Source organism: Euphorbia lathyris, chromosome 6 (assembly GCF_963576675.1).
Source record: "Euphorbia lathyris chromosome 6, ddEupLath1.1, whole genome shotgun sequence".
Taxonomy (NCBI): Eukaryota; Viridiplantae; Streptophyta; class Magnoliopsida; order Malpighiales; family Euphorbiaceae; genus Euphorbia; species Euphorbia lathyris.
In genome coordinates, this window is record NC_088915.1 from 47495636 (window position 1) to 47567724 (window position 72089).

The 72089-nt window shown below is 37.1% G+C and overlaps 4 protein-coding genes across 4 annotated transcripts; 3 read left to right on the forward strand and 1 right to left on the reverse strand.

Moving 5' to 3' along the window:
- The first annotated feature begins 29413 nt into the window (after positions 1 to 29413).
- Positions 29414 to 32808, forward strand: LOC136233550 (protein SIEVE ELEMENT OCCLUSION B-like). Its single transcript, XM_066023255.1, has 7 exons — positions 29414 to 30088; positions 30176 to 30283; positions 30385 to 30836; positions 30931 to 31040; positions 31115 to 31257; positions 31359 to 31850; positions 31934 to 32808. Exons 1-7 carry the CDS (start codon positions 29459 to 29461, stop codon positions 32549 to 32551), a joined length of 2553 nt encoding a protein of 850 aa, XP_065879327.1. The 5' UTR covers positions 29414 to 29458; the 3' UTR covers positions 32552 to 32808.
- A 9609-nt stretch (positions 32809 to 42417) lies between these two features.
- Positions 42418 to 45209, reverse strand: LOC136233316 (uncharacterized). Its single transcript, XM_066022942.1, has 2 exons — positions 45143 to 45209; positions 42418 to 44511 (listed from the first exon to the last, which is right to left on the reverse strand). Exon 2 carries the CDS (start codon positions 44500 to 44502, stop codon positions 42424 to 42426), a length of 2079 nt encoding a protein of 692 aa, XP_065879014.1. The 5' UTR covers positions 44503 to 44511; positions 45143 to 45209; the 3' UTR covers positions 42418 to 42423.
- Positions 45210 to 45850: 641 nt separating this feature from the next.
- On the forward strand, positions 45851 to 50345 carry LOC136232188 (protein SIEVE ELEMENT OCCLUSION B-like). Its single transcript, XM_066021231.1, has 10 exons — positions 45851 to 46109; positions 46180 to 46275; positions 46356 to 46810; positions 47015 to 47124; positions 47207 to 47346; positions 47415 to 47906; positions 47983 to 48502; positions 48574 to 48722; positions 48925 to 49428; positions 49502 to 50345. Exons 1-10 carry the CDS (start codon positions 45897 to 45899, stop codon positions 50126 to 50128), a joined length of 3306 nt encoding a protein of 1101 aa, XP_065877303.1. The 5' UTR covers positions 45851 to 45896; the 3' UTR covers positions 50129 to 50345.
- A 7213-nt stretch (positions 50346 to 57558) lies between these two features.
- On the forward strand, positions 57559 to 60310 carry LOC136233286 (protein SIEVE ELEMENT OCCLUSION B-like). The gene is made up of 7 exons (XM_066022906.1): positions 57559 to 57790; positions 57879 to 57980; positions 58063 to 58517; positions 58655 to 58752; positions 58829 to 58971; positions 59045 to 59533; positions 59605 to 60310. The coding sequence occupies exons 1-7, from the start codon at positions 57566 to 57568 to the stop codon at positions 60247 to 60249; spliced, it is 2157 nt and encodes a 718-aa protein (XP_065878978.1). The 5' UTR covers positions 57559 to 57565; the 3' UTR covers positions 60250 to 60310.
- The last annotated feature ends 11779 nt before the right edge of the window (positions 60311 to 72089 follow it).

Consider the following 72089-nt stretch of genomic DNA (forward strand, 5'->3'; position numbering starts at 1 on the left):
AAAGTCATATTAAAACGTTTATTTGATTATTATCTTTCTATTTCATGCCCGATGCCGATTGAAGTCATCTAGGGTCGGGTATGACATAAACTTCCTCGTTTATAATTCCATTAAGGAATGCACTCTTAACATCCATTTGGAATAATTTGAAGTTCATATAACTTGCATATGCACATAATATTCTTATAGCCTCTAGCCTTGCCACTGGGGCGAAGGTCTCACCGTAGTCAATACCTTCTTGCTGACTGTAGCCCTGAGCTACGAGTCTTGCTTTGTTCCTGACCACGTTCCCTTGTTCATCTAGCTTGTTGCGGAAGACCCATCTTGTTCCTATGGTCCTCTGACTTCTTGGATTTGGAACTAAGTCACATACTTCATTTCTTCTAAATTGATAAAGTTCTTCTTGCATTACACTCATCTAGAACTCATCGTGCTCAGCTTCAGTAAAGTTCTTTGGTTCCTGAACTGAGACGAAAGCTACGTTGCTGAGGTATCTCCTGAGTTGATTTCTTGTCATCAGGGTGTTCTCAGCGGCATCAAGAATGGCACTCTCTGAGTGTCCTCTTGGTATTCTGATCTCTTTTGTAGATTGATGTCTTGTGCTGGTTGTGTTTCAACAATCTCTGCAGGTGTAGATTGGTCAGTGAAAACAATTTGAGTTTCACTTTTACCTTTGGTTAGCCTTTGAGGCAGTGACTCAACGACTGTTTCTTGGTCAGCGGGTGCTGAGTATGGATCATCCTCAGTCAGCGGCTTGTCTTTTCCTGCAGGGTTAGTTTCATCGAACTCAACATGTACTGACTCTTCTAAGACATGAGTTCGTTTATTGAAAACTCTATATGCTTTGCTGTTTGTTGAGTAGCCTAAAAAGATAGCTTCATCAGCTTTTGAATCAAACTTAGCAAGGCTGTCTTTAGTATTTAGAATAAAACATTTACAGCCGAAGGCACGAAAGTATCCAATGTTGGGCTTTCGTCCTTTCCAAAGTTCGTAGGGAGTTTTCTTTAATATGGGTCTAACTAGAGCCCTATTAAGTATGTAGCAAGCTGTGTTGACAGCTTCTCCCCAAAAGTACTTTGGAAGCCTATGCTCACTCAGTATTATCCTGGCTATTTCAACCAAGGTTCTGTTTTTCCTTTCAACAACCCCATTTTGTTGAGGCGTTCTAGGAGCAGAAAAATTATGGTCAATACTGCTGGCTTCACAGAATTCAACAAACTGTTGGTTTTTGAATTCTCCACCATTATCACTTCGGATGTGAGCCAACTTTAGGTCTTTATCATTTTGAAGTTTTCTTACTAAAGTTGAAAACGTCTCAAAGGTTTCATCCTTGCTACTCAGCAAGATGATCCAAGTGTACCGAGAAAAGTCATCTACAATGACCAAGGAAAATCTCCTACCATCCAAGCTCAGCGGCTGGACTGGTCCGAAGAGATCCAAGTGTAGCAACTCTAATGGACGTTTAGTTGAGACAATGTTTTTACTATGAAAAGATTGTTTGGTTTATTTTCCAGCTTGACAAGCGTTGCATAATTGATCTTTTTCGAACTTAAGTTCTAGCACTCCCCCAACTAATTGCTTTCTTGCTAATTTGGCCAGGAGATCCATGCTTACATGACCAAGTCTCCTGTGTCATAGCCAGGAATTTTCTTCCTTTGACACTAAGCATACAGTTTTTGAAAATTTCTTTTCTAAGTTCAGCATAAAGACATTATCAATGCGAGGGGCAGTTAAAATCAACTCATTTGTTTTACCCTCGAGTATTTTACATCCAGTGTTATCAAATATAACTTTTCTCCCATTATCACATAGCTGAGCTACGCTGAGTAAGTTATATTTGAGTCCGCTGACTAGGGAGACTGACTCAATAGTAGGATTACCACCAACGGTTCCTGACCCTACTATCTTACCCTTTTTGTTGTCTCCAAAACTTACACTTCCACCTCGTTTACGCACAAGTGTGATGAACTGAGTTTCATCACCAGTCATATGCCTCGAGCATGCGCTGTCAATGTACCACATCTTTGACTTCTCAGCACACCTCAGGCTTACCTGTAATATAGCTAGTTATTTTTAGGTACCCAATTCTTTTTGGGTCCTTGTTTGTTAGGTTCAACAGGTAAAGCATCATATTTAATTTTATGACGACATACTTGGACAGTGTGTCCATTTTTCCCACAGAAGTCACAACTGACCTTCCGTTTAGGATATCTCACTGACTGGTCAGCACCCCAGTGTTGAGTATGCCAACACACCTTTATGGTGTGTCCTTTCTTCCCACAGAACTCACACTGGACATTCCGCTGGGGATTCCATCTCTGCTGACTAGTACTTCGGTACTGAGTGTTCAAAGGAATATTTCTTTTATTCGGAACATTTAGTTAGTTCTGAATAGATGTGACGTCCTTTTTCAGTTTCTTAGAATCTGATTGGACCTCAGAGACAAACTTATGCATAATTTCTACATTGCTATGCAAAGTTGAGTTGTCTTGGAGAAGATATCGAAGGTCACTCAGTTTGACCTCTTCAATCTCGTCACATCGCCTGCTGAGTGCTCTAACCTTCTTGTTACACTTTTTGACAAGTGTGTAGAGGTCACTCAGGGCATTAATCATTTCATTTCTGAGCAAAGGTAGTGATATTACCTCAGTTGAGTGTGCCTCATCGTCAGATGCAATGGAGGGGTCAGCGTGCTCAGAAGTACAAGGATCAGCAAGCTCATCTGCCATGAAACAGATCTTTGCTGACTCAGTGGCATCAGCTTCTGATGATGATGACTCATCACTATCACTCCAGGTTGCCACCATTGCCTGAAGGAAATTAGGGCTAAGGTATAGCAGCGGAAATATAAAAAATTTAGCCTATTTCCTTTTAACCATAGGATCCGTTAATCGTTATTTCATATAAAGAGGGATAAGAAGGAATACCTTTCGATGAACAATCTACCGTTGTTAAAGAAGCGCCCACAATTCTTCTCCGAGATTCCAACCACAAAGTTTAACACGGAGAGGTTAAGATGAAATCAACCCTTATGAGATGCAACCAAAATAGATTGCCTCTAATTAACCAACACAAGATCAAAGAGAAAGAGGGATGAATAAGATTAATCAATCGATGGAATGCCGTATGAATTCTTGTCCACGAACTAGGGGATGTGAATTCTTTTTCTCTCTCTAATTAGTAATTTCGAAAATCACTATAGGGGGAGGTTAGAGGCTTAGTCGAAATTCACATGGGAGGGGGTATATATAGTTGCTTGAATCTAAACCCTAGTTAGATAGGAATAGGTTACTTAATAGGAATCCAATTCGGAAAAGGATTCCTAGTTATTATCTCACTATATATCTAATATATTTAGGATAATAATAAATAACCTAATTGGATAATAATAGGAGTATATTAATCCAATTAAAACTCCTAATTTAATTATCTCTTAATTAATTTAATTCATAATCCTAATCAAATTAGGATTAATGGAATAAAATCAATTCCTTATCTCTATATACAAATTTCGCCCCCCCTCCATATATTTGGGCCTTACTGGGCTCAATTGGGCTTCCATCTATTAATCATATCCATCTCTCTTTTGGTTCCAAGTCTTATGTGTGATCCATTAGGTTCTTACTACTTCTGGCCGTATGCAACTATTAAATTAATTTTTTCAAGAATTATATTTAATCCTTGCATAACGGAATGATGTACTGAGTATGTTATTGGTAAGTCTGTAATCATTCCCCCAGAGTCCGTTAAGAAGACAAGTTGATTCTGTCGTTAACCCTTCCGTATTAGTTACGGTATAATACGATCCTTTATCAACTACATCCTTGAACTGAATCTTATGACTATGGGTAATGTCAAGTCACATATAGCGAGATGTTCGTTTTACTTGTTCTTGGCCGAGTCAACTCAAAAAGATAGGTTAAGTGAAATCTGTATTTCTACTCTTAAGCTATCACCTTGCAAGGGTTTAGAGTCGAGTCTTCCACAAGCGATCCTTGGATCTATCTCCCATTAATCGGGAGTGATAAATGCTCAATCCAATGTATAACTACCCTAACATTACTTCATGTGACACCCAACCTTTGCAGTTCATGTTGGTCCCTTGTAAGGTTGCAAAGATAGTTCCAAGGGGGGTTAGGAACTATTTTACCCTTTTTAAATAATTAGGGCAAACTTCTTTTTCTTAAGAAGAAAGTATATGACAGCGGCGCTGAGCAATCAGCAAGACACTGGCTTAGTCAACTGGTGACTAGGTCAGTTTCGTTGCTTAAGTCAGGAAATAGCACTTAGAGTCTATTCCTGAACTAAGTCGTTTGCAGCGCACAACTCAGCTTGACCTCTTTTACTTGGTCAGTTTTAGTTTGTTTTAAGCAAGCAATGTATTAAGGAGTTAAGGGTTAGAAATACTTCACTCAGCGGAGTTATCCAGGTTCGGCTTCTTCTAAGCCTACGTCTTGTCCCCGGAACACGTTCCGAGATTTCCAATTCACTACTGAGCTCTTTAACGGCAGAGACTCAAAAACCCTTTACAAATCAGAAGCTGAGTATAACAAGAGTACCTTCCTCTATACCTCTACTCACTTCTACTCTAATTCACTAAGTACTAAAACCGAGTACTCAGCTTCTCCTTTCTAATTCTAGAAATGATTAAGATTTGTCCTAAACAACAATTGCTAGCACACCTTAGATGATTGAGGATCAATCACTCTAGACTTTTACACAGATGTGAAAATTGTCGTGTAAGATTTGCTTTGCTTTTGGATGCAGAACTTTTGTATACTTTTGGTCAGCGTAACGGCTTTTGCTCAAAGTTCTGTGTAGAATAAGGATTCTGAATGCTCTATTTATAGAGAGCTGTGAGAGCTTCTGGTTATTTCGAATTTCGAAATAACCGTTGGAGGGAAACGGCTTCATGTCGTTTTCACTCAGTCTGTTCAGCAGTTCTCTTAGCCAATCAGATTCTAGCATCTTCTGTTCTTCGGTCAGTGTGGCAGTATGTTCCTCCAAATCTGGTAATGTCAAACAGACAGCTTCCTGCGTCTTCCGTTCTTTACCAAAAGAGGAAATACTTGGTCTGGAAGTTGCTTTGTGGTCAGCGGCTGTCTTGTACGTTTTGTCGAGACAGCTCAACAGCTTCTTACCGAAGTTGTCTACATGGATCTTCTGGAGCCTTCATTGCTGAGCTGCGTTTCAATACTCAATGGTAGCGTTTTGTAATACGCGGGCTGAGTGATCTTGGCCTTGTTTGACTTGGGCTTTGACTTTCATATAGGGCTTGGGCCTTATGATCTTTATGTCTTGTAACAATTATAAACTCAACATTGAACACACACATTAGTAACAATAAATCAAAGCATTTAAACTTAGTGTGTTATAGAATATTTAATTGTACTTAAATAATTTTGTCAAATCAAAATCCTGTGGAAAGGTGTTTCAACAAACTCCCCCATTTTGATGTTGGCAAAACTATTCAGCAAGGAACTCAGCATTGAGCTCCCCCATGATAGTTGACCTATTTGACTAAGTAAACTCCCCCATCAGGGTTGAGCTACTGACTTAGTTTTATTCTAAATATTTTAAGGTTTAATTGAATAAGTCTAAGATCAGTTTTCAAGTATAGGTCAGCTTGTGGGATATATTCTATTTTACTCAGTTTTAGCGGAAGTGTAGTATAGTAAAAGAGCGCTGAGTAATTAATTTGTTCAATGGTTGATTTTAGACAAGTTCAAACATTAATTTTTACGCAGCATACATTCAGCAGGTATTTTACTCGTTTACTGAGTTCAATTTGTACTAAATAACATAGGATAGTCAGCATACATAATACATGTTACAAGAAGGAAGAAATAAGCTAAGTGTAAACTAAGTTTTTTTTTTATCTATTTCTTCTTCTTTTGCTGACTGCCTTCAGCTTGAGTTCTGCGCTGATCTTTCTTCTCCCCCGTTTTGCCAGCACCGGGTGGAGGCAACTTGAAGGAATCCAAAAGAACAGCTCTGGAGAGCTCAGTAGAGAAGGTCTTCAAATGATCAGCACTTTCGTCTATGCCATCAAAGATAGGAGCACCGTTGCTGAGGACCTCAGGACTAATACGGATATCAGCAGCACTGAGCATACTGAGTACATAAGCTTGTCCTTTTCCCAGCCATGTAATTGTGTCTGTCAACGCAGCAAAGGAGTTGTGGAAGGTTTTGAGAAGTGAAGTATCATAGTGCTCACGCTGAAGATTCGTGTGTCTAACATGGTCGAATATCTTCTGGGAATAGGTCAGTATTTGATCCTGTTTGAGCTAGTCGGTGTCCATTTCTTCCTTGTGGAGATTAAGTAGACGAACTGCCTCACTGAGTTGCTCCATTGAGCATTGAGATGTGTTTGTAAGCTGTGCATTAGTCTTGTTTTGTTCAGTATGGAGCTGAGCAAACAACATCTTTAACTCAGAGGAAGTGGCGAGATTTGGGTTCGCAGCTGACAAGTTCTAGATCTGGGAAGATAAAGAAGTGAGACACTGTACAGTTGTCAGCTGGATCTTAGCCAACTTAGCAATCGAATCTTGCCTAGCTTGCTGTGTTTGTGAAGATAGTAGAATACTCAGCAGGTCCTTGAGTTCCTTAACTTCATTGAGAAGTTGAGTTACTTGAGAAGGCTGAGTAGTTTCTATATGGGAAATGGCAGCAGCAGGAGGAGTTGAATGCTGAATATCTCTAATCAGAGCCTGCACTGAGTCAATGATTCTTTGACTGGACTCAGTAACATTGATTGTGGCCTGAGAGATGGCAGTTTGACCAGATAGAGAAGAGGTTGCTGGGTCAGGGACTGGGGTTATTGTTGGGTTCTGCCCAAGTGTTGATTGGATAGTTGTTGGGTTAGCAGGTTCAACCTCAGTGGAACAGTCAGGTTGGATGGGTTCAGAGCTGACTGGTGCTGTGTTTTCTTCGAGATTTTACTCGGTTTGGATTGGTGGGTTTGCAGAGTTAAGTTGTTCGGCTTGTTCCTGAGTAGAGACAGAGGCTTGTTTTTCTGCTGCTTGTGAAGGTTGAGGAGATGGTGCAGAAGGAATTTGCTTCCGGAAGAAGGTCATCTTGACCTTGGATGGATCATGCACTGGTGCGCTGACTGGTTGGTCTAAGATGTTGGCCTTTACCAGTCTTCTCCTGGTCTTTTGTACAGGAGGAGGGTCAGCTTGATTTACATCAGCTTGAGATGGAGAGTCGTCTACATTCTGATCAGCAGTGTGCTGGTCAGTTGGCTCGTGATGTTGTTCAACTCCATCAGCTGACTCAGTGTGAGCTTGGTCAGCTTGATCATGGTCACTAGCTGTCCTTTCAGAGTCAGCTTCTTTCTCTTGCTCCTGTGCATGTCCTTCATCCTCAGTGTCTTCATTCTCAAGCTCTTCCTCGAGCTGAGTGATGAAATGTTCGTCTAGGTCCACCTCATCTTCCTGTTGCTCAGTTTCTTCAGCATGATGCTGAGCATAATGTGAGTCCGAAGTGACTACGAAGTCAAGTGGAAGGAAGTTGATGGGTGAAAGAGTAGAAGTCTTCTGCTTCTTCTGAGGAGGATCAGTTGTATCCTTAGTTGCAGGCTCATCTTGCCTGCTGTGCTTTTCAGCTGACTGAGTTTTGTCTTGGTTTGACTCAGTAGCTGATTTGGTCTTTTTGGACTTAGGCTCAGCTTCCTTAGATGGAGTACCAGTGGGCTTCCTTTTTCTTGTGGCTGGAGCTTTAGTCTATTTTCCTTTTGCTGGAACAATCACCTCAGCAGGTAGCACTTCCTCAGCTTGCTCCTCTGGCTGCTCAATAAATTGTCCCTTCTTCAAAGGTTGGTTGAATTTGAGAGCACGCAGTGATGCTGCTGTGATCTCAGATCCTTTCACACAGGTTTCTCCTTGTAAGTCAACCTTGTGGTCAACTAGAATCTTTGTGATTTACGAGCCTAGCCTTAGATTGTTCGTGCTGCGCAGGAATCCAGCTATTAGAAACACTGGCATGTTTATCGGTTTGTAGGTCAGCATGTGCCAGATAAAGCACATCTCGAAGTGGGAGGCTGAGCTGGTGCAGTTGACCTTCTGGTAGATCAGTTGGACCAGCAGGAAGTGGGCCATCTTTTGATGCTGACCCATGGACGAGCTGGATACTTCTCCAATGTACCCAGCAGGCTTACAGAAGGTTTCATCATAGTAGATGTCCTCCTGATCACAATTTCTTCTTAACTCAGCACCCTCAGTCTTGAGGCTGAGTAAGGATCCCAAATACGTTGGGTTGATGAAAATGGTCTTTCCCTTGACTTCAGTGACTAAGTAGTCATGGTCCTTTGCGTCAGCTTTGAGGTTATGGTAGAATTCCATAACCAGGTCAGGGTAGGTGGGGAATCGTAGGGAGAACAACTCAGTCCAGCCGTTGTTCTTTATCCAGTCACAGAACGGTTGTTCTGAGTCAATGAAGGTCTGAGATACCCAGCGAGAAGGTTCCACTTGCCATTCTCGGACATTCTCGAATACGCGAATGTACTGTCTAGGTTTAGCTGGTTTTCCCTGAGCTTGAGTGGCTTTTTCTTTTCCATGTCCAGTAGCTTTGGATGGAGAAGGCTGAGTGGAGGTTTTGTTTGTCTGTTCATCGGTGGTGGCCTTGGAACGACCGGCACCGGAGATGTTGAAAAAAGCTTTAGTCATTTTAGGAGTTCTGAAGTTCTTAAGTTCTTAAGAAAATTCTGAAGCTTTTGAAAGTTCAGTACGCGTAAAGAGAAGGTAGTGGGGAAATACCCACTATTTATAGATTTTTAATTAAGGTTTCCGTTTGAATTTAGGTCGGTTTTGCCCTTGGGTTGTCCAATCGGCAGAAACCCTGACATTTATGACACTTTATGACATATTCGGCGCATGCGTTGTACAGGTGTCATTACACGTGCGTTTGCATTGAATGCTAATGATTACCTTTACTCAGCATTTGTTGGTACAAACGTTTCATATTCTGAGTAGTCAGTTTTGTGCAACGGATAGTGGGAGTAATTAGTTACTCGGTCTGAGATAACTTACTCAGTGTGCATTAGTTACTGTGCATGTGATTTTGACAGATATTCTTTAAAACACTCAGCATGTTAACATTCATTCAGCATGCATTATATCACATTTTTACTTAGGAATTTAAGACAGTGGATTAAACATACCAATGGCTTCTCTCAGTATGCTGAATTGCTCTCGTGCTAGAGGCTTTGTAAAGATATCAGCGAGCTGCTCATCTGTTGGCACATAGGTCAGCTTGATTTCTTCCTTGAGTACATGATCTCTGATGAAGTGATGTCTTATGCTGACATGCTTCATCCTGCTGTGCTGGATTGGGTTCTTTGAGAGGTCAATTGCGCTTTTGTTGTCGCATTTAACTTCAATTGTCTTTGTTTGTACACCATAGTCTTCAAGCTGTTGCTTAATCCATAGGACTTGAGCAACACAGCTTCCAGCAGCAATATACTCAGCTTCAGTGGTGGACAGGGCTACTGACGCCTGCTTCTTACTGAACCAAGATACAAGACAGCTTCCTAGGAAATGGCATCCTCCAGAGGTGCTTTTTCTTTCCAGCTTGTCTCGTCCATAGTCAGCGTCAGTGTATCCGATGAGTGTAAATTCATGAGTATTTGGATACCACAAGCCTGCATTTACTGAGCTTTGCAAATATCTAAGGATCCTTTTTACAGCAATGTAATGGGATTCCTTAGGGTTAGCCTGATATCTAGCACAATAACATACTGAGAACTGAATGTCCAGCCTACTTGCTGTTAAGTAAAGTAGAGAGCCAATCATACCTCGGTACAACTTGCTGTCTACTGACTTACCATTTTCGTCAGCGCAGAGGACAGTGTCAGTGCCCATAGGAGTGGATATTGGCTTACAATGTTCTAGTTCATATTTCTTCAATATCTCCTTGGCATATTTAGCTTGACTGATGAATATTCCATTCTTTCCTTGTTTAATTTGAAGTCCAAGGAAGAAGTTGAGTTCTCCCATCATTGACATCTCGAACTCAGTCTGCATTTGCTTACCAAATTCCTTGCACATAGATTCATTAGTAGCACCAAATATAATGTCATCTACATATATTTGAGCCAGCAGGGTATCTTTACCCTTTCTCTTAATGAATAAGGTTGTATCAGCTTGACCCCTGACATAGTTTCTAGTCAGTAAGAAGTTGGTCAGCCTCTCATACCAAGCACGTGGTGCTTGCTTGAGGCCATACAGAGCCTTTTTGAGTTTATAAACGTGGTTTGGGAACTTAGGATCCTCAAACCCTGGAGGCTGATTGACATAGACCTCCTCGTTTATTACTCCATTAAGAAATGCACTCTTAACATCCATTTGAAACAATTTAAAATTCATATAAGATGCATATGCACATAAAATCCTAATTGCTTCTAGCCTTGCCACTGGGGCAAAGGTCTCACCATAGTCAATACCTTCTTGCTGACTGTAGCCCTGAGCTACAAGCCGTGCTTTGTTTCTGACTACGTTTCCTTGTTCATCCAGCTTGTTCCTGAAGACCCATCTGGTTCCAATGGTCTTCTGGCTTCTTGGATGTGGCACTAGCTCCCATACATTATTCCTTCTGAATTGGTCGAGTTCCTCTTGCATGGCATTCATCCAGAATTCGTCATGCTCAGCTTCAGCAAAGTTCTTCGGCTCCTGAACTGAGACAAAGGCTACATTGCCGAGATACTTCCTGAGTTGATTCCTTGTCATCAGGGTATTTCCAGCTGAGTCAAGAATTGCATTTTCTGAATGCCCTCTTGGGACTCTTATCTCCTTGGGTAGATTTGTGTCTTGTTCTATTCGTGTTTCAACATTCTCTGCAGAAGTAGATTGGTCAGCGAAAACAATCTTAGGTTCACTCTTACTCTTGGTCAGCCGCTTTGTGAAGGACTCAGTAGCTGGTTCTTGATCAGCAGGTGCTGAGTTTGGTTCATCTTCTGTCAGTGGCTGGTATCTTCCTGCAGGGTCAGTTTCATCGAATTGCACATGTATAGACTCTTCTAATACTTGGGTTCTCTTATTAAAAACTCTGTATGCTTTACTGTTTGTTGAGTAGCCTAGAAAGATAGCCTCATCAGCTTTTGAATCAAATTTGGCTAAGCTATCTTTGGTATTTAAAATGAAACATCTACAGCCAAAGGCACGAAAGTATCCAATCTTGGGCTTTCGTCCTTTCCAAAGTTCATAAGGGGTTTTCTTAAGTATAGGTCTAACTAGAGCCCTATTGAGAATATAACATGTTGTGTTAACAGCTTCTCCCCAAAAATACTTTGGAAGCCTATGCTCATCCAGCATTGTCCTGGCTATTTCAACCAGAGTTCTGTTCTTCCTTTCTACAACCCCATTTTGCTGAGGTGTTCTAGGAGCAGAAAAATTGTGGTCAATGCCGCTGGCTTCACAGAATTCAACAAACTTTTGGTTTTTGAATTCTCCACCGTTATCACTACGGATATGAGCTAATTTTAGGTCTTTTTCATTTTCAATTTTTCTAACCAAATTTGAAAATGTCTCAAAGGTCTCATCCTTGCTGGTCAGCAAGATAACCCACGTATACCGAGAGAAGTCATCTACAATGACCAAGGAAAATCTTCTTCCACCCAGACTCAGTGGCTGGACTGGACCAAAGAGATCCAAGTGTAGTAACTCTAACGGACGTTTAGTTGAGACAATGTTTTTACTATGAAAAGATTGTTTGGTTTGTTTTCCAGCTTGGCAAGCGTGGTATAATTGATCTTTTTGAAATTTAAGTTCAGGCAGTCCCTCAACCAATTGCTTTCTTGCTAATTTGGCTAGGAGGTCCATGCTTACATGACCAAGTCTCCTGTGCCATAGCCAGGAATTTTCTTCCTTTGTGACTAAACATACAGTTTTTGAAAACTTCTTTTCTAGGTTCAGCATGAAGACATTGTCTATCCGAGGGGCAGTTAAAATTAACTCATTTGTTTTTCCCTCATATATTTTACATCCAGTATCATCAAATATAACTTTTCTCCCATTATCACATAGCTGAGCTATGCTGAGTAAGTTATATTTGAGTCCGCTGACTAGGGAGACAGATTCAATAGTGGGATTACCTCCAACGGTGCCTGATCCTACTATCTTACCCTTTCTGTTGTCTCCAAAACTTACGCTTCCTCCTCGTTTACGTTCAAACGTGATGAACTGAGTTTCATCACCCATCATATGCCTTGAGCATGCACTGTCAATATACCACATTTTTGACTTCTCGGCATATCTCAGGCTTACTTGCATTGTGATCAGTTTCCTTTAGGTACCCAATTCTTTTTGGGTCCTGACTTGTTAGGTTCAACAGGTAAAGCATCATATTTTATTTTGTGGCGACATATATTGATAGTATGGCCACTTTTTCCACAGAAGTCACAACTGACCTTCTGTTTAGGATTCTTTACTGACTTGTCAGCACCCCAGTGCTGAGCGTGCCAGCACACCTTAGTGGTGTGTCCTAACTTCCCACAAAAGTCACACTGGACTCTTCGCTGGGGATTTCGTCTCTGCTGAGTACCTTGGTACTGAGTACCTTGATACTGAGTTCTTAGAGGAAAATTGTTTTTGTTTGGAACCTTTAATTGGTTCTGAATGGTTGTGACATCCTTCCTCAGTTTCTTTGAAACTGACTGGACTTCAGAAACAGACTTATGAATGGTTTTCATATTTTCATGCAAAACTGAGTTGTCCTGAAGAAGGTATCTGAGGTCACTCAGTTTGACCTCTTCTACTTCATCACAGTGCCGGCTGAGTGCTTTAATCTTCTTGTTACACTTTTTGACAAGTGTATATAGATCACTCAGGGCATTACCCATTTCATTTCTGAGTTGAGAGAGTGAGATTACCTCATTAGATTGCTCTTCATTATCTGACTCATCAGATTGGTCAGCATGCTCAGAAATGCATGGCTCAGCAAGTTCGTCAGCCATGAAGCATATCTTCGCTGACTCTGTGGCCTCAGCTTCAGTTGATGAAGAATCATCACTGTCACTCCATGTTGCCACCATTGCCTTCTTGCCATTCTTTTTGTCTTTCCTCAGCGTTGGGCAGCTTGACTTGATGTGGCCGGTTTGATGGCACTCAAAGCATGTAATGGGCTTTGAGCTGTCCTTCTTGAATTTGCTGTCACTTGAGTCAGCCTTATATTTATCAAATTTTCTATAAGGCTTCTTGGAGTATTTGTCATTTCTTTTGAACAGTCTCTTCATTTTTCTTGTAAACATTGCCATCTCCTCATCGTCAGTTGAGCCATCATCAGTTGAATCAGCTTTCATGACAAGTGACTTCTGCTTCTTGTCTTCGGATTTTTCCTTCACCTCGAAATTCTTCATAGATATCTCATGAGTCAGCAGTGAGCCGATGAGTTCATCATATTTGTAGGTGGTTAAATCCTGAGCTTCTTCAACGGCTGCCTTCTTGGCTTGCCAGTCTTTAGGAAGACTTCTGAGTATCTTCTTGACTTGTTCTTCCTCAGTGAAGATTTTTCCAAGTCTTTTGAGCTCATTTATGATGTTGGTGAATCTTGCATTCATTTCAGAAATCCCCTCATCATTGTTCATTTCGAACAGCTCATACAATCTCATCTGCTGGTTGACCTTGGACTCCTTCACCTTGTTGGTTCCTTCGTAGGTGACCTCCAGCTTCTTCCAGATCTCCTGTGCTGACTCACAACCTGATATTTTGTTGTATTCTGCAGCATCCAGCGCACAGTGAAGCATATTTATAGCCGAAGCATGATTTTGTAGCTTCTTGAGATCATCCTCTGTCCATTCAACCTCAGCTTTAACAACTGACTGGCCAGCAACAACTTTCACAAGTACAAACGGGCCTTGGACTATAGATAGCCAGGCACTCATGTTTGTAGCTTGAATGAAGTTCTTCATCCTATTCTTCCAAAAGGTATAGTTTGACCCGAAGAATAGGGGAGGCCTAGTAATGGACAGCCCCTCAGGTAATATCTGAGTTGTCTGGTTTCCAGGGAGAAACCGAGTGCTGTTTTCACCCATGGTATGGATCAACTCAAGGTTGTTAAACCTTTAGTAATGAGCTTTTAGGCTCTGATACCACTTGTTGATCCCTTGTAAGGTTGCAAAGATAGTTCCAAGGGGGGGTTAGGAACTATTTTACCCTTTTTAAATAATTAGGGCAAACTTCTTTTTCTTAAGAAGAAAGTATATGACAGCGGCGCTGAGCAATCAGCAAGACACTGGCTTAGTCAACTGGTGACTAGGTCAGTTTCGTTGCTTAAGTCAGGAAATAGCACTTAGAGTCTATTCCTGAACTAAGTCGTTTGCAGCGCACAACTCAGCTTGACCTCTTTTACTTGGTCAGTTTTAGTTTGTTTTAAGCAAGCAATGTATTAAGGAGTTAAGGGTTAGAAATACTTCACTCAGCGGAGTTATCCAGGTTCGGCTTCTTCTAAGCCTACGTCCTGTCCCCGGAACATGTTCCGAGATTTCCAATTCACTACTGAGCTCTTTAACGGTAGAGACTCAAAAACCCTTTACAAATCAGAAGCTGAGTATAACAAGAGTACCTTCCTCTATACCTCTACTCACTTCTACTCTAATTCACTAAGTACTAAAACCGAGTACTCAGCTTCTCCTTTCTAATTCTAGAAATGATTAAGATTTGTCCTAAACAACAATTGCTAGCACACCTTAGATGATTGAGGACCAATCACTCTAGACTTTTACACAGATGTGAAAATTGTCGTGTAAGATTTGCTTTGCTTTTGGATGCAGAACTTTTGTATACTTTTGGTCAGCGTAACGGCTTTTGCTCAAAGTTTTGTGTAGAATAAGGATTCTGAATGCTCTATTTATAGAGAGCTGTGAGAGCTTCTGGTTATTTCGAATTTCGAAATAACCGTTGGAGGGAAACAGCTTCATGTCATTTTCACTCAGTCTGTTCAGCAGTTCTCTTAGCCAATCAGATTCTAGCATCTTCTGTTCTTCGGTCAGTGTGGCAGTATGTTCCTCCAAATCTGGTAATGTCAAATAGACAACTTCCTGCGTCTTCTGTTCTTTACCAAAAGAGGAAATACTTGGTCTGGAAGTTGCTTTGTGGTCAGCGGCTGTCTTGTACGTTTTGTCGAGACAGCTCAGCAGCTTCTTACCGAAGTTGTCTACGTGGATCTTCTGGATCCTTCATTGCTGAGCTGCGTTTCAATACTCAACGGCAGCGTTTTGTAATACGCGGGCTGAGTGATCTTGGCCTTATTTGACTTGGGCTTTGACTTTCATATAGGGCTTGGGCCTTATGATCTTTATGTCTTGTAACAATTATAAACTCAACATTGAACACACACATTAGTAACAATAAATCAAAGCATTTAAACTTAGTGTGTTATAGAATATTTAATTGTACTTAAATAATTTTGTCAAATCAAAATCCTGTGGAAAGGTGTTTCAACAGTTCACACCCCAGAGTCATCTCTGTTAAGGATCGTGGGACCGCAGGATCAAAGTCTCACATTCAGTAATTCAGGATGACCAATTAACATTCTTTTGAGTCTGAGGATTAGTTATACCTAGTAATACCAATGAGATGAACAATTGACAAGGATGAATCTACCCATCCTGTTATCTCAAATCGGATCCCCAATCCTAATGAACAACGTTTCACCGGATCTATGTAACTGTCCAGATATCTATATATATGAAGCTTGTGAGATCAGCTTTCTGTCGGACAGAAGACATTGTTACATACAAGTCTCAACCGTGATATATCAATCCTAAACATATCACTTGACTTGGGGTGGTTTTAAGTTTATTAGTTTATTATAAAGTTTTGTCTCACTTCATGCTTGTATGAACACTTTATAATCACTTTAAACAAACTTACGGATTTCCTTTTATTAGACTTTATTCAGTGCTTAAAAGGGATTGCCTTTATATAGTTATAAAACATATATCTCATTAAAACAAATGATATAAAGAACAATTCATTTACAATAAGTTTGTATCCCGCAACAATTGACTATAGGACACTAAACCCCAACATACTCCCACTTGGACTAAAGCCAATTGTTTCTAAAACCTATCCCAGTAGAAGTTAAATGACGATCATGTACTTTCTGGGTTAAAGGCTTTGTCAACGGATCTGCAACGTTGTCCTCTATAGGTACTCTTTCTATTCTCACATCTCCTCTAGCCACAATCTCTCTTATGATGTGGTATCGCTTTAGGTAGTGCTTGGATGCATTATGAGACTGTGGTTCCTTTGCTTGCGCAATGGCTCCATTGTTATCACAGTACAAAGTAATGGGATTGACAATGTCAGGCACCACACCTAGTTCTGTAATGAACTTTCTAATCCAAACTGCTTCCTCTGCCGCTTCCGCAGCAGCGATGTATTCTGACTCGGTCGTAGAGAAAGCTACGCTTCCCTGCTTAGAACTTTTCCAACTGACCGCGCCCCCATTTAGGATAAACAGGTATCCTGATTGGGATTTAAAATCATTATCATCTGTGAGATGACTAGCGTCTGAAAATCCTTGTATTTTCAGATCTCCTTCTCCGTACACTAGGAACATATCTTTAGTCCTTCTCAAGTACTTAAGAATGTTCTTGACGGCAATCCAATGCTCGTCTCCTGGATTCCCTTGGTAACGACTCGTTACAGATAACGCGAACGCTACGTCAGGTCTAGTGCATAGCATAGCATACATAATCCAACCGATCGCGCTGGCGTACGGGACTACAGCCATGCGTCGTTTGTCATCATCAGTTTTAGGACATTGATGATTGTTTAAGTTTACTCCATGTACCATGGGTAAGTTACCTCGTTTCGATTCAAGCATGCTAAATCGATTTAGCACCTTTTCAATGTATGTAGCCTGTGAAAGACCAAGCAGTCTACGCGATCTATCTCTGTAGATCTTTATACCAAGTATATAGGCTGCTTCACCAATGTCTTTCATTGAAAAGTTACCAGATAACCAAACTTTCATCGATTGTAATAGAGCAATGTCATTTCCCATTAACAGTATATCGTCCACATATAGTATGAGAAATGCTATAGAGCTCCCACTTGCTTTCTTGTAAATGCAAGCTTCTTCGCAATTTTGTTCGAAACCAAATTGTTTTATGGTTTCGTCAAAACGCTTGTTCCAGCTTCTAGATGTTTGCTTGAGTCCATAAATGGATCTCTGAAGTTTGCAAACTTTATTTGCATCCTTTGATATGAAACCTTCAGGCTGCATCATGTATACATCCTCAAGCAGATTTCCATTTAGGAAAGCTGTTTTCACATCCATTTGCCAAATCTCATAATCAAAATGAGCGGCAATTGCAAGCATGATTCTGATTGATTTGGACATAGCAATAAGAGAGAAGGTTTCGTCATAATCAACACCTTGTTTCTGACGATATCCCTTCGCTACCAACCTAGCCTTGTAGGTGCTAACCTTTCCATCCATGTCAGTCTTCTTTTTGAAGATCCACCTGCACCCAATGGGTTTTATCCCTTCGAGTGGATCAACCAAAGTCCAAACTTGGTTAGTATACATGGAATCCATTTCAGAATCCATGGCCTCAAGCCATGCTTTAGAATCTGGACTAGTAAGAGCCTCTTCGTAGTTTTCGGGTTCGTCGTCTAACACGGGAACCTCGTCATCATCTCCCACTAGAAAACCATATCTATCTGGGAGTTCACGAACTCTTCATGATCTACGAATAGGTGCCACTGGAGTCTCATCTAATGGGACTTCTTCAGGTACCTCAACCGCTTCTGTTGTTTCAGTCGTTGTTTCTTCCTCTTGAACTTCGTCGAGTTCAATCACGCTTCCCTTTTGTGTTTCTTCGAGAAACTCTTTCTCTAAGAAGGTTGCGTGTTTGGATACTATTACTTTCTGATCATCTGGATGATAGAAGTAATACCCTATGGTTTCCCTGGGATATCCAATGAAGAAACATTTATCAGATTTAGAATCTAATTTATCGGACGCAACGCGTTTGACATATGCTGAACAACCCCATACTCTCATGAATGAGAACACGGGTTTCTTACCAACGAACAATTCATATGGTGTGGAAACAGCGGATTTAGTTGGTACTCGATTCAGGGTGAAGAGGGTAGTTTCTAAGGTATAGCCCCAGAACGTCTTTGGAAGTAAGGCCATGCTCATCATAGATCGTACCATATCTAATAGGGTACGGTTTCTCCTCTCGGATACACCATTGTGCTGTGGTGTATAGGGAGGTGTCCATTGTGAGCATATCCCACATTCAGTTAGATAATTCAGAAAATCATCAGAAAGATATTCGCCACCTCGATCAGATCGAAGTGTTTTTATTTTCTTTCCTAATTGATTTTCCACTTCATTCTTGAAGCATTTGAACTTGTCAAAGGCTTCTGATTTGTGCCTCATCAAGTAGATATAACCATAGCGAGTATGATCATCTATGAAGCTAATGAAGTATCTGAATCCTCCTCTTGCTTGGACTGACATAGGACCACATACATCTGAATGAATGAGTCCTAGAGTGTCTGATACACGCTCACCTTTATTGCTAAAGGGTGTCTTTGTCATTTTACCTTTTAAACATGATTCGCATGTTTCCAATGATTCAGAATCGATTGGATCTATAAGCCCATCTGAATGTAGCTTTAACATGCGTCTCTTGTTTATATGGCCTAAACGACAATGCCACAAGTAAGTTGAATTATCTAGCTTATGTCTTTTGGTATCAATTGCAAAAAACAGGAGTTTTATCATCTAGCACATAAATCCCATTTTGTGATATTCCTGAAAAATAAAAGATCGAATCTTTATAAAAATTGCAACTATTGTTCTTTATTGAAATATGAAAACCGTCGTCAACGAGACGGCTAATAGAAATAATGTTACGAGACATCTCAGGAACGTATAAACAATTCCTTAATTCCATTACAAGCCCAGAGGGCAAAAGTAAAACATAATCTCCAATTGTGAGGGCGGCAACTCTTGCTCCATTTCCCACTCGCAAGTTTATGCTTCCTTTCTTTAGTTCCTTAGTCTGTTTTAGCTCCTGCATATTTGTACAAATATGAGATCCACATCTGGTATCAAGTACCCAAGATTCAGACAATGAAACCGTATTTATTTCAATATAGAACATACCAGACGTAGAAGCACCGCCTTTTCCCTTCTTGAGGGTGGCTAGATACTCCTTGCAGTTTCTCTTCCAATGCCCGTCTTTACCACAGAAGTGACATTCTCCTTTGGGCTTCTTCACTTCCTTTCCCTTGGACACATCTCTCTTACCTTTCTTGGGATGTTTAGGATTGGGAAAATTCCCTTTCCTTTTCTTCGATCCCTCGATTACAAGAGCCGGTATGACCTTGTCTTTCTTCATATTGGGCTCAACTGATTTGAGCATGTTTGCAAGCTCTTCAAGAGAGGTTTGCAAGTCATTCATTTGGTAGTTCATGATGAACTGTGAATAACTCTCTGGGAGGGACTGAAGAACCAATTCGGTACTTAATTCGTTGTCCATCACAAATCCAATACTAGAAAGTTTGGTAATATAGCCTATCATCTTGACACAATGTGTCATGACAGATGTGCCCTCTTGCATCCTGCAACGATATAACAATTTTGATATCTCGTAGCGTTCGCACCTGGTTTGTTTCCCAAACAATTCCTTTAGGTGCATGATGATGGAATAGGCATTCATCTCCTCATGTTGCCTTTGTAATTCCGATGTCATCGATGCAAGTATGATGCAAGCGGCATGATCATCATCAGCCTTGTGCTTCTGATAAGCATCAATTTCCTCGATGGGAGCATCATCTTCAGGGACAAGGGGTATCGATGTATCAAGTACATACCCAATTTTCTCGAACTTCAAAACAATTTTGAGGTTACGAAACCAGTCGGTAAAGTTTGAACCATTCAATTTGTTATCGGTAAGAATGTTTTGCAGATTGGTTTTAGTCATGATTTTAAGAGTGTGTGTTTAAACAAAACTTGAGAGTGAGAAAGAGTAAACATATGTCATTCATTTGCTTTAAAGTATAACAATCTAAAATTATAGGCCTTTTAATTTATTTCAGATTGCTCCCACTATTTTGTCAAATTAATAGCCCTCCATATTAATTCGAAGAATTTCACAAATCCTTTAGTGAGCTAGGATCCTAACTCCTGAGATTTCGCCTTGAGTTTGCTCAACAAGCTAGTCCCATTTGTTAGGTAGATTCATGTAATCAATCACATCTTGAATGTGATTCCTAGGTTATTGGGTTACTAACCACATTAGTAACTAATATGTTATTCACATTAATCCCAACCATATTGCCCATTAGTTTATGACAACATGAGTTTGCTCATCCAATTATCATAATCTAATTTAAGTATTACCCCATATTCATGAAAGAATGACTTTCGATAATTCAGGTGTTACCATAAGACCCCGAGCTTGAGTTTGCTCAACAACCCAAAGGCCCCTAGTACTGCCGGCTGAATTATAATATTAGGGAGGGGCAACCGATTTTAATAACTTGCTTATTTACTTAACTTTTTAACGAGGGATTTTATTTAAGTCTCATAATCTAACTTAGTCTTGATTTGCTTTAGCATACATCAGACATACATACATTCACATACATTGGCGTTATGGACATATCATCTAAATTATTCCGTCGAGCCAGAGACGGAATAAAAGGCCAAACCTAAGGAAATACTAACTATTACATATTTCTCTTTAGGTCCTCCGTCTTCTCCATGGCGCCTTGAAATTACATATTAATTTCTATACTACTATAAGAAAACTTCAATTAAATTGAAGGGAATCAGATGAGAGGAGAAATTACAATAGATAGTAGAAAGGCAGGACGCGCATGCCCTATTTCAAAAATACCAAAAGACTAAAAGAGGGTCCAAATATGTCCATAACTCCAAACATGCATAGACTCAATTAAATAAATTTAATTGGTTGATTACATAACCGGCTTATGTAATATTTAGGTTAATCACATTAACTCGTCAAATTAACTTTCATCCAATTTTACTTCTAATCGTTTTGTATCTTTATATTAATCCTTAGATTAATATAACCATATAAAACGTTGATTATGCACGTCCCAATTATTTTGATTTCAATTCATTTAACACTTTGATTTACATATTGATAAAAACAAACATTTAAACGAATTTTTATTCGATAATCAAAACAGAAAACTATTAATTTCTGAAACATATATATACATTTAATACAAAACGATTTTAAACCATTTAAAATCAAGTGGGTATCGGACCGGGCCCGAGAGCGGGCTGCTGCCGATTGGCAGCAGCCCTTAGGGCACGCGGGACGCCGCTGCCTTGCGGTAGCGGCGCCCCTGCGCCGCACGCGGCTGCTGCCGCGAGGCAGCAGCCGCGCGACAGCGGCCAGTCGCGCCGTGAGGCGCGACTCGGGCTGCTGTCGTTATATTTTTTATTTATTATATATATATATATATGTATATATATCAGTTCTAAAACAATTTTAAAACGATTTTCAGAAATAGAAAAAACTACACTAGATTTCCGTTTTATCATTTATAATTAATAAAACTAATTTTATCAACCTAACTATAAAACTAATAGATTTTGTTATAACGATTATCAACCGAAATAATTAGGAACATAAGCATAATCAGTTTTAATTAACAATTAATCAAAACTTTATTTATCTTTAGAATTAATTAATCAAAACTATTTGTCAATTAATCCTAACCATAAATATTTATTTAATCCTATTGAAAACTTCTATATTTTCATATATGAAATAACGGATTTAACGATGGCTCTGATACCACTGAAGGAAATTAGGGCTAAGGTATAGCAGCGGAAATATAAAATTTTTAGCCTATTTCCTTTTAACCATAGGATCCGTTAATTGTTATTTCATATAAAGAGGGATAAGAAGGAATACCTTTCGATGAACAATCTACCGTTGTTAAAGAAGCGCCCACAATTCTTCTCCGAGATTCCAACCACAAAGTTTAACACGGAGAGGTTAAGATGAAATCAACCCTTATGAGATGCAACCAAAATAGATTGCCTCTAATTAACCAACACAAGATCAAAGAGAAAGAGGGATGAATAAGATTAATCAATCGATGGAATGCCGTATGAATTCTTGTCCACGAACTAGGGGATGGGAATTTTTTTTCTCTCTCTAATTAGTAATTTCGAAAATCACTATAGGGGGAGGTTAGAGGCTTAGTCGAAATTCACATGGGAGGGGGTATATATAGTTGCTTGAATCTAAACCCTAGTTAGATAGGAATAGGTTACTTAATAGGAATCCAATTCGGAAAAGGATTCCTAGTTATTATCTCACTATATATCTAATATATTTAGGATAATAATAAATAACCTAATTGGATAATAATAGGAGTATATTAATCCAATTAAAACTCCTAATTTAATTATCTCTTAATTAATTTAATTCATAATCCTAATCAAATTAGGATTAATGGAATAAAATCAATTCCTTATCTCTATATACAAATTTCGCCCCCCTCCATATATTTGGGCCTTACTGGGCTCAATTGGGCTTCCATCTATTAATCATATCCATCTCTCTTTTGGTTCCAAGTCTTATGTGTGATCCATTAGGTTCTTACTACTTCTGGCCGTATGCAACTATTAAATTAATTTCTTTAAGAATTATATTTAATCCTTGCATAACGGAATGATGTACTGAGTATGTTATTGGCAAGTCTGTAATCATTCCCCCAGAGTCCGTTAAGAAGACAGGTTGATTCTGTCGTTAACCCTTCCGTATTAGTTACGGTATAATACGATCCTTTATCAACTACATCCTTGAACTGAATCTTATGACTATGGGTAATGTCAAGTCACATATAGCGAGACGTTTGTTTTACTTGTTCTTGGCCGAGTCAACTCAAAAAGATAGGTTAAGTGAAATCTGTATTTCTACTCTTAAGCTATCACCTTGCAAGGGTTTAGAGTCGAGTCTTCCACAAGCGATCCTTGGATGTATCTCCCATTAATCGGGAGTGATAAATGCTCAATCCAATGTATAACTACCCTGACATTACTTCCTGTGACACCCAACCTTTGCAGTTCACACCCCAGAGTCATCTCTGTTAAGGATCGTGGGACCGCAGGATCAAAGCCTCACATTCAGTAATTCAGGATGACCAATTAACATTCTTTTGAGTCTGAGGATTAGTTATACCTAGTAATACCAATGAGATGAACAGTTGACAAGGATGAATCTACCCATCCTGTTATCTCAAATCGGATCCCCAATCCTAATGAACAACGTTTCACCAGATCTATGTAACTGTCCAGATATCTATATATATGAAGCTTGTGAGATTAGCTTTCTGTCGGACAGAAGACATTGTTACATACAAGTCTCAACCGTGATATATCAATCCTAAACATATCACTTGACTTGGGGTGGTTTTAAGTTTATTAGTTTATTATAAAGTTTTGTCTCACTTCATGCTTGTATGAACACTTTATAATCACTTTAAACAAACTTACGGATTTCCTTTTATTAGACTTTATTCAGTGCTTAAAAGGGATTGCCTTTATATAGTTATAAAACATATATCTCATTAAAACAAATGATATAAAGAACAATTCATTTACAATAAGTTTGTATCCCGCAACAATTGACTATAGGACACTAAACCCCAACATTGCCTTCTTACCGTTCTTCTTTTCATTCCTCAAGGTAGGACAGCTTGATTTGATATGGCAAATATGATGACATTCAAAGCATGTGATGGGCTTTGAGCTGTCCTTCTTGTACTTGCTGTCGCTGGACTCAGCTTTGTACTTGTCAAACTTCTTGTAAGGCTTCTTAGAATATTTATCATTCTTTCAGAACAGCCTTTTCATCTTTCTAGTGAACATTGCCATTTCTTCATCGTCTGTTGAGCTCCCATCAGTGGAGTCAGCTTTCATAACAAGAGACTTTTGCTTCTTGTCCTCAGACTTCTCCTTCACCTCAAAGTTCTTCATTGAGATCTCATGGGTCAGCAGCGAGCCAATGAGTTCATCATACTTATAGGTGGTTAAGTCTTGAGCTTCCTCAACAGCAGTTTTCTTTGCTTGCCAGCTTTTAGGAAGACTCCTAAGAATCTTCTTGACTTGCTCTTTCTCAGTGAAGATCTTGCCAAGTCTCTTGAGCTGGTTGATTATGTTTGTGAATCTTGAGTTCATGTCAGAGATTCCTTCATCATCATTCATTTCAAACAGCTCGCACAACCTCATGTGCTGGTTCACCTTGGACTCCTTAACCTTGTTGGTTCCTTCGTAGGTGACCTCCAACTTCTTCCAGATCTCCTGCGCTGACTCACAACCTGAAATCTTGTTGTACTCTGCAACATCTAACGCACAGTGAAGCATGTTTATAGCCGAAGCATGATTTTATAGCTTCTTGAGATCATCTTCTGTCCACTTAGTCTCAGCTTTAACAACCGTTTGGCCGTCAATAGTTTCAACAGGAACAAATGGGCCTTGGACTATAGATAGCCATGCACTCATATTTGTTGCCTGAATGAAATTTTTCATTCTGTTCTTCCAAAAGGTATAGTTAGACCCGAAGAACAGAGGAGGCCGAGTAATGGATAGTCCTTCAGCTAAAATCTGAGTTGTCTGATTTCCTGGGAGGAAACGAGTGCTGTTCTCAGCCATTAGGGGGATCAGCTCAAGATAGTTATATCTTGCTCAGTGAGCTTTTAAGCTCTGATACCACTTGTTGGTCCCTTATAACGTGACAAGGTTAGTTCCAAGGGGGGGGGGGATAGGAACTATTTAAAATTTTGTCCGTTAAGGCTGACTTCTTTTCTTAAGAAAAGGTTTACACAGCGGCGCTAAGTAGTTTTAAGACACAAGCTTAGTCAACTTGTGACTAAGTCTGTTTCTTTCCTTGAGTCAGGAGATAACACTTAGAGTCTATTCCTGAACTCAGCTTCTTAGTGCACTCAACTCAGCATGAGTTCGTTACTTAGTCAGTTTTATAGCAAGCAATATATAAAGGAGTTTAAGGGTTAGAAAGATGTTACTCAGCAGACATATCCTGGTTCGGCCTCTCCGCCTACGTCCAGTCCCCGGAACGTGTTCCGAGCTTTTTGAATTCTCTACTGAGCTCTTTAAAGGTAGAGCACAAAACCTTTTACAATAGAAGCTGAGTATACAAGAGTACCTTCCTCTATACCTCTACTCACTCCTATAACTACCGCTGAGTACTATAACCGAGTACTCAGCCTCTCATTTCTATTCTTCTAGAAATGATAAAGTGTTTGTCCTAAACAACAATTGCTAAGACACTTTAGATGAATTGAAATCACTCTAGACTTTTACACAATGATTGGAAATTGGTGTAAGATTTTTGCTTTGCTTTTCTCACAGAACTTCAAGTGTGAATTTGGTCAGCGTTTTGACTAGTTGAAGATCTGCATCGGTTGAAGCAAATGAGAGGCCTTTATATAGTGACACTTCAAGCACCGGTAATTTCGAATTTCGAAATAACCATTGGAGGCAAACGGCTTCGTGTCGTTGTCACTCAGGACATGCTCAGTGTCGTTGGCCAATGAGATTCTTGCATCTTCTGTCTACGGCAGTGCTCGGCAGCTTTTCGTCCGATAAACATAATGTTTCGACATTTATGGAAAAGTCTTCCAGACAGCTTCCTGCGCTTTCTGAACTTTACCCAAAGTAGAAATACTTTGTCTCGAAGTTGATTCTGTTCTGCCGCTGACTTGTACTTCTTGTCGTTCAACTCAGCAGCTTCGTCTTGAAGCTATTGGTAGAAGGCTTCTCGATCCTTCTTCATGCTGAGCTTGTGCTCTGTATGGAACGACTGCGTTTTGTCTTCTTGGGCCGAATGGTCTTGATCTGTTGACTTGGGTTTGACTTCCACTTATGGGCCTTTAGGCTTTTTATCTTAATGTCTTATAAATCAATAAACTCAACATTGAACAAACACATTAGTATGAATAAATCAAAGCATTTAAATTTAATGTGTTAGAATATTTTTTATCATTTACTTAAATAATTTTGTCAAATCAAAATCATGTGGAAAGGTGTTTCAACAAGGTGTTTTGCAGGGACCTAAGCCGCTAGGTAGCCCATTTGAATCGTCAGCAACAGGAGAGGCAGTTAGGAACTCTCCCGGCAAACACCGAGCAAAACCCGCGAGGCAAAAATAGAGAGTCCGGACAAGCAATAACTCTCCTCAACAGTAGAAGTTCGGACCCATCAAGTTCTAACTCGGACAGCCTACAATAAGCCGCTGCAAGAGAAAGTCGAGCTACTCCAACTCTAAATGTAGCACCGGTTTGCATCTCCAAACCCCTTGTTTATATGGATTGTAGTCGTTTTTCACCTTATTTTATTCTTGATTCTGAAGTTATAGAATTTATGCAAAGCCTATGTTCGTACTAAACAAAAGCATTGAGTCCTAACCCACAGGTCAATAGACAGGGATGAGAGGGATGAGAGGGATGAAGCTTGCGTAACCTAAACTGGGATTTGGGATTAGAGAGAGGGTTTATATATCAGCTGAAATTTCAGTCAAACGATAGAGCGCCTAAAATTTGGTATGGCCGCGTAAGTGAAATTTCATTTGCCGCTTTTTTGTTTTTGGCATACAATGACATTCATTTATTAGAGGTGTCATCTGTTGAGCGCATCAAATTTAACGAAAATGCGCGTTTTTTTTGGATGACAAGATTTTGTAATCGTAATGTCATCTGAGAATCGAGCGCATTTTTTTATTTCGCCTTCAGATGACATACAATTAAAATACTATCACGAAAAATATTCAGACGACACGAAAACAAATGTCTGTCATGTATCTTGTATCATGTGAAAGGGAAAATGGCATAGTGATAGGTGACATAGGATAAATCCATCCATATTGTTATCTCAAGTCGGGTCCTCAATCCTAATGAACTCCTTCACCGGATCCATGTAATTGTCCAGATATCTCCATATCTAAAGCTTGTGAGATCAGCTATCTGTTCATAACAGAAGACACTATTACATGCAAGTCTCAACAGTATTATGTTAATCCTTATATAAACATATTACTTGACTTGGGGTGGTTTTAAGTTTATTAGTTTATTATAAGGTTTGGTCTCACTTCATGCTTGTATGAACACTTTATAATCACTTTAAATAAACTTTGGGATTTTATTTTATTTGACTTAATTAGTTCTTAAAAGATGAATGCCTTTATATAGTTAAAACAGACTATATCTTATTAAAACAAATGATATAAAAGAACAATTCATTTAAAATGTTCATATCCTAAAACAATTGTCTATAGGACATAAAACCCCAACAGAAAATGCATATTAAATTAGACCCTAAACATGCATAGATAGATTAGACCCTAAACATAGACAAATGCATAGATAAATAGCAGTATCTTACCGTGGCATCAGGAAAGGAAGGGCCAACAAGTAGTTGGGGAAGAGATATCAACCCCAAAGGATTGATATTAGGATGATAAATCCTAGTCCTGAAGCAACACTGAGAATAAGAATAATTTCATGAGTGTATATACATATATATGAACTGATTACAACGTATTCATAAGCTTGTGTTCTTACAACTAGAGGTGTGAAGACGAACTTGGGAGAGAAGCAGATTTGACTTTGTATACACCTCCTTCATACGGGGTGTATAGAGGGCCCTTGATCATAATAGACCATTTCAGTTGGTCTCCATTCACAGGACCTGCATATATAGTAGTAAGCATGAATTAGCAGAAATAGAAAAGGAAGAATAATGCACAACTTCTAGGTGAGTAAGATACCTGAAACGTTGAGAAGCCACCTGGGTGACTCCTATCGGAGTTGGGCCAACTCCAACTTAAAGCGATGATGGAGGCGTCGAAAATTAGACATAATCGGTAAAAACTAGGGTATGTATACTGGTTTATGGACTTGAAGAATATGGTAAAGTTTTATATTTATACTGTGGGTAGGTAAGTGAAAGGTCTAGGAAGGGGAAATGGTAAATGAGTTTAGGGTTATTGAAGATGATCTATACGTAATTAATAAAATGCTTTTGGTTTTGCAGATATCAAGATTTGAGGATTATAGGCCTAATAATGACTTTAAGATATACAGATACATCAAGATCGATTTTGTTTCAGAAATTGGATATATATTGCTTATTTTTTAATATTACATTCAGAAATTTATTTGTATAAATGTAAACAGATTATGACCATTGGTCTCCAATTAATTTAAAACCATTGATATAGAGAATTTCATGTTCATTATTCAAGTTAAAACCAGAAATTCATTCGAAGAAGAAAGCAAAGTGTCATATTTAATTAAAAAAATACTATCTAAACAACAATAGGAAGACACTAAAATAAACGAATCTGTGTCATTTGAAAACACATCCATTGACATAATTGGTTAAGACCTATACCATCTGAAACAAGCTACAACGACAGAAATTATTATACAAACTGCAATCGTAAATATCAATATGCCAATTACCCATATATCGCTTTGATGTTTTTAATTATTAGTATATCATGCAATAGCCGGATAGGTAACGGTAATAATAAATAAATAAGCTGTCATCGTAACACTCTTAATATGACAGCCTACAAATAGGTTTATGTCATGTGACGTGCCTTCACATGACATAATCCAACCGTCGTTTGAAGGTCCATCAGACGACAGCGAACTCCGTAACAATTTTATTTCTTGCAGGACGACGGTTTTGAACCGTTTTCTGAAGAGCTTTTCCGCGTAGTGACTTGTATTAATTTTATATTTGCCTATATTATATATATAACAATTCCAAGAATTTTTTTTCATGGAAAGTAATATTAAATTGTATACTTGGAAATGAAATCTACTTTGGGAGGACGAATCACTATTATAATTAACTAATACAAGAAAGTAAAAGCAGTATAGGAACATCCATGATAGAAAATGGGCATTAATCAGGTAATTTCTATCATCAATTAATACATACATTTGAGTAAAAACGTTGGACATAATTAATTATATGCAGAATGAAGATCCTCGGCAAAAGCCAAAAGAAGAAAGAAACGAACAACTTATACTTTCCCTTTGTTTTCGCTTTGTTTGATTCTCAATTATTTATAGGATCAAGCAAATAATCTTATTTTTTTTTTTTTTAGAATTTGTCCCAAATCTCAAAATGAAATAAAGAATGTAAGTTGATATGTATAATTTCATGAAACAACTACTGCTTCAGATTTTGTGGGGCTGTAAAAAAAAGTAAAAAGATGATATGCAATGCTATCATGTCTGTGGCTTTTCCCTGTTTCTTGTACTAAAACTTAAGTTGAAGTAAGGAAGATTCATTTTGTATTTCATGCTTTATTCCATTTCTGATGATTATATAAAGGCTATGCAGATCCCATAATCAAACACATTCAGCTTAACTGCTTTGAGTTCTTCTAAACAATTTGTTTTTAAGTCCTGAAAAAATGGCAAGCTCAGGCAATATGGCTCTTAATCAACAATCTCCCAATATGCCCCTTAATCAATCCTCACAAAATATGCCTCTCACTCAATCTTCTGCCAATTTGCAGCAGTTGATGAAACCAACTACTCCTGCCCAGCAGCTCATGAATCCGGCCTCAGCAAACACTCAGCATCCAGCCTCAGCAAATCCTCACCACCTGGTGAATCCAATCCCTACCGATGGACAGAAGCTGATCAATCCAACCCCAGCCAACATGCAGCAACTGATGCATCCCAACTCTGCCTATGATCAGCAGCTGATGAATCCAAACACTGGGTATAATCAGCAGCTGATGCATCCCAACTCTGGGTATGATCAGCAGCTGATGAATTCACACCCTGCAGGCATCATGCACCAACTGCTCAAACCAAGCTCGGGCGGAATGCAGATTAAACCAGCACCTAGTATGCAGCAACTCATCAAATCTGATAGGCTCATGTTCGCATCTTCGGATGACAATGCAATGTCTAAGCAAATTCAATCAACTCATACTCCTGATGGACGCGAGTTCAATGTCAAACCTCTTCTCTATATCGTCGAGGATATCTTTAATCGTGCTGCTCCTACTATTGATAACCTTTCTCTGACACCGGTAAGTAATATATGACTCGAACGCTAGCCCTCTTGGTCTACTTGACTTTATTATGTGTATAGCTAATGCTATCTTTGAAATTTGTAGGTGACTCCACAAGGGCGTGCAGAACCTTTGGACGATAGAAATTACACTACCGGTCTCATTACCATGCTTGAATCCTTGGCATATGTGATTGATCGAGTTGCGAGTGAGGTGACCCTCTATTTTGATCTCATTTTCTTCTTTAAATGTTATATATATGTGCTCTTTGTGTCAGCAACTATAGGACTTAATTAATCCATATTCGTCTGCAGATAGCATACAAATGCTCAAGTGGGACTGGGGATGCACATGCAACAACAATGTCAATATTGAACATGCTGTCAAACTACCCATGGGATGCCAAGTTGGTGATAGCTTTGGCAGCTTTTGCCATGAACTATGGGGAATTCTGGCTGATTGCTCAGAACTACACCTCAAACCAGCTGGCTAAAGCTGTGGCCATCCTCAAACAATTGCCTGACCTTTTAGAGCACTCGAGCATACTAAAACCGCGATTTGACGCAGTGAAGAGTCTCATCAAAGTCATGATAGATATAGCCAGGTGCATTGTTGAGTTCAAGGAGCTTCCACCTAACTACATTTCAACGGATGTCACAGCTTTATCCACAGCAGTAGCTCATATACCAATTGCTGTCTACTGGACAGTCAGAAGTATTGTGGCTTGTGCATCCCAGATTACAGGCCTTATTGGCCTAGGCCACGAGTATGTATCAATTGATCCATTTTCAAGGATGGCTACTTTACTGTTCTTACTGATATTCCTATTAACAGTTAACAAGTTCATTTTTTGGTTATAGGCACATAGTATCAACTACAGAGGCCTGGGAGCTTTCAAGTTTGGCTCACAAGCTCAGCAACATGCATAGCCACCTGGCTAATCAACTGGGAATTTGCTATAAGCATATTGGTAATTTCTGAAGCTAAAATCTCTAAAATTAGTATATTGGAATACATTCCTGAAATTAAATTGACATATTGCAGATGAAAAGAAACACCTGGAAACTTATCAGAATCTTTTGCATTTGTTTGAGATGGCACATCTTGACAATATGAGAGTTCTCAAGGCATTGATTTATGCAAAAGATGATCAACTACCACTTGTTGAAGGAACAACCAAGAGAAGGGTGCATTTATTCCCCTTTCAATTATCTATATATATATATATATATATATCTGTATAATCTATAAAATCTAACCATCTTTTGTTGGAAAAAAACTTGAACAGGTTAACATAGAAGTCCTGAGGAGGAAAAATGTGCTGCTGCTGATATCAGACCTTGACATAATGCAAGAAGAGATTGCCATTCTTGAACAGATATACAATGAGTCAAGGCTCCATCCATCAAGGCATGAAAGCCAATATGAGATTGTGTGGCTACCAATTCTGGACCCAGCTGCCCCTTTCACAGAAAACCTGCAACAAAAATTCGAGAATCTGCAGTCTGGCATGTCTTGGTACTCAATTTACCATCCTTCGTTGATCGACCGGGCAGTGATCAAGTTCGTCAAACAAGAATGGCATTTCGGAAAGAAGCCTATTCTAGTTGTGCTGGATCCACAAGGAAGGGTTACATCTCCAAATGCACTTCATATGATGTGGATTTGGGGAAGTTTAGCCTTCCCTTTCACTACTATCAGGGAGGAAGCTCTTTGGAAAGAAGAAAGCTGGAGACTTGAGCTCTTGGTGGATGGCATTGATCCAATTGTTCTCAACTGGGTATGTATCTTTAAATGGATTAATTTGTAGAAATAGTTTTGTATGATTTTGACTAAGAAAAAAAAACTCCATTAATTGGTTAGATGCAAGAAGGAAGATACATATGCCTATATGGAGGAGAGGACTTGGAATGGATTCGGAAGTTCACAAACACAGCACGGGCAGTGGCACAAGCAGCAAACATCCCACTAGGGATGGTATATGTGGGGAGGAGCAATCCAAAGGAAAGAGTGAGGAAGAACATTTCAAGCATAATTGTTGAGAAACTGAGCCACTACTGGGAGGACTTGACATCAATCTGGTACTTCTGGGTTAGGATAGAGAGCATGTGGCGATCGAAGAATCAACTAAGAAAAACCTCTGAGAATGATCCTTTAATGAAGGAAATAATGACAATGATGAGCTTTGACAGCAGTGAAGGAGGGTGGGCTTTATTCACAAGAGGAACAGATGAGATGATAAAAGCAAAAGGGAACATATTTCTAACTTGTCTCACTGATTACACAATCTGGAAAGATGATATCCAGCAAAAAGGATTCATGCCAGCACTTAAAGATCACCTAAAAACACTTCACCCTGAACATCACTGCAACCGTCTCATACTCCCTGGCGCTGCTGGTATGATTCCTGAAAGAATTGTTTGCTCAGAATGTACCCGTCCCATGGAAAGGTACCTCCTCTACAAGTGCTGTGATGAATAATCAAGATGCTATTAACTCATAAATAATTAAGAAGCAGCCTGCACGTGGAGAATTCAATAAATTATATATAACAATTGTTCTTTTGTTATATATACTCATTCTGATCATATTCCAGCAGTCTGCTGTTTTCTACGTATACTACTCTTTTTTATTTCAGATTCCGCTGCTTGTATTGCCTTCATTTGTTTTTTTTTTTTTATTTTTTCTTTTCATCATGTAATGTTTAATGTGTGCTAATGAAGATTTTATTATAGATATCTTTTTTGTAGCTCATATATATAAAACGAACAACAACAACAAAGCTTTAATCCCGAAATGATTCGGGATTGGCTAACATAGCTATACCTATAATTCTAGTTGACAAACAAAACTCTTCTCCCCCTTCTATAGTTTCTTCTTTTTTCTCTTGTTCTCTTCCTCGAGATTCTTAAGCCTGTTACTCAACTTTATCTGGAAGATGCTCAAAGTTTTGTCATCAAGGTTCTTTAGTTCTTTCTAGTTATTTAAAGTGTTCAGAATTATACTTTATTGGGATGGTAAACCTTTCCTTGTAATTTCAAGTTATTAAAAGATTGTCAATATCCATTTGGTGATTCCAAAATACAAGTATATTATTTTCTCAATGCTAAAAGATTGTCATCCTTTAACATGTTTCTGACCACCTCACCAAAACTGTAAAAATCCATTTCAGACATTTCGGTTTTGAGAACTTATCTATTATGAATAGAGTTTATGCGCATACTTCATTTGCTTTCTGGTATTACAATTTTGGTTTGTAAAAAAGTTTCTTATTTTGTTTTTCCCTCCCTTTGATGTGGTGTTTGAAACTTAAAAATACAAAATATTAAATTTTGAATTGATATACGTAATCATTGTCAGAAACAGAAGTTCATAAACCCATTAACTAAATGAAAATCGGGCATTATATAGAAAATGAATTATATTTCGAACAATTGCATGCCTTTTAAACTCCCAAGATCTAGTACAACCATCATGTGCTCAAAATTATTGGCAGAACAAAAGACACCAATGAACAGATGCAGTGGCTGGCATATCAAGATTACAGTATAGAAGGAAAAGAGAGAATTACAGAGGAGAAAGATAAAGAACATACTGGAAAAAGTAGAGAGACTAATTAAAGTAAAGACCCTGTTCATATGGGAAAATTACAAATCTGGACTAATTTAAAAACCTATTTACATATCAGAACTAGTTATTTCACTTCTTTGACCCCTTTTACTTGATTTGGACCAAAATACCTCACTTTCTTCATAACTATAACATCACCATCGATCGATCGAACAAGGGAAGCCAAGCGCCACCATCGCATAGGATTTCGTTTTTTAAATCTTTTGGATGAGGATTGATCCGACGAAGAGAAAATGGAAGATCCGAGGAAGAAGAAGAGAAAACGACCGGCAGCCATGGGAGAAAACGGAAGATCCAAGGAAGAAGAAGAGAAAACGACTGCAGCTATGGGAGAAAACTGAAGATCTGAGGAAGAAGAAGAGAGAACGACGGCAGCCATGGGAGAAAACGGAAGATCCGAGGAAGAAGAAGAAGAAGGGAAAACAACGACAGCCATGGGAGAAAACGGAAGATACAAGGAAGAAGAAGAGAAAACGACGGCAGCCATGGGAGAAGAAGACGATCCGATTTCTTTGTTTTCAGTAATAATCAATTTTGTTCTTCATTACTCCATAATACTTCAAAACTGAATGTTTGAACTGGTTGATTTGCTAAGCTGCCAATTTTCCATTGTTTTACATGAGATTTTTGTTTGTCTCGAGTCCAACTTATCCCTTTTTATAGAGTTGTCTAACACCATATAACGCTATATAATATATAAACTATTCTTTATGGCGTTTTCATAAGTCTTTGTTTGAGAGTTTGAATGTTAATGGAGGGGAGAGTTAAAGGAGGTAATGGAAAGGGAAGGGAAGTGATCAACAGAAAGTTAACAATTAACCTTGTTTGGGAGTTTATAGGATGTAAATGAGGTTAATTGTTTGGGAGTTTAAATATGAAGGGGAATGAAAGTTAAATTTACTCTACAGAGATAAGAAATTTTTAAAAAATTTACGTTACTTCCATTAACCTTCAATTTGGAGGTTAGAGTTTGGAGGTTAGAGGAAGTAAACATTTAACCCCATTAACCTCCATTTACTCTTAAAAAATAACTCCCAAACAAGGTTAACTCAATACTTAACCTTCCATTACTTCCATTTACTCCCATTAACCTCATCCCAAACAAGGGCTAAAGTAACTATGTCGCGTTAAAAGTGATGGTATTTTTGTTCAAATAAGGTTAAAGTGTCTACATTGGTAATAAGTTTGAGAACTAGATTTAATATCTAAATTCAAATTGACCCAAATTTATAAATTTTCCCTATTTATATCCGATCAAGTCTAACGGCTCTATTAGTTATACCTAACGGAACCTAATTACATACCTATAGTTAATTTAAGTGTTAATTTTTTTTTTACAAACACAACCTTGTGATCACCGTTAACAAAATCAAGGCAAATGGATGAATTCTATTAAGTTGTTGATGTGTTATAAAGGTATTTTAGAAAAAAATGATTTTTTTTATTTATTATTTGAATTTTCTTTTTCTCTCACATTCTTCTCCCATTTTGGTTCCTCCATTCTTCTTCCTCATCATTCTCACTCTTGCTCTTCCTCATTCTTCTTCCTCCTCCTTCATTTCTTCTTCTTATCTTTTACTTTTTTTTTCTAGAATTCTAGAAATTCCAGAATTAAGCTGGAATTTTCCAGGGTTTAGAACGTTGGAATCAGCATTCGAAACGCTCAGTGTTAATGAATTTTGTTAAGTTGCAAATACAATCTTGTGGTTGTCACCGTTAACAAAATCAAGACAAATTTTTTAACTTTGTTAAATCAAAGGGGTAATTTCGGAATATGAAATTTATGACCATTTTTTGTTGACTTTTTTCTACACACTCTCTTCTTTTTCTTCTTCTTCTCCTCTTTATCTTTTTGATTGACTAATGCTAGAATTCCCAACATTGTGCTGGAAAATTCCAGCATTAACACTGGACAACACAATGCTGGAAATTCTAACATTAGTCAAACAAAAAGATAAAGAGGAAAAGAAGAAGAAAGGAAGAAGAGGAAGAAGGAGGAGAAAAAGAAAGGAAGAAGAAGGAAAAGGAAGGAGGAGGAAGAAGAAGAAGGATGGGGAGAGAGAGTGTGAAAAAGTCAACAACAAATGGTCATAAATTTCATATTCTGAAATTACCCCTATGATTTAACAGAGTTAAAAAATTTGCCTTGATTTTGTTAACGGTACAACCACAATGTTGTGTTTGAAAAAAAAAAAAAAATCACAGGTACCGCGTCGCAAATCAGCCAAACCACATGATAGTTATTTGTAATTTAGCCTTAATTTAACTCATGTATGGCTAACACCCCCTCAAGCCGGGAAGATGAACATCTAATATGCTTAATCGACACAAAAATGAATTAAGCAATGACGAATGAAGTGGCTTTGTGAAACAATCAACTAATTGATTATCTGTTGTAATCGGTAGTAATTGAATCTTCCTGGATTGATTTTGTCCTGAATAAAGTGACAATCAATCTCAATATGTTTCATTCGTTTGTGAAAAACTCCATCATTCACTATTTGAATCACAAATAAATTGTCACAAAACATTAAAGTAGGTTATGGATGTTGAATGTGCAAATCTGTCAACAAATATAATAACCACTGCAATTCACATGAAGTTAACGCCATGCTCTATATTCCTCATCGGAGGATGACCTGCTAACAGTACTTTACTTCTTAGACTTCCAAATAATCAAACTGTTGCCAAGAAATACACAAAAACCCATAATTGATTTTCTGGTTTGCTTACAGTTAGCCCAATCAGACTCTGTAAACGCTTGTTACTTTATTTTTTATTTAGCTGGAAAAAAATACCGTGTGCAGGATGATTCTTCAAATACCTTAAACATATGAATTGCTACCATGTGTTGCTTTGTTGGGTTTTCTAAATGTTGTGACAACCACTGGACAACAAACATAATATCAGGCTTAGTGTTTGACAAATACAACAAATTCCCACTAATTTTCTATACCCTAAAACATCATCAAGCAATTTTGTATTAGTAGTTTCTGAATTGTCAACTTATACAGGAGTTAAACATGGTTTTGATTCTAAGAAACCAGATTTTGCCAAAAGAGCTAAGGTGTACTGTATTTGATATATATGAATCCTCTCTTTTGTTCTAGCTATCTCCAAACCCAATATAAACTTCAATATCCCTAAACCTTTTACACTAAAACTCCTATGTAAAAAGGCTTTAACTTCCAAAATATCATCATCATTATTGCTTGCTAAAATTACATCATCCACCTATACAGCTAGTGCAATAAACCTAAATCCTCGATGCCTAACAAACAAGGATGGATCTGCTTTGGATTTCACAAAATCAAGAGACTGAAGTGAAGAGAGAATTTTGGAAAAAACTGATTCATTCTTATTGAATATAATAGAGAAGATTACAGTGTTTATATATACAAATGAGTGAACAAGTCTAAATTGCTTAGAGTCACAACGTTTTTGGGGTGAGTGCCAGATTAGCTTTTTTGGTCAAACTTGTTGAAACACATTTCAACACTGATTCTGATTTGACAAATCTATTTAAATTAAAATTAAATCCCTTAGATAAATTTTCAATACATTAAATTTAAATGCTTTGATTTATTATCACTAATGTGTTTGTTGAGTGTTTTTGGAGTAATTTAATTTATAAGTGCAAAAAGATATTAAAGACAAAGCCCAAGTCCAATAAGCCAAGTCAAGACTCAAACAAAGCCAAGAAGAAAGTCAAATGGATCAAAGGCTTTTGATCCACTCAGCCTAGCGGAAAGAAGGATCCAGAAGGAAGGCCAACGCCTTCACAACGAAGCTGCTGAGTTCGAAGGACAAGCAGACAAGGCGAAAGTTGACTTCCTAACTTTGAGTACAAAGGCTATCCAATTGAGGAAAGTTTCAGACGCAACAGAGGAGATGTCGTTGTGCTGTCCAGGAATCTTTGCCTAAAATGGAGAGACAATCTAACGCTTACTGAGTAAAGCAAATGAAGCACTGATCAACAACAGAGAAGACTTCGTTCCTATTGGCCGTGACACTGGGCGCTAAGGGCGAAAGGGACAGCAAAGCCGTTTCCCTCTAACGGTTATTTCGAAATTTGAAATGACCGATGGCTTCAAGTGTCACTATAAAAAGACTGTCATTTGCTTCAATCAAACTTGATCTTCAACAAGCCGAAACTCTGAGCAAATTCATACTTGAAGTTCCATCTGAAAGCAAAGCAAAGACATTTTACACTAACTCTTATCTTTGTGTAAACAAATAGATTAGATCTTTCAAATGTTCTTTGTTAAAGAACAAAACTTTATCAATCACTAAATTGTTAGGAGACTCTGAGTTGCTCGGTATTTAGCACTCAGAGTTAGATAATGCTGAGTATAGGCTTATAGAGGAAGGTACTCTGTAACTGCTCGTTGACTAATGTAAGGGGTTTGTGCTCTAGGATAAAACTAGGAATTCCGGGGACTGGATGTAGGCAGAAGGCCGAACTAGGATAAAACTGATGAGTAACATTTTCTATCCCTTATCTCCTTTATCTGCTTGTTTTTGTTTTGGCCAAGTAAACGCTTAACTTAAACCTACTGAGTTGTGTGATCTGGTGCTGAGTAACTAAAGCACAGTGATGTTGAGTATTTCTTGAATCAATGTTAGAAACAACTTTAGTTGCTGACTAACTAAAGCTGCTTCTGACCATACTCAACATCACTGTGCTACTAATCTATGTGAAAAATTACAACTCACAACGGTAACAAGTCATCCTCAATACTTAAAATTTTAAATAGTTCCTTTAACCCCCCTTAGGAACTTATTCTCATATCACAAGGGACCAACTAAACTGTTTTCCCGCCAATGGGTTTTATCCCTTACAATCATTAGTACAGTAAACAATCTTCATGAAGCTTGATAATATTTAATCCAAGACGCCTCCCTCAATCAAGCCAAAGATTGTAAATTGAGAAATCCCAATTGCATCATCACTTATTGTAGCTGAGAACCAGGTAGTGCCTTAGTAAAAAAATTTGCCAATTGCTCATGTGTATGAACATAAGGTGTTTCAATAAATCCTCCCAAATATTGACTACGAACTATATACAGTCTATGTCGATATGTTTAGTCTTTTCGTGAAATACGGGGTTGGCTGCAATATAAATTGCCGCCTGATTATCACAACACATTGGTATTGGCAGAGGCACTAAAATTTTGAATTCTTTAAACAAGTAGCTTAACCACTTCAATATACATATAGTGGTCACCATTGCTCGATGTTCCTCTTTAGCAGCGAACGACTGACAGTGTTCTATTTTTTTGATTTCTAAGAGATCAAAGAGTTTCCCAACAACACGCAATATCCTGTAATTGACCTGCGCGTGTCCTTACACCTTCCCCAGTCCGCATCATAGTAACTGGTGGGTTTCAAATTACTCTCTGATGCATAAAATAAACCAAGCTAGGCAGTACCCTTTAGATATTTAAGCACGTGAATAACAACGTCCTTATGCAATTGAGTTGGAGAATTGAGAAATTGACTCAATTGTTGAGTGATAAATGAGATATCGGGTCTAGTAAATCCCAAATATAACATACGGCTAATAATTCTTCGATATTGCTCCGGATTTTCACAAAAAGGCGAAGGTGAATCAAATTGAATGCCGCTAGGTAGTGGACTTCTAACTGATTTAGCCTGAAATAACCCTGCATCAATAATCATCTCCGAGATGTATTTATGTTATGATAAAATCAATCCAGCATCGGATCATGTGATTTCAACACCTAAGAAAAATTTGGCATGTCCTAAATCTTTGATAGTGAATGCCTCATCAAGTGACTGCTTAACCTCAACAATAAGTTCCTCGGATGTGCCCGTAATCAAAGCATCATCAACATAGATAACAATTGCAATAAAATCAGTAGAGGTTTGTTTAGTGAAAAGGTAGTAATCGTGATAGGATTTGTGAAAGCCCAGCTGAAGAAGCTTCCCAGTGAACTCTTTATACCATTGACGTCATGCTTGTTTAAGTCCGTAAAGCGATTTTCTCAATTTGCAAATCTGCCCTGACTTTGCCTTTTGATAACCCTCAAGAGGTTCGAGATAAATCTCTTCATCCACGTACTCATGTAGATATGCATTGTTGATATCTACTTGGTGTATTGACCATCGATGGGCAGCTACAATGGCGAGAAAAGTTCTAACTGTCGTTGTTTTGGTTATGGGGGAGAAACTCTCAGTGTAATCAATGCCAAATTGCTGCTTGTAACCACGGGCCACCAAACGCGCTTTGAATCGCTCAACTGATCCATCAACATTGTATTTTACTCGAAAAACCCATCGAGTTGATATTGGTTTCTTTCCAGGTGGCAGATAAGTTAGATACCAAGTTTGGTTATCTTCAAGAGTCGTAAGTTAAACTTGCATCGCAGCAAGGTAAGATGACTTAGGTTCAGAAACCTTAGTAATTTTAGCAAGGAAGGCATGATGTTTTTGGGAGAAAGTAATGTTGGTGTGATCAGCTGTATTGACAAGAGAAGAAGTAACATTATTGATTACAAAATCTTGTAACCAAGTGGGTGTTTTCTTAACTCTAGAGGACTGCTTTGAAGGTTGAACAAGCATATATGTGAGAGAAGGAGAAGTTGAATTTGAAACAGACTCAGGTTCAAATATTGAAGCAGGTCAGTTGAAGATAACTAGTGATGGAGAATTATTGGTGAGAGATTAATGTTGGGATCAGTATGATCAAAAGATGTTGGGTATCAACCTTAGAGGTGGTATTGGATGTGTTTGAAACTTGAAAACTGTCAGAATTTTGTATTAGTGAGTTTGGTATAGATGGGGATGTAGGTTTAATAGAATGAGGTTCAAGTAGATCAGTTGATTGATAAGCTCGAATTGATAGGCATGAGGGTTGTGCATGGGTATTATTTGAGAGGAAAGGAAATTGATGTTCATAAAATATGACATCTCTGGATACACAAATAGATTGAGTATCAAATGACTATTTTGAAATTCGAAATAATCAAGTCTCAAAGTGTCACTATAAAAGCCCCATCAATTGCTTCATTTGGACTTGTTCATCAACGCTGAATTTAAGAGAAAATCATTATTGAAGTTCCAAAAAGCAAAGAAAAAATCACATACACACTCATTGTATTCATTTGTGTAATAGTTCTAAGTTCATTCATTGTGTTCTGAGTTAGAACAAAAACTATCAATAACTTAGAAAAGTTTAAAAGTTTTTCTGTTTGCTTCGGTCACAAGTAGACAACAACAGGGGAAGATAGATAGTTAAATGTTGAGTGTAAAGGAAGGTACTTTACAAAGCCTCTGTATCTATTGTAAGAGTTTGTGCTCTACCAGTATAAATCATTGCGTAACAAATCTAACCCTTTCCTTCTGATATATATATATATATATATATATATATATATATATATATATATATTGCTTGCTTCTGTGCTTAAAATTATATAACTTGCACTTCTGACTATTGTACTTAATAATATACTTAATCAAGTCACACAGAGGCCACCCAGTTGCGTGGCCTAAGTGTTAGAATTAAACTTTGTTTCTGTTGAACACAGCAAACAAAGTATGCCTCTTATTCCGAGCCGCCTTGTGCTATTGAATTAATTGTAAGAAAATTTAATAAAGCATTAAATTTATTAATAGTTCCATTCACCCTCTTTGGAACTAGGTTCCACTATCGTTCATGATACCTTATACCTTGAAACAACTATATCTCCTGTTTGTAACTTCAAAACCTTATACTTTTTTTGTCCTAAATGATATCCCGTAAAAATTCCTTTCTCTACTCTAGGATCAAACTTGGTCCTATTCCTAGCCAAAGTGCCAACAAAACACATGCATTCAAAAGCCCTTGACATATTATAATCAGGCCTATGATCATACAACATTTGAAAAGGTGTTTTATCATACAAAAGCTTTGAAGGAATCCTATTGATTAAAAAAACAGAATGTGAAATAAAATGATTCAAAAATTCACTTGGCAAATGACTCAGAAACTTAAGAGCTCTAGCTATATTTAGAAATATGCCGGTTCTTTCGTTCCACCAAGCCATTCTTATAAGGCGTTTCAACACAGCTAGTCTGGAGTGCAATTCCTTTAGCTGCATAAACAACATGCAAACAAAACTCTCCTATTAAACTGTGTTTGAACCAACTCGACAAACCTCTCAAGTCTCAACTAGTTTTGGAACTTCAGACTTTTGCTTTGAGCAAATAAGCCCATGTAGACCTAGAATGTACATCCACAATTGTAAAAAAGTATCTATATCATTCCAAAGAAACAGCAGTTGGACTCATTACAGTTGTATGTATTTAGCTAGGTCTATTTATACTTGTAGATATACTAACTTGCAAGTTGGTGTCTTTGCTTGGTCACCAAGCTTATGTGCATATAAATAGGTTGTCATTCTCTGCACAAACTAAGACGAATAACATACAATTCATTCTTCAATTTCTATAGATTAGATGGTATCAAAGCTGTCCTAGTGTGCAGTTTTTTTTTTGTTTTTAGTTGGCTCGAGTGTGCTAGGATTTTTACTATTTGCTAACATTTCCTCCTACTAATCAAAATTTGTGATATCTCAACCAATGTGGACCATAAGTTATTATTCAGTGTCAAATGAGATTCAAATCATTCTTTAATTAAAGAAGACAAAAAAAGATTCATATCAAACTTTCATACACAAAAAAAAAAAAAAAAAAAAAAAAAAGTAGGGAGGGTTAATCAATATATACTAATATTGAACTTATTAGTTTCATGGGTCAAAAGAAGCCAGACATGAGTAATCAAGCCTCCACCTCGCCTGAGCTGCTCAGTGTGATGGACCCAAGGGCAATTATATGCAGCATAGCACAGCATTTCAACCCAAATGCTACTTAACATATCCCACCTATCTGCCCTATCAAACAGAAGTTCAGCAAGTATTTTTGCTTCCAAAACTACTTCCCATCTTGATACTATATCTACATCTTCATTGGAATCCGTCGCGTCATTCTCATCAGAAAGCGTGACCACAGCATCTTCAAATCTACATTCAAGCACTTTCTTTGCGAAATAGTTAATCATATCGTTATCAGCTCCTGCTTGCTTTGATATTTTCTCAAGATATGCTGTGAGTTTGTTACAAGCTCCTTGGAAAAGAATTTTCTTGGTGTTAATAGAAAGCATGTATGGCCTCTCTGCTAGAAGGTGCATCATATAATCTGATAACTTCTTCGTTAAACTCGGCTGAGAATCTTTATAATTAACTAGCTGAGATCCCGGGTTCTGATCAGCAAGTTGGTTGTAGCAGATATCAGTTGCTATATGCCATATGGTTATGGCCCTGCCAAAACTTGTTTGCTGATTTGCTTCATTTGTGTAATCTGTTTCAATGCTCCATTTGAATTGGTCTAGGCATTTGAACCTTTCTAAAGCCCATTCTCCTCTTTTGCTGAAAGGCTGCCAAACTCTCTGCCCGCGAACCTGCTCTATCTGTTCAATTATCATTTTCTTCATTTTCACTGAAACTTCGGTGTACACAGTTACTCGAAACCTCTTGTACTTTTGATCCCAACCTCTCCGTTTCACGATTTCATTGATTAATCTCCCTGACCTGGACTGTTCCTTGTATAGACAATAACTCAGCAAGTTTAATTGCTCCATACTGTTTGACCATCTAGGCCATTTCATTGGCACCTGACGAACTAAAACTTGAAAGAACGTTTCTACCATTCGACTCCGATGATTCTTGATCATGAATAGAAGTGCCCATTCTGACCAAAGAGTGGAAATAATTGCATAGATTTCAACTCCAATAGCCCCTGACAGAAGTAAATAGGTAATTGCAATGTCCACTTTCTTGTCATATTTCCTTGACACAAGAATTTTTAGGAGTTTCACATCAGCATGCCTGAACAGGATGGCGAATCCACACAAACTCGAAACTAGACTAAGGAAGCATATGGAACGCCGAATGAAACTAGCAATAGAATAATTGGTGGGGAACCTGGTGTACAACACATCATACATGAATCCAAGCTCAAACTCCGTAATCCTGAAAACATCTTCAGGATGATAATAATATGTGCTGACAGAAGGGGAGTTTATAGACAAAGGGTGACCTATCCAATTCTGAATGTGCGGTTTCAAATGTTCGAAACGCCTATAGGCCTTAACAAGCAATGCTAGATTAGAGTTGGAGTATTTGAAACCAAACTGTTCATGAATATTGCTGGTTACTAAAGTGTCAAACACCGCATCAGAGCTAGCAGAGCGTCTGAGAGCCCAAATCCTCTCGAAACTCTTGATTGCTCCGGATAGGAGCAGTGTCAATGCGATGATTGAAAGCCAAGTATTGTTCCAAGACTTGATAAAAATCAAAAGGACAACACCTATCTGGACTCCTAATTCAAGAAATTGCCTCCAGCCAAGCCTGTTGTCTTCGACAGCGTATGCAGTAATGCTGTCAGGACCGCCAATGTGCATAAGAAGAAGAGGCGCCCACATGGCTCGGAGCTCATTGTTGGTTATGTTGACCTTTGGAACAGTACCATAAGTGATGCTGGAAAGGGCAGCTGAATCATTGTTTGTTTCGGTTAGCTTGCCAAGGGAAACAGTTGAAACATAGACACCCATTAAGTAACAGAACCAAACAATAAACCTCATCTTAACTCTTGAATTGTACTTCCTGCGGCTGCCGCATATTGCTAGTAGGATTTGAAAGGCAAGGCTTGTGATTACCAGACCCTGTATCTCAAATGCATTCCATATTTGTTTCACCAACTCCGAGCTAAATATTTCTTTTGCAACCTCCCATATCATTTTTCCTATCTGTTCACAAAATTCTTTCATGAAACCAGTTTACTTCTACATTTTATGTGTCTACCTTATGTAAAAACATGATATGATTTCTTTTAAAATGCACTAAAAAAAGGGTTGATTCAATTTTATGTTGATTAAGTCTCTAATCTTTCAATTTGACACACTAACTCCTTTGTGAATTATAATTGCTCATTTCATCTACATCCAAAATTGTAATTTACTGTTGGAAATGAGCAATTTCAAATATAGATGAAATAAATAATAGTGAGTTTTATATTTACAGCTAATTTACTGGGTAGCTAGGGGTTTAATATATTATAATTGATAAAATATTTTAATAATGTGTCAAATTAAACAAAAATCATGACGTGAATCAATAAAAATAAAAATGGGGAATCTTAGGACTTTCTTTATTTTTTTTTTCATTTTTGATCAAATACCTTTAACGTTGACGGTCAATAGCAATTTTATCCCTAACATCTAAATATTTCGTCAAATTTAAAAATATTAATCATCAAATTTCTATTATGAAATTACAATAAAATGTAATATTTTGTTTTAGTGATATTTTTACACCTTATCCCATAAATAAATAAATAAATAAATAAACATTAATAAGGAACAATAATATAAATGTTACCTGATGTGGTTGGGTAGCTAAGTCCGAAAAACAGAGTTAGCAGTTTGGTTTAGATGGGAAGTGAAATAGGCTCTTTTTTATATATGCAAATAAGACGAAAAGAGTATGCTATAAATATCCCCATCCCCATGCATGTCTCACACATTGTGCTTTGCTTGTTCATATTACTCTTCGCATATATTATATACCTTCTAGCCTCTAGCTTTATTAGTTTTTGTTTGATCTAATTGCTTTTTAATTTCATCATATCAATCTATATATTATTTGTAAAAGAATTATTTTCTTGAAAATATAAACTGATTTGGAAAAATCATAAATCATGGAGGAATTAAATGGAATTCATTTGTTCTATATCTATATGATTTGTCCTAAACAATATCTGATTGTTTACTTCAATTCATACATATGATTTGTCTTTAGAGACGCAAGCTTTAGGTTGGATCAAACCAGACCAGACCATCAGTATTATGCTAGAATACATGCACGTGATACATGTTTATTGAATAAATTATATCCTTGTCTTCATATTTTTCTTTTCTTTTACTTTTAATAAAGCAAGCAACCCCAGTGAAGAGACAATAAGCAGGAGTAAAGTGATCAAAGTAAGTTTCTTAATTACAGCTCAAGTAAAGAAGTTATTCCTATCTTCATATACATGTACATATATATATATAGAATAAACATATTTCTTATATTGCTCCACATTCATATAACAATTACTTAGAAGCTTGATTGCTACCCAGTTTTGAATAAAATGAAACAAGAAGATATATTAAATGCGCTGAGGGAAATCAATAAGAAGAGTAACCAGCAAAATTCTTCAACAAATCTTGATGAAGGTTGGTTCCTGAAAGAATTTGGTGAGGATCCTAAAAGTTCAGAAAAAAAAGTTGATGTCAAACCTCTTTTCCATCTAGTGGAGGACATCCTTAATCGTGCCATCCAGAATGTTAATCGAAGTGTCATGGTACATCCTATGCTTATCCTATACAAATACATATATATATATATTCATAACTAAAGTATTCAATTTGCAGGATACCAGAGCATACATGGAAGATGAGAGCCACAAAGAAGAAGTTATTCTTTTGCGTGAGAAATTATCCCATATAATGGATCGAATCGCCTACAAGGTTGACATCAGCTAGAGAATCTTATTTATTCCGCTTTGGTTTGGAAAACTTATAAAAGAATAAATCACATGAATTTGCAGATAGCCTACAACACTTCGAGCAAAGGAGATCCAGACGAGACAATAAGGTGGATATTGCGGAAACTAAAGGAGTATCCATGGGAAGCTAAATTGATACTCACATTAACAGCTTTTTCTTTGAACTATGGGGAATGCTGGCACCTCGCCCTTATCTATTCATCAAACCAACTTGCCAAGTCCATATCACTGCTCAAGCAAGTAGCTTATACTTACAAGCCAGCAGGTTTCCCCGCTCCTCCCTTGGAAGCTGTTAATGATCTGGTCTTGGCCATGATGGATGCAACCCGCTGTATCTTTAGATTCCATGACCTGGGGGACCAAATTGCCAATGCTTCCGATGTGCCACAATATTCTCATGGTTTAAAAGAAATTATCCCAGTCACCATCTATTGGACTATCAGGAGTGTCTTGGCTTCTGCCTCTCAGATAACCAGCCTCACCAGCTTGGGTTTTAAGTAAGTACCAATTACCGTTTCTAGCTTTTTTATAAGATTCATGAGGATCATTAGTTGTTTGGTTCGAGTCTTGTGAAGGCCATAAACAGTTGCTAGGAGTTTTACCCTCTTTGAGGGTCCTTCCCAGCTCAAATTCAAATTCAACTAGATGGTGAAAACAAAAACAAAACCAAATATATTAAACTTGTCAAATGATATTCTCAGCTATGTAATATCAAGCGCAGAGAAGGAAGAACTGATGTTCTTGACAGTAAAACTCAACAGTAAGAAAGAGGAGCTCGAGAAACAGGCTGAGTTATGTCAGCCGACCTTAGGTACTTTCCACTCTATGGCTACTTGAGTATGTGAATATGTATATAGTCTAGAGTTGAGCTATCAATGATATTATATATGCAGAGGAAGCAAGGATGATAAAACGTCTTGAAAGTATTAAGGACCTTCTTAATGCTCCCCAAGTCGAAAACATGATTATTCTCAGGGCACTTATTTATTACAAGGATGATCAACAACCACTTCTTTATGATTGCAAGAAAAAGGTAGCAACCTTTTTTTTTTCTAAAATTTAATAGCAAGAATCTGATTGGGACCACTGTTTTTGTTGAAGAAACATGTAGTGCTGGATGTGTTGAGAAAGAAACTGGTGTTGTTGCTGATATCAGATGTAGACATCCCCCAAGAAGATATTGAGTCTGTGAAAGAGATATACGGTAAAGCCAGAGAGCGTAAAACGCAGGTAGAACGTGACTTTGAGACAGTGTGGATCCCCATTGCTGAGCAAGGGTCAGAGCAGGATATTGAAGAAAAGTTCAAGTTGAAGAGGGAAGCTATGCAATGGTACACAGTGCACAGTCCTTCATTGATTGCCAAAGAAGTGATCAAATTAGCCAAGGAGGAATGGAATTTTGAAAATCAGCCTATCATCGTGGTTATAGATCCGCAAGGGCAAGTTGCCTCGCCAAATGCATTTCCTATGATTCGTATTTGGAAGAATCTTGCTTACCCTTTCACCTCTGCCTCAGAGGAAGCTCTTTGGAAAGACAAGATTTTTGATCTTGATCTGCTACTTGCAGACATCTTTCCCGAATTTCAAAATTTGGTACCACACACAATTATATACATTTCCAACTAAAAATTCACTTCCTTTTCTTACATTGTGTTCTTACTGTAATCAGATAGAGAAGGGAAATGATTGCATATGCCTTTATGGAGGAGAGGACATGGGATGGGTGAAGATGTTCACAGCAAGAACACCTTCTGTGGCAGAAGCAGTGAATCTTCCACTGAGGATGGTTTATGTGGGGAAGAGTAAATCGAGCTTTCAAGTAAAGACAAACATTGATACCATACAGAAAGAGAAACTAAGTTACGTAATGGATGAGAAGCAACAGCGGCGTTTTTGGACAAGAATTACAAACATGCTTCATTCTAGGATGCTGTTAGGCAAAACTATATACGAGGATCCTGTTATTCAGGAAATCAATTCACTGCTTAATTCAGATACTAGTGAAGGAGGATGGGCTGCTTTTTTCACTTGGGATAGACATGGCGAATCTGTCTTAATGACTATAGCAGAAGGAAAGGTGATCTTGAATAGCTTAATTCATTTTACTGAGTGGCAGCATAATATGTCACGAAGAGAAGATTTCATTCCTGCACTTGAGCAACACCTCAAACACCATAATGCCTACAATGGTGAGACCTTTGAGCATTTTCAGGCAGTACTAAATTGAATAATTGAATCACTTTTTAACATGATAATGCAGATGGACTAAAACATATAAAATCCTATGAGGAATTTCAACAAAAATTTAAGATGCTCCATCGCAACGACCCTACAAGGATTGTCAAAGCACTGATGTCTGCCACTGATTATTCAGAGCCACTGCTTTTTGATGGAGTCGCCAAAAAGAGGGTTTGATTTTATTCCATTTACTGTTATTGGTGTATGTTAAACCTTTAGAGTCAATATCTATTGTTTGTTGTTGATGATGTTATGTAAAGTTAGCTGATTTTGTTTTCCCGAAATTGCTTACATAGCTGTTTGGAATGAAAAATAAGAAGCACTTAGTCTTCCAATACTAATCTAATTATTGTTTTCCCCCAAATGAAAACAGGTTAAATTTGATTTTCTGAGACCAAAACAATTATTATTGCTGGTATCAGACTTTGACATCTTACAAGAAGAGATTGCCATGGTTGAAGCGATTACGAAAGAGATTTCTACCATTCCAACAGCACGACAGGCAACAAAACGACCAGAAAGGCCGTTTGAGATAGTGTGGGTTCCAATAGTAAACACAGATATTCTACATAATGAGAGTCAACAGAAGAGATTTGAGATGCTGCAGGATTCTATGCCCTGGTACTCTGTTCTGAACCCTTCAGTGATGAATGAGACTGCTATCAAGTTCATCAAGAAAGTTTTCGGATTCGACAAAAAGACTATCCTTGTTGTGGTAGATGAACAAGGATGGGTTACATGTCCAAACGCACTCCATATGATGTGGATTTGGAGCATTGACGCCTTCCCTTTCACCACTTGTAGGGAGGGACTTCTATGGGAGAAAGAGAGTTGGGGACTTGACTTCTTATTGGAAGGCATTGATCAAAGCAATTGGGTAAGCCTTTTACTTCTTAAATTCTAAAACTATACCAAGTGGTTATGAACTACTAAGACTTGTGATTAATTAGAGGCAAGAAGGAAAACACATTTGCCTTTATGGAGGAGACGACATAAAGTGGATTCGAAAATTCACAACAGCGGCCAGGGAAGTAGCAGAAGCAGAAAAAATCAACTTAGACACGGTTTATGTGGGGAGAGGCAACCCAGGCGATAGAGTGAGGGAGGTCATTGAGAAAATAGAAGAAGAGAATCTGAGCCTTTACTGCTTAGACCTGACATCAATATGGTACTTCTGGAAGAGGATAGAGAGCATGTGGAGATCAAAGGTTGAACTAGGAAGAAGCGTCAAGAATGATCCTTTAATGAAGGAAATCATGACAATGCTAAACTTTGATAGCAGTGAAGGTGGATGGGCTACTCTTTTCGCCACTGGAACTGTAAATCATGAGTCGATCAAGGCCAGAGGGAACATATTTCTAAGCTGTCTCACTGATTACAAACTCTGGAAATATGATATCCGGCACAAGGGTTTTATGACAGCACTTAAAGATTACCTTCAAACACTTGAATCTAAACATCACTGTAACCATCTCAGCTTCCCCGTCAATGCTGGTATTGTTCCTCAATTAATTGTATGCTCAGACTGCGGCCGTCGCATGGAAACCTATATCACATATAAGTGCTGCAACAATTAATCATCTCTCGTTCAAACAACTCACAAATAACAACCCAATTTCAAGATTACCTTCATTTTTATGATTATGCATCAACCTCCTTGTTTTTCTTTCAGAATTGAAATTTCAAGATTGTAACTAACTCCTTCAGCTTACAATAATGCTACTTGTTTCCAACCATTATGATTTCAATCTTTTAAGTGTAAACGTGATTTGAAATTCAGCACTTCAAATGATATTTTTTTTTTCCCATTCACATATATAATTATTTACCTACAATTATCATGCATTAACATAGGTTTTAAGTATCCAAAGCAATCAACAATTAGATTGTTATTTGAGAGATATTCTTCGACACAGAATTGTGAGGTTTTGGTATATTGAGGTTGATAACTTGTTATCTGAACTTGGTCATGTGTCTCAACCGTAACGATGATCCGACGTCGTACTAGAGCATGTAAATAATAAGCAAATAAGATAGGATCAGAGTCCGGCAAACTCTCTCCGCTACCTAAGCCAGTCTATGATTTAGGACCGAATGGAATGGTATGTACTAGTTTAGATATAGTAGTTAACGTACAGAACCTCGTGCTTATACATGTTTAAGGTTTGTCACCTCCTTACGAATCCTTACAAGCTTAGGATTTCGAATCTTAGGAGGAATCTTTTATCTCGTAGGATTTCTAGAAGGTCCTTCGATGTGTTGATGCTTAAAGGCTTGGACGTTTGGGTGATGGGTTGCTGCTCGTTGGGCTTGGACCGCATCAACCGTTTCTGTCCTGCTGGGACTGTCTTGGATGTGCTTGGGCCTTTGTTATGCTTGGGCCTGGACCGTAACGAGGATAGTGATGACGTCACACACGTGATATCGTTTAGCCCGATATCAGATGTCCCCCACCACCTGGTCTTTAAGACATTCTTTCAGGATTTTGTAATAACTTTTTTTTTGTGGGAGGTGTATTTTGTTATTTTGGTTGCAAGTCTTTATTTTTTCGGAATATTCATAGAGCATTTTCTGTTTGTGCTAATGTGTCAGTTGGGGGATGACTCTAGGATCTTATGTTTTGGCAGCTTCTTTAATGATTAATGTTTATTTCTTTGATGGAAACGCTTCAGTTGTCTTCTGAGTCTTTTAGTTTTCCTTTTCTTCCCTTTATTTTCCTTTCTCTTCGTCATTTCATTTCTCCTTCTCCTAAGTTTTCCAAGCTTCTCGCTTTCTTCATTGCTCCCGAATTCTGGTTGGGGTTGGCCGCTCTTTGTGGCGCTTCACTCTTTGCCCTCATTCCTTTGGGTTGTAACTCACGATTGTTTTGAGATCTTAGCGTTTTGTTGTGACTTTTGAAGTTCTGTGTGTAGGAATCGATCATGGGTACTGTGTCGTAAAAATTGCTATCTCGTTAGTTGGCTGCCAAAAAATGTGTTGAAGAGGAGGCTGAGGTTGCCGCTCGTTCAGCTGAAGTGGAGGAAAATGGTTGTGTTGTGTGTAGATGGGTTTCCCAAGCTATTCCTTCCTCCCCCTCTTCCACCAGCTCTAATAGCTCATTGAGGGGCGGTATAAACAACTCCTCGGGTAACTCTAGTTCATTTTCATGCTCTGTTCTAAACTGTTTGCTATTTGCGTGTCGTGACATCATTTTTATCCTTTGCAGCCACCTTGTCGGTTTTTGGGGGTCCTGGTCTAAATTCCGTACCTTTGGCAGTCGTTCCTATTTCCTATGGTGGTCCTCTTGAATCAGAGTCTACCGTTTCCCTAGATAAGAATGAAGAACCCAAATACTTTGGATGGAGATACCGAATTCATGGATGCTTTAGGAGAGAAGAATCGTAACCTTACGGAGGGGAATATCTTCCAAATGTGTTCCACGGATACTGATTCACAAAAGGAATAACGGTTTAGTGGCTCCATGAAATTGCACGCATCCCTCTAAAGGAAAATAAGCAAACACAGGGGCAGAGGAATATAAAAGTTTTTACCTATTTCCTTTAACCAAGATCCGTTAAACGTTATTTCATATAAAGAAGGATAGAACGAAATACCTTAATTGACGATTTATCTACAGTTGCTAACGAAGTGCCCACAACTCTTAATTCCGAGTTTCACGAGCACAAAACAAAATAACAAAATAAACGATTAGAATCTCAACCGAAGTATAGCAATCAAGAAAGAATGCCTCTAACAAATCAACACAAGATCAAGGAAAGAGAAATAGAGATAGCAATTAATCGAATAGAGAAAAGCGAGATGATTTCTTCCCGTATTCTATGTTGGCCGAAATTTCCAACCCTTGCAAATAATGAGTTGGGCGAAATTCATATATAGGGGGTATTTATAGCCTCTTAATTCTAATCACTAGTTAGATTGAATTAGAACACTTAATTAGAGTTTTATTCCAAATAACACTCTTATTTAGTTAATATTATTTATAATTATATCTAAATATAATAAATAATTTTAATTATTGATAGGATAATAATTAGGGATATAATTAAATTAAATCACCTGACTAATTTTATCCTATAATTAATTTAACCATAAGTATAATCTAATTATAATTATCTAAATTTAATTATCCATAATATATATATTTATTTTAGATAGGATATTATGAACTATTAGTTAGAGATGTAATCACATTAAATCTCCTAATTCATTTATCCTATAATTAATTTAACCACAATGATAATCCAATTATAATTATCTAAATAAATTAACTAATATATATATATATATATATATATAGGGGTGAGATCCAGTGTGACAAGAGGTTAGTGTGTGACAATGATCTTATTGTGTGACATAACAAAACTACGTAGTTTTGATGATAATTAAAAAGGGCAAGGTGACAAATTTGTAAATAAAATGAAAGAGAGAATAGAGAAAATTGTTTTATTTCTTTTTTTTAAAATACATTTTCCCGATATCTCTAACATCATTTTTCGAAATTTTTTATACTATTAGACTCGTCTAAATTAGACGGTCATTTTAAGATCCCTAAAGCTCAAGTAAAAAAAATTCCGGTGAACGAAATTCGGGTGGTCGTTTTCCAGCGAGACAAAAAGTACTTAGAAAATTCTCAAAAAATTCCAGAAAATGTAAAACGTTATTCTAAGAAACTTTAATTCTTGGGTCAAAGCGGTATTTCTTACGGTTTAGTCCCAATAAAACTTTTTTCTTAATTTTATCCATTTTAAATGCTTAAACAATTTGTTGGGTCAAAACTGTAAGCAACCTCGCTTTGAGCCAAGAATTAAAGTTTCTTAAAATGATGTTTTACATGTTTTGAAATTTTTTGATAATTTTCTGGACACGTTTTTTGTCCTACTTACATTGTTCCAAATCAGTGTACCATTTGTTCGAACATAATACTTATATTGTTCCAACAGAAAATTGTTTATTTCTTTTCTTTAAAATACATTTTTCTGACATTTCTAACCTTGTTTTTCGAAAATTTTTATAATATTAGACTCGTCTAAATTAGACGGTCATTTTAAGATCCCTAAAGCTCAAGTAAAAAAATTTTCGGTGAACGGAATCCGGGTGGGCGTTTTCTGGCGAGAAAACAAGTGTTTAAAAAATTCTCAAAAACTTCCAGAAAATGTAAAATATTATTCTAAGAAACTTTAATGCTTGGGTCGAAATGAGATTTATTACGGTTTAGTCCCAATAAAACTTGTTCCTTAATTTTATCCATTTTACATGCTTCAACAATTTATTTGTTCAAAAGTATAAGGAATCTCGCTTTGAGCCAAGAATTAAAGTTTCTTAAAATAATGTTTTACATGTTTTGGAATTTTTTGATAATTTTCTAGGCACGTTTTTTGTGCTACTTACATTTTTCCAAATCAGTATACCATTTGTTCCAAATCAGTGTATCATTTGTTCCAACATAATACTTATATTGTTCTAATAGAAAAATGTTTTATTTCTTTTCTTTAAAATACATTTTCCTGACATTTCTAATCTCGTTTTTTCGAAAATTTTTATAGTATTAGACTCGTCTAAATTAGACGGTCATTTTAAGATTCCTGAAGTTCAAGTAAAAAAAATTCCGGTGAACGGAATTCGGGTGGGCGTTTTCTGGCGAGAAAAAAATTGCCCAGAAAAATCTCAAAACATTTCAGAAAATGTAAAACATTATTCTAATAAACTTTAACTCTTGGGTCGAAGCGGGATTTCTTGCAGTTTTGACCCAATAAATTGTTGAATGATGTAAAATGGATAAAATTAAGGAAAAAGTTTTATTGGGACTAAACTGTAAGAAATCCTATTTCGACTCAAGAATTAAAGTTTATCCAAATAATGTTTTACATTTTTTGGAATTTTTTGAGAATTGTCTGGGTACTTTCGGGTTTTTTTTATCGGAAAACGCCAATCTAACCGTCGGATTCCGTTGATTTGGGACTAAACCGTAAGGAATCTCACTTTGAGTCAAGAATTAAAGTTTCTCAAAATAATGTTTTACATTTTTTGGAATTTTTTGAGAATTTTTTGGACATTGTTTTCTCACAAAAAAACAGATCGCCGGATTCCGTTCACCGGAAATTTTTTTACCCGAGCTTATGGGATCTTAAAATGACTGTCTAATTAAGACGAGTCCAACGGTATAAATTTTTTTGAAAAACGAGGTTGGAAAAGTTGGGAAAATGCATTTTAAAGAAAAAAAATAAAACAATTTTCTCTTTCCTTTTATTTCCAAATTTGCCACATCCTTTTGGTTAATTACAAAATTGGTATTTGTCACACAATAAAGCTTGTCACACCATAAAAAATGTGTCACACATAATCCCATCTATATATATATATATATATATATTTATATATATATATATATTTATATATATATATATATAATAATTTGAAGCTGTACAATGATGAATTTAACACATTTTGTGAAGATATGGGCATCTTCAGACATCGCACGGTTCCAGGTACACCACAACAAAATGGTGTAGCCGAGCGGGTGAATGAAACTCTAATAGAAAGCTTTTTTGTATGTTCTCAAATTCTAGCGTATCTCAAGACTTTTCGGGTAAAGCAACTTTAACAACTTGTGATTTGGTGAATAGTTATCTGCCTGCTTTAATTAATTATCAAACTCCTAAAAAGGTACGCTCTAGCAAACCTGCTAATTATTTCGATTTGAGGATTTTCGGATGTCATGTTTATGTCCATGTCAATGGTGGAAAATTGGAGCTTAGATCTAAAAAGCGAATTTTGTTTGTAGTGTTATTTTTTATCTTTCTCAAAATACAATTTTCTCACATTTAAATTCTTTTATGCTTTTATATAGCTATATGAAATCCCCACAACCTTAAAATTCCTAAGGTGACCCAAGCGATTGCCTTTCTAAACTATGATCCCCTATATGTGTCCCACTAATTCCTTTGTCGGTATTCCATCCCAGAAGGTCCCTTTATATAGAAACCCTCGCTTTAGAAGGGCCATGCACTATGGGTTATCTCGGAGCTTAAAGTGTCCATATAGTTCTACCTTTATAGAGACATTTGCCTCTCTTTAAGAAGGACGAATATCCGACTCTCCTAGTCCTGAGTGGACTTGGGTGGATCGCTTAAGCCAGTATTGACTACTGACTCAGTAGGTGGCAGAGATCCAAAGCCAAGAGAGTCTTTATCCCATATAATGTTCTTTATACCAACTCGGCCTCCATCCTCAACGACAATTGATATGTTCGATTCAACACTCCACGTCGAAGTCTTCTAGTTAGGGATGTAAACGGGGCAGGGTGGGTGGGGATTGGAGTTCCCATCCCCATTCCCCGACTAAACAGGGAATCCCTATACCCGCCCCGCGAAACAAATAGGGACAAAATTCATCCCTGTCCCCGCCCCGTAGGGAATCCTCGACCTCGCGGGTATCCCCGTTTACTTATTTAAAGTTTAAAAGAATATATGAAAAAAGAAATAAATGAAAAGAATAGAGAAAAAAAGAAAGAAAAAAAAGAGAATATGATGAACAAATAGATATAGAGTGAAATAGAGGTAAAACATTTGGATCGGATTAATCATAGGTTCAAGTTTTTCTATGCGTATTTTTTATTTTCTATGATTAATAATATGTTATCGGGATTAAACGGGTAATCCATCGGGAATCCCTGCGGGGCACAATTCGGGGATCCCAGCGGGGCGGGGATACCCTTTCCCATCCCACTAACAGGGCACATATTAGTCTCCGTCCCCGCCCCATTTACATCCCTACTTCTAGTAGCATTGCCTATTCTTGGGGTTGAGTTTGCCTATGGCCTAACCCCTATACAATATGCATACCTACAAGCCAAGCAAAATGTTTCTTCAGTGATGTTTTTTTTCATAGTGTTATTTTATTTCTCTAAAGAATATAATACAGTTTCTCACATTTAAAATACTCTTTTATTCTTTTATATAGTTGTATGAAGTCCCCACATCCTTAAAAGTTCTGATTAGATCGTAATTAGGAAGTATTAAACAAAAGGAAAAATATAAAAATAAACCGACCGATTTGTAAAATCAACCCACATGGTTTAAAAGTTTACAAATAGAGACATGTATTTTTTTTTTGTAGTTTACAAACCTAGTTATTATTTTAAAAATTATTGCCGTGACTATTTATCCAAAATGGAGTGATTTGGAGAAATTAAAAAGAAAGATTTTCCAAATTATCCAAAATTCAATGTTTAACTTTGCCAATCAACTAAATCACAAGTATTATATGGCCGAAAAATTAACTGAAATATCCTTTATGTGCAAAAATTTTAATGTATAGATCTATATTTACAAACTTTTAAACTACATGGATTATTTTTACACATTAGTGAAATTACAAGATTTATTTTTATATTTTTTAAAGAAAACAACACATAATTTCATATTTTTCTGAAATCAGCAAATTGGCGACCGAAATCCCAGTAGTAAAAAAAAAAACTTGTCTTAGTTGTTCTCCTATATGTGCAATTCAAAACTTGATCTTTAGTCCAAATCAATTCAATAACTTCCTAATCCATTCTGAAGAACTTTCGAGTATTCCGAAACTTATGTATGTTGTTTTAAAATATCATTAATGTCTTTTTTTATCCGATCTAACTCTTTTATGTTTCTAACACATGGGTTTGAGTCAAACCCTTGTAATTTAATTAGAATTTATGAGTGATTGTCGACTCTTTTCCTTCTCCTAAAAGTTTTTTGTCAAGAGAGTTTAATGGGAGTGATTATTTTCTTCAAAGCTAGTTTAATAAGACTGTATACTTATTTTGAAAAAGAAAGAAAAGAAAAGAGGTTAATTGGCTTGAGCTATGAGCAAGTTAAATTCTATAAAAGAAAAGAGATATGTGGCTGGTACTTTAACCTTTTAATAAATATATAATTGATTACAGTGGAAGCAAGGAAGCTGATTCCTTATCTTTAAATAGCCTAATGCTGCTAATTGCTTCTCTACACCTCAACTCTGTATACAGCTAGAGATCGATGTCACAGCCAATTAATGCCGCCAGTAGCAGTGCCAGTGGGCTTGTCATCAAGTCAGACCGGAGCAAGTTAACGTTGGTTGATGAAGACTCAATGATGAAGCAAATTCAGGCAACTGATGCTCCTAAACATGCCCAACAATTTAACGTTAGAACGCTTCTCAATTTTGTCCAAGACATTCTTACACTTGCTACTTCACTTGTTGCCGACACCACTTACTTGAGGGTGGGTATCATTTATTTACTTACTTTGTTACTTAGTTGACAATACAATGACATAAAGTAATTGTATTTGCGATATCTGTCTGGCACAGGCCGGTCAACCTGATCCACAATTGGAGGAAAAAAGCCGTAGTCTCAATCGTATTCCAATTCTTAAGGAAATGAAAAGCGTTGTTGACAGAATTGCACGAGAGGTAAGGAAAGGATGTTTATTTATAATTAATGTTTCTAGATTACATTACATGATGAATTATGAATTATGAATTTATGTTGTAGATATCGTTCACGGATTTGGTTCGAGGAAATGACGATGATACAACTCTGGCCTTGTTCAAAATGCTTTCAAGCTACTCCTGGGAAGCTAAGTTGGTGCTGACAATGGCAGCTTTTGCTTTAAATTATGCAGAATCTTGTCTTGTTGCCCAAGCTTACTCTTCAGGCGCATTTTCCAAATCAATGGCACTTCTTAAGAAAATGCGAAGACCATTCCTTCTCGAACTTATTGAAACATCCAAACCACGTTTTGATGCACTTATTAATCTCATAAGGGTGATGATGGATGTCACTAATTCTGTAGTTGACTTCAAAGAATTACCATCTATCTACATTTCTACTGAAGTTCCGTCTTTCCAAGATGCTCTTAACTTTATCCCAAAAGCTGTCTATCGTACCATAAGAAGTATTGTCGCCTGCGGTACTTGGATTAATAATCTTCCTAAAATCGGACATGAGTATGTATATGTATATCCTTCTTCTCAACAAAACTTTCTTTTTTAATGGGACCCTATCCTTCTTATTTATTCTTAACATAAAACATAAACATCTTAAACATTTTGATTGTCAAACTCTAAATTTATTAGATTTTCAGGCCTTCTACCACTACCGATGAGCCATGGGAAATGTCGAAACTTCGAAGCACATATGAGTATCTGAACGAAAAACTCTCCTTTTGCCGCGAACACATAGGTTTTCTACTTAATAATTTTAAATATTTTGTACCTAATAATTTTTATATAAAATAATTGTACATATTTGGATGCAGAGGAGAAGATAATTGATGAAGCCTATATAATGCTTTTGAATCTTTATGATAAAATCCATTTTGACAACACGAGGATCCTCAAGGCCATGTTTGATTTCAACAAGGATGTCGATCCACTTTTTCATGGCCCTACAAATAAAAATGTTGGTTGTACAACCTAAGCGCTACTTTTGCAAATTATATCATGTGGAATATATTAATGATATTGATTACCAGGTTAAGATAGATGTGCTGAGGAGGAAGACTGTGTTACTGCTGATTTCGGGGCTAGACATTTCGTCGGATGCAGTTACGATTCTTGAACAGATTTACGGTGAATCTAGAATATATGGAAGAATGGAGAATCTGTACGAGGTGGTTTGGATCCCAGTTGTGGATCATACAGTGGCATATAGTGAGGAAATGCATAACCAATTTGAGACCGTGCAACGTGCAATCCCATGGTACACAGTGCACCATCCAGCCATGATTAAGAAAGTGGTGATCAGATTCATGAAAGAGATTTGGCACTTCAGAATGAAGCCGATTCTGGTGGTTCTTGATCCTCAGGGTAAAGTAGTATGCCCCAATGCATTTCACATGATGTTGGTTTGGGGAAGTATTGCTTTCCCTTTCACTTCCTTGAGACAAGAAGCTCTCTGGAAAGAAGAGACATGGAGGCTTGACTTTCTCGTTAATGGCATTGATTCATCAATCCTCCATTGGGTAAATAACATTATTATTTTACACTTAACAATATATATATTTACATACTCATTATTAATGTCAATATATAGATGGACGAAGGAAAGTACATATTCCTGTATGGAGGAGACGATATCGAATGGATAAGGATGTTCACAAGCACCGCAAAATCAGTTGCGCAGGCAGAACGCATACAACTGGAGATGGTGTATGTGGGAGTGGGAGTGGGAAACAGCACGAAAAGGGCCAAAGTTGAGCAAGTGATAAGTGCAATCACAGTTGAGAGGCTTAGTTATGTATGGCATGACATGACAATGACATGGTTTTTCTGGACAAGGCTAGAAAGCATGTTTTTGTCTAAGATTCAGTTAGGCAAGAATCATCATGATGATCCATTGATGCAAGAAATTAAAAAATTGCTGAGCTATGACAAAGAAGGTGGTGGATGGGCACTTCTTGGAAGAGGGTCTAATGTTGTTGCTAATGGACATAGCACTACTGTTTTGCAAACATTATTAGACCATCATATTTGGAAGCAAGATGTTACTGTTAAAGGCTTTGATATATCTTTCAAAGAATATCATGACAAGCTTCATCAAACTTATCATCACTGCTGCCAATTTGACTTTCCTACTACCTCCTCCGCTACCACTCCTCACCGCTTCATATGCCCTCACTGCGCCCGAGCCATGGACAAATTTATCACTTTCTCATGCTGCGATCATGAGACGCCATAACCATTTATTTATCATATTCAACCTTTTCTCAACTTTACAAATTTTCCTTATTTCCTGTTACCAATATTAAACAAGAATAAAATAGTAATAATCAACAGAAAATAATATCAATCTAAAATTACAATAAATCAATAATTTTTTTTAGACGAATCGAAAAAATCAGATAGAGTAATATGAGGTCTCATAATATCAATTTTCTCAAGATAAATTTAGCCACAATTGGCTATCGCTATGTTTCTCACAAATTGTGTGTAGAAATTATCACCGGAATAGAACAAAGATGATTGCAAAGAAAAAAAATATTAGATAAAAAAAGGAAATGGTTACTCTATATTCGCAATCTTCCAAAGAAAAAACAAAAACCAACATTTATGGACAAAGACAATGTTTCCAACTGTTTCCGTATCAATTGCACTTTTTAAGAATGAATTTATCCAATCCCCAACTTTTTTAATAAAAAATAAAATTAATTTTTTATTCATTATTAACCAACACTCTTCTATAGGAATAAAATTCGCAATAATAAGATTTGACACTGTCATAACTATTTACAATCAATATCAGCATAGGATAGGTAGACAACAATATTTGAATCTTCATTTGTGAACATATATTTACTTTTAATGATTGACTAGTAAACATGATGTCTTTGAACTATTCTTCTTTTTGTGTAAATGATACACTTCACACAAATACTAACATAACATGATTTTTAGATCTCATGTTTATTTTCATTATGCTCATAAACATCTCATCGTTCTACAATATTTGTAGAGAATTAAGTCTCAATAGTCTCATTTTGAAGCGACCCTACTTCACTTTCACATATGTGATTTCTTTTGCTCAAAATTCTGACCCACAAAGAATCATCAAAGCATAACTTAACTTTTCTCATTTTATATAACATCATATATGGATTAGGTTGACCTCTAAAGTGACATCATAAGGTTTATGTAATTAAGTTGTCCATTTGAATATAGATCTTGGGATCTCCAATCAACAAAATTAGTTTTCTCTCAAATAAATGCTTAAATATTAATGAACTTCAGTTTCATTTCTTTCAATGCTTTTTAAACTTGAACTCGGTAGATCCGTGATATTATCATTTGATTCTACAAAATCAATAGAGATGACAACCGTTGAGATCAATTCTTTAACAATGTTATTTCGACGATGCATATGTGTCGCTTTTTACCATCATATATCACATTAAGTGCTCTGTTAATTGTTGATTGATTATCACAATATATACAAATTATGGGTACAAGTTTTGGCTGTACATGAATATCTTCCAAGAAGTTTTGTAGCCACTTGGTCTCTTCTCCAATTTTATTCAATGCGATAAACTTAGACTCTATAGTGGATCTAGTTATAGTCATTCATCTTGAGGATTTCTAGGACACTGATCCTCCTACTAAAGTAAATACGTATCCACTAGTGCCTTTGGATTTTTTTTATAATCGCCTTTGGAATATTTTATACCATATATCCAACATACATTCGAGAATCTTTCTAATACAGCAGGTTTCCTCATATAGTGCAATTCGTAATCATGAGTATACCATATTGTTGGCCCAAATAAATAAATTTTATTTTTATATAAATAAAAAGCATATGGTTAATTTTTAGAGCAAATTTTGATATAAAAGTAAATAAAATAAATAAAAAATATTATGTAGGTCTCAGCGAGACCTATACACGTGTCATTGATACCTACTCTTGGAACTATTTTCCAGGGTTCGGTTCAACATGCCCGACTTCTCCAATGAAACCAAATCCTGATAAACGAAGTCTAACTCCTTTCTCACACCTATGCCCAGCCTTAAACTATCTAACCAGAAATTAGTTGGATGAGGTGGCATGGAAGTTGAGGGAGGTTAGGAAGAAGTTAGAAGGAAGTTGGGGAAGGTTTGGAGGTTAGGAAAGTTAAATGAGTTGTCAATAAAAGCAATATGAGGCCTTGTATAACTCATGAGATACATCATGACTACATGTAATGGTTGTGTATTCCACTTAGTCAATGCGTTCACCTTTATTTTTGGACAAATACTGGTTAATGTTGATTGGAGTTCTGGCTTTACCAAAATCATCCTTACTAAACTTTACAGTTATCTTATCCACGTAGTGTGAGTGAGTCAAGATGAGCGTGTTACGTGAGTGTTTGATTTGGATGCCCACAATCACATATGCGAGTCTCATATCTTTCATATGTAACCGTGAGTTTAACGTATCATTGGTACTCTTCACCATTTTATCATTACTTCCCATAATGAATATGTTATCAACATACAAAAACAAAATGATATATCATTCATTTGTAGTTTTGACATAAATACATTTTTTACACTCCCTTATGTGATAGTCGTTAGCCATCATGGCATCATTGAACTTTTTATTCCATTGTTTTAGTGCTTGCTTTAATCCATATAAAGACATCACAAATTTACAAACTTTTCTTATCACGTCCGTGCCCAAATTCATTAATTATATATTAGACTATATAATATTTTTAAACAAGTTTATAATTAAGAGCTATTTCTATATTAAAAGTTATTTGAAACAAGTATATAATAAGAGTTATTTCTATACTAAAAGTCATGTCAATTGTTTAGAGTTTGGAAAAAAAAAGGTAACTTTCATACAAGGTTGGATGTGATAATTTATTGGTTATAATGTTAAGCTAATATGTATAATATTATAATTATACATCTTAAAAGTATACAAATCTTCTATTGTCTTAATTAATCAAAAGAAATCAAGATTACTAAGTAGAATTACATAGTTTTGATTCCCGATTGAAAAATTTAAAAGATGATTCATAATATGTAGAAAGTTTGATAGAATTATCAAGTCCAAGTCAAATAAGTAATAAATTTTAGAGAGTCTGGATAAGTGTTTCTTATGGTGTTTTAGGAAATTAGATTAAGAATATAATAGGTTATAAGATAATTGGTTTGAATTAATGATGATTAAATCGATAAACATTTACGTTTACAAAGTGATGGGTCGATTCATAGGAAACATGATTCATAATTTAGATTGATAGTAATTCGTTATCTTGTCTCATCGTTGTACCCGATGTCGTTTAGGGTCGGGTGTGATATTTCTCTCCTGACCCAGAGCTACACAACCTTCGGGTTCATCCAAGTACATCTCTTTCTCTAGATCTCCATTCAGGACCGTTGTCTTAAAATCTATCTGATGTACTTCAAGATTTTGCAAAGAGGAGATTGCAGGTATCGTCCTAATAAACATTATCTTGGAAACATGAGACAGTACGTTTTAAAGTAATAAGGCCTTCCTTTTTTCTACAACTTTTTATAACGAACTTAGCCTTATACTTATCAATTGTTCCATCTGCTTTCATTTTTCATTTGAAAAAATCCAATTAGAACTTAGTGGTATCATTCTCTAAAGGGAAGTCCACTAATGCCCATATATGGGTTTGCAAGATAGATTCAATTTTACTCCTTATAGTCTCTTTTCATAAAGCACTTTTTGTTGTGCTTACAACTTCTTTATACGTCTGAGATTCAACCTCTAACATATAAGTTAAAAAATATGGACCAAAAGATTTTTCCACCCTTGCTCTTCTACTCATTATAGGGTCTACCTCTTCCTCAACTTCTTATTAAAGACTCTCATTAGTTTCCATTGCTTAATGTCACTTATAATATGCAATATAGCCATGCATTCTTGCCTAAAAGTTTGACAATTAAAGATTTCTTCTAAGGTCAAGACCATTCCTCAATAAGTATATGTTCAATGGTTATGTTAGGTTCCAGTGAATGTTGGTAAAATGGCTTTATAGCCTTTGGCTATTTAAGCCATGTGCGTGTCTAAAAGTGCTTGTGAAGTGACTCTTAGTCTTTTAAACTTTTAACCATTTGAAGTGTTTTTGTATCCCACATAGGAAACTTAGAGCATCCCCAATGCAAGCAACCTCAAAAGTTGCCAAAACTTAACACATCATCCTAAAGTATATTTTTTTCCCTCTCTCATTCACATCACTTTTTGCAAAAATAATTAGAAAATGCTCAAAAGTTAAGCAACTCCAAAAGTTGTCACCATGGTCCCACAAATCATTGTTTTATGTATAATTTATTTTATTTATACATATTGTCATAAAAATGCACCAATAGTAGACAACTAATTATTTTTTATATTAAAAAAATGATAAAGTAGCAGTGCCAAAAAAATGGCAACATCCCCATAAAAATTTAAGCAACTTTGGTTATTCCAATGGAAGCACTATTCCAAGGACCCTCTACCTCATCAAGCATAATCGCAAGCACCTCCTATTGGAGATGTTCTTATGAGAAGTTGAAAGAGTGTATATTGTTTTGGACCTCATGGGTTATCATGTTGTGTTAAGATGAGTTTTGATAAATATACCACAAACGTGCGTGTCGCTCGCCCCATTTTGGGCTTGGCGTGGGCCCAAATTTTAATGTTTTTCAGATATGTCTTAAACCATTTTGACTAATTTTTCAACAGTTTTAATCATTTGCAACAACTAAATATCAGAATGTTAACTTCCTGATTTATCTCTACTTTCTCAGAGATTGTTTCCACTTTCTTCTCCACAACTCCACTTCCTAAGGTTAAAAACATTAAAAAGTTAAAAAATGACAACCTAAAAAAATATGGAAAACAGAAAAACGTGAAAAAACGCAAAAAAAAAACATGAAAAATTGTTAAAGACATGAAAACTTGAAAACACAAAAGTTGAAAAATGCAAAATTCACGAAAAAAAGATTTTAAAAGCAGGAAAACATGAAAAAAATGGAAAAAACGTGAAAAAAAGCGACAAACACGAAAACATGAAAAAACGTTAAAAACACAAAAATGTAAAAAACATTTTTAATGTTAAAAACACGAAAATGTGAAAAAACGTTAAAAATATAAAAATGTGAAAAAATGTGTTTATAACGTTTTTCCATATTTTCGTGTTTTTTACGTTTTTTTCATGTTTATCAAGTTTTTTGTTTTTCGCATTTGTTCACAGTTTTATATTTTTCTTGTTTTGTCACGTTTTCGTGTTATTCAAATCATTGTTGTTTTTTGCGTTTTTTCATGTTTCACGTTTTTGTTTTTAGATTTTTCCCTTTTTTCGCATTTTGTTATTTTTTCATGTTTTTCGTGTTTTTTCATGTTTTCGTGCTTTATTTGCATTTTTCACATTTTCGTATTTTCACTTTTTTCACGTTTTTATGTTTTAGCATTTTTTTTTGCATTTTCATGGTTTGTCACATTTTTGTGTTTCTTGTTTTTTTTTTCGTATTATACTCTGCAGCATCTAACGCACAGTAAAGCATATTGATAGCCGAAGCATTATTTTGTAATTTTTTAAGGTAATCCTCTGACCACTTAGACTCACTCTTGACATAATTTATTTCGTCTATAATTTCGTAGGGAACAAACGGGCCTTGGACTATATCTAGCCATGCACTCATGTTTGTTGCCTGAATGAAGTTTTTCATTCTCTTCTTCCAAAATGTATAATTTGAGCCGAAGAACAGAGGAGGCCGACTAATAGATAATCCCTCAGGGAGTATCTGTGTTGTTTGATTTCCTGAAAGGAAACGAGTGCTGTTCTCAGCCATTTACAGGGATCAGTTCAAGATAGTTTTATCTTGGATAGTGAGCTACTGAGCTCTGATACCACTTGTTGGTCCCGTGTAACGTAGTATGATTAGTTCCAAGGGGGGGTTAGGAACTAATGTAACTTTTTCGCTTGATGATGCTGATTTAATTAAATGTTTGATAATTTAGTTTAATTTTTAGGTCAGCAAGGCTGAGTAAGGTATGAGACAGCTTTAATCAGATACTGACTAGAGCTGTTTCAATTGTGAGTTGAGAAGTAACACTTTAGGTCAGCTTCTAACTCGGTACTCAGATTGCTCAGCGTCAGCTTATACAAATTATTAACTGGGCAATTTAAGCAAGCAACACATACAAATATATATATATATATATATATATATATATATATATATATATATATATATATATATATATATATCAAGAGAAGGGTTAGAGATTACTTAGGAGACTTATCCTGGTTCGGCCTCACCGCCTACGTCCAGTCCCCATAGTCCCTCCGGGCTTTTTCAATCCACTAATGAGCTCTTTAAAGGTAGAGCACAAACCGTTTACAATAGAAACTGAGTATGCAAGAGTACCATCCTCTATTCGTCTACTCAATCCTATCTCACACTGAATACTATAACTGAGTATCCAGAATTTCTCTACCACTGAGTACTATAACCGAGTACTCAGCTTCACTCTTCTAACCTTTACAATTGATACAAGATTGTTCTCACTCAATGAAGAACACTTTAGATGAATACAAATTCACTCTAGACTTTTACACAATGATTGGAATTGGGTGTAAGAACTTGCTTTTTCTATTTAGACAGCTTCTCTTTTGGATTTTTAACTTAGTGAAGATTTTGCTTGTCTGTTTCTCTTGTATATGTTCGACAATAATCCAAGTGATGAACTTGTCTATTTATACTGAATTCTGAAGCTTCAATGATTTAAAATCAGATATAACCGTTGAGAGAAAACGGTCTTCTTTCGTCATTCATGAGGTCAGCTTCCAGAATCGCAGGACAATCCTGTTTTCTGATTTTCACAGGAGGCAGGCTTGCCAGGTTCGTCTTATTGCGCCAGGTTCGTCTTCTAGCCAGGTTTGTCTTCTTGCCAAACGCCAGATGGTCCATGCGTCTCGAAAAGGTCTTTGCTCACATTTCCGAGGCTTCTGATTTGTAGCAGAGATCTGGCGCTGACTTGATCATTACTTAGCTTGACTTAGTGGCGTCCTAAATTCTGCTCAGCTTGACTTCACAGCTCCGCCTTCAAGCTTTTCTGAAGAAGACATTTCCTTTGTAACGCTGAGTTGTATTCCACTTAGCTTCTGCTGTGTGAATTGTTTGTGCTGACTTTGTTCTGTCTTTCTTTTTATGAACACTTTGTTCCTGTTCTAGTCAGTTTACTTACTCAACATTGAACAAACATATTAGTACAATTAAACAAAGCACTTAAATTTAATTGTCTTAATCATGGGATTAACTTAAATAATTTTGTCAAATCAAAATCATGTGGAAAGGTGTTTCAACAAACTCCCCCATTTTGATGTTGGCAAAAGTATTTAATTAAGAAACTCAGTGTTGAGCATCCCTCATGATTGATGACCTTTTATTCTTCTGAGATTACTCCCCCGTAAGGGTTGCATCTGTTGACTTAGTTTAACTCTAAACCTTCTAAGATCTAATTGAGTGAATCTAAGACTTAAGTCACTGACTTAGTTCAATTCTAAACCTTCTAAGATTTAATCGAAAAGAGCCTAAGGTCAGCTTCCGAAGAAGGTCAATACTTGGAACATATGGTCATTACTCAGTCTTGATACTTATCTATTTTTAGATATCAGAGATATTATATTAAGTTCAGGTATCAGATTTGGATTCATTTATCAAGGTTGGAGTGCACTGAGTATGATTTACTTGTTTATTCTCTAAGTTCACAAGTTTTAATTTGTTGTTCAATGAGTAGTTGTATGAGACAGATCAGCATATAAACACAACAAGTAAGCATCACATATATAAAGACAGTTTGGATAAAAGATGCTTATATATAAAGTTACTCAACTCAACATGAACATGCCATAAAATATAAGTTGCAAGCAAAGACTGTAGACTATTGCTAGTTCTATTTCTTCATATTGGCTTGAACTTGATTTGACTTGGGTTTGGTTTGAGTTGTTCGTTATTGCTGAGTGTGGGTGCTCAGGACAGTAGAAGTTGAGCTAGGAGTCTTCTGCTGAGTTCTAGCAGCTGGCAGTTTGGCTTTACTTTTCTCCCCCGGTTTCTGCTGAGTTCCAGCAGCTTGCTTAGCTTGGCTAGCTTGGCCTTTCTCCCCCGTTTTTCCAGCATCATTTGATTGAAGGGGAGGTGCAAGGAAGTTCTCTTGTTGAACAGCACGAGTCAGTATGGATGAATAGTGTTGCATGTGACCCGTACTTTCACGAAGACCCTTAAAAACCTGCACGCCATCGGCCATACTTGAAGCTGGGATCTTAATATTTGCACTGAGCATGCTGAGTAGGTACTCAAGAGATTTCCCAATCCAAGTAATGGAGTCCGTCATTCGGGCATAAGATTGATAATACATCTTGAGCAATGCAGAATCATACGAATGACGTTGAATGTCAATGTGCCGGACATGTGCAAGGGTTGACCTGGTGCAGTGTAAAATGTCATTTGTCTTGACATGGTCAATGTCCATCTCTTCTTTGCTTAAGTTGAGTAGGCGAATGGCTTCACCAATCTTTTCAATAGAGCACTGAGAAGAGGAGGAGATAAGTTCACGAGCCCCGGTCAGCTCAGAAGACAGCTCAGAAGACACCTTTCCACAAGATTTTGATTTGACAAAATCGTCCATGATTAAGAGACAATTAAATTTAAGTGCTTTGATTTAATTGTAGTAATCTGTTTGTTCAATGTTGAGTATAAACTTAAAATTAAAAAGATATAAAAAGTAAGACAGGACGAAGTCAGCATGAGATCAAAGAACAAGGTGAGTAGAATAGAAGCCTGAAGTTCAACAAAGCTAAGTGGAATGGAACCCAGCATAGAAGTTGACAACAAACGAAGACAACGAATAAAGTAGAAGCTGAGTAAATCTTCAGGACATCATGAGAGATCCGTTCACTAGAAGACAAGTTTTGCAAACCTTCTGCACCAATAATTGAATCCTCGGAATTACGCAAAAGACACATTCCGAGATGCATGGGTCAACATATTATTTCTAAAAGACAACTGCCATAAAAGGACAATGACTGCAGGAAGAAGACAAGTCTAACGTCTGAAGAAATCAGAGGATAGGATTGGCCTGCAAAACCTGAAGCTGACCAGAAGCTGTCTCCTAAAAGAGCCGTTTTGGACTTAATGGCTAAATCATTTCAAATGATCCACCTCCAAGTCTTCATCTATATAAAGACAATCAAAATCCTTGGATCATTGTCGAATCACAACTAGAAAAATACAAGAGAGAAAAATACAAGTTAAAAGCACTCAAAAAAACAAGAAAGATATCTTACACCCATTTTCTATTCCTGTGTAAATGCTAGATTGATTATTTGTAATCATCTAAAGTGTTCTTCATTTGAAAAAGAACAAATTGTATCAATCGTGATATTGAGAGTGTTGTGCTGAGTGCTTGGTTGTAAACACTCAGTGGTAGAAAAATCTGAGTACCGGGTTGTGGTGCTTAGTAGGAGTTGAGTAGAAGAATAGAGGACGGTACTCTTGCATATTCAACTGCCTTGTAAACGGTTTGTGCTCTACCTTTAAAGAGAGGTATTGGATTCTAAACGCCCGAAGGATTCTGGGGACTGGACGTAGGCGGAGAGACCGAACCAGGATAAGTCATACTGAGTAATTTCTAACTCTCTCAATATATATATATATATGTGCATGTGTTGTCTGTTGAATTTACTCAGCATATAAATCATTTAAGCTGATACTGAGTAAATTAGAGTGCGGAGTTGGAAGCTGACCACAGAAAGAGTCAATTCCCAACTCACAAGTAAAACAGCCTTAGTCAACATCTGACCAAAGCTGTCTTATATCAAGATCGGTCGTGCTGATCAAAAGCTGAGTTAACAAACTCATCAAAATTATCAAGTCAGTATAATTAAATTAGCGAAAAAGTTACATTAGTTCCTAACCCCCCCTTGGAACTAATCACACAGGACCAACAAGTGGTCTCAGAGCCTAAGCTCACTACTCTAAGATATAACTATCTTGAGCGGATCCCCATAAATGGCTGAGAACAACACTCGTTTCCTTCTAGGGAACCAAACAACACAGATACTCCCTGAGGGATTATCTATTAGTCGGCCTCCCTATTCTTTGGATCCAACTATACATTCTGGAAGAATAGGATGAAGAATTTTATTCAAGCCACAAACATGAGTGCATGGCTTGCAATAGTTCAAGGCCCATACATGCCATATAAAACTGTTAACAATGAGAAAGTTGTTAAGAGTGAAACTGAGTAGTCAGAAGATGGCCTTAGAAAACTTCAAAATAATGCTTCGGCTATCAATATGTTTCACTGTGCTCTAGATGCTGCAGAATACAATAAAATATCAGGTTGTGAGTCAGCACAGGAGATATGGAAAAAGCTCGAGGTGACCTACGAAGGTACAACCAAGGTCAAAGAGTCAAAGGTGAATCAACACATGAGATTGTATGAGCTGTTCGAGATGAACGACAACGAGGAAATCTCCAGCATGAATGCTAGATTCACTAATATCATAAATGAACTAAAAAGACTCGGCAAGAACTTCACCGAAGAAGAACAAGTGAAGAAAATCTTGAGAAGCTTACCTAAGAGCTGGCAAGCTAAGAAAACTACAGTAGAAGAAGCTCAGGACCTGACTACATACAAGTATGACGAGCTAATCGGATCTCTGCTGACTCATGAGATCTCAATGCAAAACTTTGAAGCTAAAGAGAAAGAAAAGTCAGAAGACAAGAAACAAAAGTCACTTGTCATGAAAGCTGACTCGACCGAAGCTGACTCATCAGACGATGAGGAAATGGCCATGTTTACAGGAAAAATGAAGAAGCTGTTTAGGAAGAATGAAAAGAACAGCAGAAGGCCATTCAGAAAAAATGACAGATACAAAGCTGAGTCCAGTGACAAATACAAGAAGGATGGCTCCAAGTCTGTCACCTGTTTTGAGTGCCACCAAACTGGGCACATCAAGTCAAGCTGCTATAGACACCGAGTCGGAGGACCTGTGATGAAACCCCATAACAAGACGGTTGAAGCGGTTGGTTCCAATAATTTAAAGCAAAAATAATAATAAAAATCACGAGAGGATCTGTAGGGGTTGCGGTCGTCGAGTGGACGGCTCGCGGGTGCTCAGCGGCGTTTGGCGAGCGCCTAGCGGCAGCCGGCGCGCGCCCGACGGCAGTTGGACGCGCGCCCAACCTACGTTGGGCGTGTGCCCAACATCCGTCGGGCAGACGCCCAACGACGTTGGGCGAACGCCCAACGTCTGTTGGGCGGATGCCCAATGTTGGTTGGGCGTACGCCCAACAGAAGTTGGGCGTTCTCCCAACACTGGTTGGGCGTCCGCCCAACCATTTTGGGCGTAGCCCGACGCCCTTCGGGCTACGCCCAAATTTTTTTTGGCATCCGTGCCTATAAAATGCACGGATCCCCATGCATTGGAGAGGGGGGACTTTTGGGAGAGCTTTCTCACTCTAAGGAAATTTTTAGAGAGAGAAAGTGATTTTTTTGGGAAAAACATTTTTTTTCCTAAAAAATCCAAATTTTCCAAAGTTAAATATTTTACCAAAAACACAAAAAACACCGAAAAATCACGATTCGTGGAATCAACCGACTTCAACTGTCAATACCGATCTTGAGTTATTATCCGAGGACTAGACTCGTTTTATTTTCTTTATTTATTTATTTTTATGTTATAATTTTATTTACTTAGTCAGTTATTTATTTATCACGTTTTATTTAATCTTCCGTATTTATTTAATTTTTGTCTCGTATTAAATAAACGTTTGGTTTTGTTTTGAAATAAAAACCTTGTTTTAACATCACAATATGAACCGTGATCCGATTCAAAGGTAGTTCGGGATTAAGAAACGTTGTAATTATAAGTTTTGAAAATATTTCTAAATAACGTTTTAGAATAAAACATCGTTTTAGGAGTCTCCGTTATAGACTATGATCCAATTTGGGTAGTTCAGAGGTCCAAAACGATAGAATAGGTTTAATCTAAATGATTTTAATAAATCTGTAAAGTA

Bases quoted from the DNA above. Each gene is read 5' to 3' on its own strand.
- LOC136233286 (XM_066022906.1), top strand. From the start codon at position 57,566: ATGTCACAGCCAATTAATGCCGCCAGTAGCAGTGCCAGTGGGCTTGTC. The intron at 57,981-58,062 runs GTAAGGAAAGGA...TTTATGTTGTAG, and splicing joins TTGACAGAATTGCACGAGAG to ATATCGTTCACGGATTTGGT. The intron at 59,534-59,604 runs GTAAATAACATT...GTCAATATATAG, and splicing joins ATTCATCAATCCTCCATTGG to ATGGACGAAGGAAAGTACAT.
- LOC136233316 (XM_066022942.1), bottom strand. From the start codon at position 44,502: ATGATATGGGAGGTTGCAAAAGAAATATTTAGCTCGGAGTTGGTGAAA.
- LOC136233550 (XM_066023255.1), top strand. From the start codon at position 29,459: ATGGCAAGCTCAGGCAATATGGCTCTTAATCAACAATCTCCCAATATG. The intron at 30,284-30,384 runs GTGACCCTCTAT...ATTCGTCTGCAG, and splicing joins TTGATCGAGTTGCGAGTGAG to ATAGCATACAAATGCTCAAG. The intron at 31,851-31,933 runs GTATGTATCTTT...TTAATTGGTTAG, and splicing joins ATCCAATTGTTCTCAACTGG to ATGCAAGAAGGAAGATACAT.
- LOC136232188 (XM_066021231.1), top strand. From the start codon at position 45,897: ATGAAACAAGAAGATATATTAAATGCGCTGAGGGAAATCAATAAGAAG. The intron at 46,110-46,179 runs GTACATCCTATG...TTCAATTTGCAG, and splicing joins ATGTTAATCGAAGTGTCATG to GATACCAGAGCATACATGGA. The intron at 48,503-48,573 runs GTGAGACCTTTG...ATGATAATGCAG, and splicing joins ACACCATAATGCCTACAATG to ATGGACTAAAACATATAAAA.